Source organism: Sapajus apella, unplaced genomic scaffold, assembly GCF_009761245.1.
Source record: "Sapajus apella isolate SASKATOON/1434 unplaced genomic scaffold, GSC_monkey_1.0 scaffold42, whole genome shotgun sequence".
In the NCBI taxonomy this organism is placed as follows: domain Eukaryota; kingdom Metazoa; phylum Chordata; class Mammalia; order Primates; family Cebidae; genus Sapajus; species Sapajus apella.
The window spans coordinates 1,632,110-1,704,198 of NW_022436982.1; the positions used below are offsets into that span (position 1 = coordinate 1,632,110).

Genomic DNA, 72,089 nt, shown 5'->3' on the forward strand with positions numbered 1-72,089 from the left:
CTGATCTCTCTTTTATGAGGTGTCTTTTTGGATATATAGGGGTCAGGGAGCTGCCTGAGGAGACAGTCTCTTCTTTATAGGAGTTCAAATGGTGAGCTGTGAGCTCTGTTGTTGTTCATTCAGAGCTGCTGGGCAGGTACTTTTAGGTCTGCTGCAGCAGAACTCATAAACCGCTTTTTGTTCCGAAGTGCTCTGTCCCAGGGATGTAGGGCTTTATTTATGAGTTTCCATTATGCTGCCGCCGCCTTTTTTTTTTTTTTCCTTCAGACCTGCCCAGCCCAGCAAGGAGGCAGCCTAGTCACTGTCAGCCTATAGCAGCTTTGCTGGGCTGCTGTGGGCTCCGCCCCGCTGCCGAGTGAACTTCCCTGCAGTCCTGTTTATATGGGTGTAGTTAGAACTGCTTTGGTGATGATGGCCCGCCTCTGTTGAGGCAGAGTCTCTCTGCTGTGGCGGGTTGCCTTGGCAACGGCGGGCTGCCTCAGCAATGGCGGGTTGCCTTGGCAACGGCGGGCTGCCTTGGTAATGGCGGACGCCCCTCCCCCACAGAGCTGGACAGTCCCGGGTTCAGCTGCGCTTGCTGTGAAAGTCTCAATCCAGAGTTTCTGGTTGTTGTTCTTTTGTGGGGGTGAGACCAGCCGAGCCTGATCGCCTGGCTCCCTGCCTCAGAGCGTTTTTTAAGTTTGTGACCCAGTCGCCTGTTGAAGAGGCGCCGGGGTCTGTTTGTTTTCCCCTGCGGCCACTCACTGCGCGGGCGTAAACAGCGGCACTGAGGTTTGTGGCGCCTTTTTTTTTTTTTTTTTTTTTTGCCCTGGAATCTACTGTCCTGGTTCTCTGCTCAGTCCCCTTTTTGAACCGGTGAATGGGCGACTTCCCGTGGCTCCAATCGCCAGCCAAAAGGGCCCTCGGACCGGTGTATTTTGTACGGAGAACCGCGGCTCTGGGGCGCCGACAAAGCAGCCGCGCGGGGCAGAGCAGCCGCGCTGGCCGGCACAGCCACGCTGGCCGAAACAGCCGCGCTGGCAACCGTGGAGCTCCTCTGCCCGGGAATTTCCTAGTCTGTGGGAAATAAAAACGCGGCATCCACTCACCCTCTGCGCTTTCACTGGGAGCTGCGATCCTGAGCTGTTCCTAAACGGCCATCTTTTCTGTATTGTTTTTTGAAAAGAAAGTCATTCATACTAGTATAGGCATGAGTCTTATCTTTGATTTATCTCTTGGATTTTCTATCAGACTTAGGATATCACTTTTCTCTTCAGGAAGACACTATCATTTTTAACATTAAATTCCTACATTGTAGGAAGTTGAGACTAAAGATATCAGCAACTGCCCAAATGGCCCTGTGTCTCTGTCTTATTTTCCAATGTCCTTTTTATGTAAGGACACTTTTTATGTAAGAGACTATCTCAAGAAGCAGGTTCTCAAGACAACAGAAGGAGTCATAGCTCTAGGTTAGATTTGACCAAGAGAGCTGGGCATTAAAGACTACAGGAGCTGCTGAACTCACACTATCTACCCTGCCTTGCGTCAGTGAAGGGCTCAGTGGCAATAATACATGGAAGAGAGGAAGGGAAGAGAAGGGTAGAGGTAGAGCATGAGCCTTGGAATCGGGCAGACTGTGATTTGAATCTCAGCTCCACCATTCAATAACTCTATGAATCTTGGCAAATTAGGTTCTCTGAACCTCGATTCCTCTGATGTTTTTGTTGTTGGTGGTAGTGGTTTGTGTGGATAATGAAACTTTCTGGCATTATATGCAATTTTTTTGTGTGCGTAGGTACGTATGTGCTTCTCTTTATATGGAGAGGATCCATTATTTTCATAAGGTACTCAAAAAGGGTCTCTGACTCCAAACAATATAATCACAGCTATAAGAAGACATAAAAAACAATTTCTAAATAAGTCCTTATGATTGCTATAAATGAGTGTTACCAACCTGTTAGCCAAAACATTTAGAAATGTTGAGGGCTAGCCTTCAAATACAGTGTTTCCTTGACATCTGCTATCATTTGTACGAAAATGGGGGGAAAGGTATATGTTTCTTTTCCCAACCCAAATTGCTTTTACATCTCTAAAATATCTCTGGAAGATACACAGAAAAATTTGCCTATGGAGAGGAAAAGTGGGTGGCTGGGAGTTGGGAGTAGGAGGAAAAAATTTTACTTTTTATACATCCCTTTTCACTTTCTGAATTTTGAACCATATTCATTCATTATTCTGGTCAAAAATAAACTTTAAAAATAAAGGAAAAAGAGTACTAAGAAAACTTTACAAGTGAAAGTTAATATTTTGGTCTGAACCATAAATCTTTAAAAATTTATTTTTTATAATTTTTAATTGACAAATAATAATTGTACATATTTATGGGGTACAATGTTTTAATATATGTTTAAGTCATGGAATGATTAAATCTAGCTAATTAACATACGTATCACCTCACATACTTATTTTTTCATGGCAAGAACATTAATAACCTCTTAGAAAATTTGACATGTATAATACATTATTATTAACTACAGTCATCGTTCTGTGTAATAGATCACTGAAACTTATTCCTCCTATCTCACTGGACCTACCCTTTGAACAACATCTCCCCATTCTCATCCTCCTTAATTCCATCCTCTGGTCACCACCATTCTTCTCTCTACTCTATAGGTTTGACTCTTTTAAGATTCCACATATAAGTGAGATCATGCAGTATTTGTCTTTCTGTAGCTGGCTTATTTCAATTGATATAATAGCCTCCAGGTTTAATATTATTGCAAATGGCAGAATTTCCTCTTGTTAAAGGCTGAATAGTACTTCATTGTGTATATATACCACATTTTCTTTCTCCATTCATCTGTTGATTGATGGTTATACTGTTTCTGTATCTTAGCCACTGTGAAGAATACTGCAGTGAACATGAGCATAAAGACAGCTTTTTGACGTACTGATTTCAATTCCTTTGGCTACTACCCTGAAGTGGGATATTGCTAGATCATGTGGTAATTCTCTTTTTGTTTGTTTGGTTTTTTTTGGCTTTTGAATGATAAATTTTAATGACCATGACTGAATTGGCCAATTTAGACAAACACAAGAGTTTCTGGTTGAATGTGCCTAAACAAACTCTAAGAATAACTGGAACTTGCTGGTTTCTTCATTTCTGATATTTCAGTATTCCCAATATCTCTGCTTTTGTGTTTCAAGTTGGTTATAAGATTTGGGTCTAATCACCTTTGGTGGTTTTAAGAAGTCTCTTTAAGACTCTCAAATTATTATGTTGGAGTTTAACAGCAAATGCATCTGCACCCATGTTGGATGTCTGTTGAGTTTTGTCCTAAGCGCCAGGCATATAATATGTAGACATGGGACAGCCATCTCCTGATCCTAGCCTGTGTTGTTTAAGCCTTCAAATTTAATCATTTTAATGTGTTTCGCATAGAAGCAGATATAAGCCTTGTTAGGAAACATCCTATCAGAGGAGGATTGCCTGCTTGGCTTCACCATCTGCCTGAGCCCCAGCCACTTAACTGTAATAGTGAAGTAAAGTTTTGGGACTTTATGAAGATATAAATAGGTTTATACAGAATGACCAAGCTCTGGGTCTTTAATAGAATTTCACAAAACATCATATTGTGGGGCAATTTTCAGTCACTTCTCATTAGGACCCTAGTGACAACTCAGTAACTGAGGTCTGGATTATTTTCTTTCTTTTATGTTTGGGGATTCTCTTCTGTCCTGAAAGAGCTTGCCCTGTACCATTGTATGCTGGATGTTTGAGTCTTTCTTCAGTGTCCTTATTCCTCAATTCTTAATCCCTTATCTACAATCCTGAGAGTATCATCTTCAGATACTTCATAAATTCGCACCTCCCACTTTCCACCCCATACCGGTATTCTTAGTACGACGCAGCAGACACCTCTACGCCCCCACTAATGGGGATGGCCAGAAGTGGTCTCTGCTTTCAGTCCTTCCAGCCCAAGTGTTCTGTGTGTTTTTTGGACAACTGCCCTCTTTTGTCGACATCAGCGCCCTTCCCTTTCACCATGTCAGTGGAGGGGGCATTTAAAACCTCTATGGGGAAAGAGCCACTTTTTGTTAGGATATGAAGAGAAAACTCGTTTGCTGTGTGATATAATTAAACATCCCCCAGAAAGTGGGAAGCCTGGCTACCTTAGGAGCTTCTGCTTAATCACTTTATGCTCAACTATAAACCAGGAGGCAGGAGTTCCTAACTGGCCTCCCGCTGACTGCCCTGTTTACCACCAGGCTTCCCCCACAGGCTGGACTCTCTAGTAGCTGGGCTTGTATCTGAGGCCTAATGTCACCAATTCTATAATTCCACACTGTTTAAAATTTAATTCCACTAAATGACACCGGAAACTGGGGCATTATGAAGAATTCCTGACAAAAGAAAACGAGATTTGACTGAAGCCTCCATGGTCTTTGACTCATGCTTGAATTACACCCAGTGCCTGCCCTCTAAGCTTGTATCTCGTCAACCCTGCATTATTATGAATTTAGATCATGGGATGAGCACTGGAAAAATGTGCACATTCCAGTCGTAAGCTCTTTGCCCTGAACTTTGAAACCAAAGCATTCAGCATTGCTTCCTGCTCTTTCTTTGCCTTCTATCTTGTCAAATGCACAAATTACGCTGGGATGACCTGGTTTGGGACATGGATATTACACCTGTCTATTCTTCTATAAGAAAGCCAAGTGGTTGGCTCAAATCGTCCCACACAGGATCTCCTTCATAAAGATTTTATTCCTACTGAGACATTGGAGAAGTACAGAAACCTTCCTTCTGCTGACTTGCAAATGGCATACCCTTCAGCAAAGCAGAGCGTCCAGGTCCCTGACCAGGAGCCTTCACAGTCTGGAGGTTTGAACTAGTCCACTGCAGTTGGCAAGGAGCCCAGATGATGAAATCTGCATCCTAGTGCCAATCTCACACAGTAGGAAACTTCAGGGAGAATGTACATAAAAAGGCATTTCTTTCACAGCCCCTAACAAGTACTTACAGGGCCAAGCGGAAAACCACCAGGATTAATGACTTCTGGTGAATAAGTTCCTGACCCTAGGGAAGGCTCAGCCCATTTTTTGACATCACAGACTTTTTCTAACAGCACAGGCCATCAGTGTCATTATCCCGGTGAACTACTAAGACAGCTTTGCATGCTTCATTTAATGGAAAGAGAGTAGTTGCGAGTATATGCATGGGTGTTGAAGAGAAGAATTGCAGTGTCTAAAGTGTTCACCCAAATAAAACCTGGGTAGTCACCCTGCTGTGCACACACACAGTTCCAACTCTCTGGGTATTGCATTTCTCTCTCTGTTCTGGAAGAGAGTATGTAGCTGAATGTGATGGGACAAGCATAGACTCTGCAACTAGACGCAGCAGCTCTGTGACTCAGTTATACCCTCACCTTGGCAAGTGATGTAACTTCTGTGAGCCTCCACTTCCTCATCTGTAAAGTGGGGGTAGTTAGACCTACCTCACAGGATTGTTCCAAAATTTAAACGTATGAAAGAACAGCTTCTGACACACAGGATGAGTTAAGTGAACATACCAATTATTGTCACTGTTGTTTGAAGGGTTGGCATTCTTTTTATCTTCCCTCACTTCTGCCTTGGCCCACAGAAGAGGCATTTTGGGCCAGATGTGGTGGCTCATGCCTGTGATCCTATCACTTTGGGAGGTTGAGGCGGGCAGATTGCCTCAGCTCAGGAGTTGGAGACCAGCTTGGGCAACATGGCAAATCTCCATCTCTATTAAAAATACAAAAAAATTAGCCGGGCACGGAGGCACACGCCTGTAGTCCTGGCTACTCAGGAGCCTAAGGCAGGAGAATTGCTTGAACCCAGGAAGGGGAGGTTGGGGGAGGCTGTAGTGAGCCAAGATCACACCACTGCACTCCAGCTTGGGAGACAGAGTGAGACTCTGTGTCAAAAAAAAAAAAAAAAAAAAGGCATTTTGCTAACAGCAGTCCTGGAGAGTAAGCTTCCTGCCCATCTCGTCCCCGCTTCACTTTCCTCTGCTGTCAGAAACAACTTATCTGGTCAGGGATGCTCACCAAGGACATGTTTCTGCTATTCTAAGCCCCATCTCTGAGGCCCAACCACCCACAGCCATCCACATTTTTTTTTTTTTTTTTGAGAAGGAGTCTCCTACTGTCGCCCAGTCTGTAGTGCAGTGGTGTGACCTTGGCTCACTGGAATCTCTGCCTCCTGGGATCAAGCAATTCTCCTGCCTCAGCCTCCTGAGTAGCTGGGACTACAGGCATGTGCCACCAGGCCCAGCTAATTTATTTTGTATTTTTAGTAGAGACAGGGTTTCACCATGTTGGCCAGGATGGTTTCAATCTCCTGACCTTGTGATCTGCCCGCCTCGGGCACCCAAAGTGCTGGGATTACAAGCATGAGCCACCGTGCCCAGCCACATTTTTTTTTCTGCTTCAATTCTTCAGTTTTCCTTTTTGTAAACCAGTGATTCCAGTCTGAAACTGCATCTGACACCATTTGTCTGGAGGCAGCCTAGAGGCTACTTTCTCTCTCCGATTCTGTTCTGCCATCTGTGGGTGTTGGGTGTTCTTTGACCCTCCACACATAAGTTGGGTAAGTGTCTACTCTGCAGACCCAACTGTCCCCATGTCAGACCCCCATGACCAGACCTGGAAGGAGGAAGCAGGAAGTCCCTGCCTGGACCACAGGAGTGAGCTTCAGTCTTAAATCCAGCTTTGCTAGTAGTAAAGCTGACACTATATTTTGATCCCCATCTGGTTTCTTCTCTGTGTCTGTTCTCAATACCAGTGCGGGGTGGGAGTGTGATTAAATTAGTTCCCCCTCCCCGGGGTGTGGTGGCGCACACTTGTAATCCCAGGACTTTGGGAGGCCGAGGTGGGCGGATCACGAGGTCAGGAATTCGAGACCAGCCTGACCAACATGGTGAAATCCCATCTCTACTGAAAATACAAGAATTAGCTGGGCATGGTGGTGCTCATATGTAATCCCAGCTACTCAGGAGGCTGAGGCAGGAGAATCACTTGAACTAGGGAGGTGGAAGTTGCAGTGAGCCAAGATCAGGCCACTACACTCCAGCCTGGGCAACAGAGCAAGACTCTGTCTCAAAAAATAAAATGAAATAAAACAAAATCAGCTCCCCCAAATTTCTAACACCACTGTTAATAGTAGTAATATTAATCTATCCCATTGGCATATGACTCTGTTTTAATCCATGGATTTGCTGACTGCCCCCCAGTTCCTTCTGTAGCCTCTGGTATCCTCCTTTGGTTTTTCATACTTTGAATATATCACCTGAAGGAAGAATTTCCTGGCTTGCCAGACTGGTTATGAAAATCCAGATAACAAAGATTCCTTTTTTACTTTGGTCTTCAAGGCACCTGCCAGCAAAGCAAACTTAGAGTCTCTGATGAAATGATAAAAATGTCTTTAATAAGCCAAGCATATTATGAGTGTCATTTTGGGTGTAGCCTTGTTGTGCAGTTGAAATGAAAGGCTAGGCCTTTTCTGCAGGCCTGAACACTTAAATTCTACTCAATCAGGAACAACTCAGGTATCAGCTGGACATTCTTGTCCCTATTTTATCAGGGAGGGAGATGGCTTAGGCCTAGCCTAGGATTTCAAAGGGACTCTCAAAAGGGGGTTTAAATGTGACTCTGTTAATACTATCTTTTAGTTCTGAGTCTGAACCATGTATTGATACTTCCTTGGTTTGGCTAGTCTTTGGAGAATTTTCTTTTCAGCAGGAATTCTTGGCCCTTTGCGTATAAACAGACTGTCTTCTCCAGTAATAACTTTGTCTCCCTGCTCAGATTCCCCTTCCCATCCAAGCCAAGCTGTTAACTCACCAACTTAAACTTCCTCTTCCACAGCTCCCTTCCTGGCCCCTCACTGTGCTCACAAGATGAACAGGGAACCAGAGCAGCCTCTGGGAAATGGGGAGAAAGTTGCTGGAAAGGGGTACTGGAGGGAGGATTACTGATGCATGACCATTGGACCCTGCAAGTGGGAAATGCTGTTCTGTGGCTGTACAAGACCTTCTTGGCACTCTGGCTCCCCAAAGGAAAGTGAAGAACTGGTCAGCCCTGTCAGATGGAGCCCTCTCCCCTTGTTCTCCTCATCCTGCTCTGTTGAATTCTTGACTGGGTTCTATTGGACTGTGAAGGCGTAACCTGAATTCATAAAATAATCCTGTCTGAATATGAGCCTGGGGCTGGGGAAAGGGTAGAGGAACTTCATATACCACGAGGTGGTCTTCCTTGTCCACGGCTTAATAAGGTATAATTATCAAGATGTGGTCCTGGGACTGACACCATCAGCATCACCTGGGAACCTGTTAGAAATGCAGATTATCAGGACCTACCCTAGACCTACAGAATCAGAAATTCTGGGCTTAGGTACCCCAGCAATCTGGGGTTTAACAAGCCCTGTAGGTGACTCTGAGGCACTCTACTGTGTGAGAACCACTGGTCTAATAAAATGGGTGGAACATGACTCATGTTCTAAGTGAGTCACTGCCCAGGTGAATGGTGATTGGTTAATACAGTTGCACAAAAGTTCTATCCTTTAGAACCCCAGAAAAAAGCTGGAGAATGAGAGATGCTACCAAGTGCTGGGATCTTCCCTTAGGGATGTTACTGCCAATCCCACATTGGCCTAGATTCCTCAGGGACCAATTCTGTGCTAATCCCCCTTCCCAGGGGAAGATGGCAGGTTCTTGCTGAGGGTTGTCCTCAGTCTTCTGACTCAGGGCCTGCCTAGGGATTTGACTCTTTCCCAGCCTGGAGGAGTCATGTAGCTGGGTAGGACTCAACTCTGACTACCTTGAAGAGGAACCCCAAGAGGAGGAGGTGCATCCAATCTTTTCTGTTTTTTTTATGTAGCAGAAAGAATATGTGATTTGCGGCCAGGATAATGAAATTTATATTTTGAAACTGCTACTTACTAGCTGTGGAAACTTGTACATCTTCTCTCTGAGTCTCCATTTTCTTATCTGTATGATGAGAATAAGAATAATATACAATTCCTAAGATGTTTGTGAGGATTAAATAAGATGGTAAAAGTGAAATGCTTATATTTAAAATGCCTTGCACCTATAGAAAGCTCAGTAAATGCTAAGTTGTTTTGTTGATAACTATCCTTCCAAGTTTCCAGGACTTTATTATGGGAGAAACCTGGGCAGCTCTGTGATAAGTGGGCCACCAGCAAGACCCCAGAAGCCTGCCCTATCTCTGTATACTTTCTCGTGGCTGATTCTTGATGTGAAGTTTCCCAGCTATAATTGCAGCCTAAGATAACAGGTCTCGACAAATTTCTCTCTCTTCCTTCTAGAATAGATTATTTTATCCAAGGCTGCTGGGAATGTAGACATAATTGACACTTAAATTAGCTCCTTGTATAAAAATTTATCTCCTAATAAACTTTTTAGAATCAGAGGAGGGGAACATCCAGAGATATTTTCATTTGTATTACTCTATTTCAGGTGATTCTTAAGTTTTGATGGTTGAACTAACGTGGCTCTGTTATTATCCAAAGCAGTATATTACAACCGGGGGCAATGTCTAGAGACATTTCTGGTTGTCACAAGGAGTCAGGGTCGCTACTAGCATTAGATGGGTAGAGGCCAGAGATGCTGTTAAATAATCTACAATGCACAGGACAGCCACCTCCAAGAAAGAACAGTCTGGTCCAAAATAGTAATGGTGCTGCTGTTGAGGAACCTTGATCTAAAGCAAGTTTAGGAAATGTATTGAATTCTGGGGCTAATCTTAATCATTTGCTGTGTGTGCCTGGAGCACTGTGTTAAGCAGGATTTCGGTGTTACATCTGGGTTCTTGTGAGTGGCATGATTGTTTACAGATGTTCTTTGATTAGGGAACAGGAAAGAGGATGGGGACTGCGTGTTTCTCACACCGGGCCTGGAGCATTTTAAGCCTCATTTCTACTCCAGCCACCACACATAGTGTCCACAGATTCCCAGGGAGGTGGTTGGGACTGAAACTCTGTGAAATATCCCTTGTACTTCTTCATAAACTCAAGGTCTTGAATAGCCTTTTCTTGGTCAACGAAGCAGAGGCACTGCCCCCATATTGGGTGGTTAGTAATGCTTTCTTTAGTTCCTTTGGACCCGGAATTTCCCAAGGCCGGCAAATACCTCTATGAACCTGACACTCATGTACCTTAGGAATTCCCAGGCCCTAATCTTGGGTATGAATTCATTCTAACTTAAGGGCTCTAACCAGTGCTTCCTCAAGCTTTGCTCAGAAGAGTGATGCTACCTTTGCAATGATTATTGAGGAATAAACAACATCTGCCTGCAGGAATTTTTCTCCCTTCAGCTCGTTTTAGAAATAATAAATAAAAACCAAAGTAGACCTTGGCAATCTCATTTAGGCTGAAGAAGGGAATGAATGAAAAAGTTCTTTCTAGGATGTTCAAGTCCAAAGGCAAGCCTGAGAACTAGGTAATGTCTCAGGTGTGATCAAAGGTGATTATTATAACCTTTTTGATAACTAACTAAAGAATTGGGGCTCAATTTGGACCGAAAGATGTCTCAACACAAAACTAGATCAGCTGGCAATGACCCATTTCCCTAGAGCCATCTTTTGGCTGAGTTGTAAAAATGTAGTTAGACCAAATAGAGATTAAATGCCTGGGTGTATTCTCTCTCCACTGGAATAGGAATAGAACCCCTAAGGATGCATTGTTCAGAACTAAAGGATATACCGTAATCCCACAGACTTTTAAGAATGATCCACTGCTTCCTCTGAGGATAGCCCATTGTTTTGTTTTGTTTTTTTCTTTTTTGAGATGGAGTCCCACTCTCACCCAGGCTGGGATGCAGTGATGCGATCTTGGCTCCCTGCAACCGCTGCTTCCCAGGCTCAAACTATTCTCCTGCCTCAGCCTCCTGAGTAGCTGGGATTATAGGCATGTACCATCACTCTCAGCTAATTTATTTTTTATTTTTAATTTTTCATTAGAGACAGGATCTCACCATGTTGGCCAGGCTGGTCTCAAATTCTTGACCTCAAGTGATCTGCCTGCTTTGGCCTTCTAAAGTGCTGGGATTACAGGCATGAGCCACCACGCCCAGCTGCTAGTTCATTGCTATGGGTTAAACTATGTCCTTTCCAAAAAGATATGTTAAAACGCTAATACCTAGTACCTCAAAATATTACCTTATTTGAAAATAGGGTCTTTATAGAGGTAATCAAGTCCAAATGAGGTTATTTTAGAGTGGGCCCTAATCTAATATTACTGTTGTCCTTATAAAAGGGGGAGTTTGGACACAGAGTTGGACACATACAGTGGGATGCTATGTGAAAATGAAGGCAGAGACAAGGGTGATACATCTGCAAGCCAGGGAACACCAAAGCTTGCCTTCAAACCATCAGAAACTAGGAAAGAGGCATGGAATAGATTTTCCCTCACAGCCTGCAGAGGGAACCAACCCTACTGACAGCTTGACTTTGGACTTCCAGCCTCCAGAAATGTGAGAAAATAAATGTCTGTTCTTTAATCCACCCAGTCTGCGGTACTTTGTTATGGCAGCCCTGGGAAACAAATACACTCATGAACCAAACTATGAGATTAACCATCACCGCCACACCTGCATCCCTCAGCCCTCCTCCTTGTGGTCCACACAGACACGGCTCTGCACTCTCCTCCGAGGACCTGCACAGTCACTGTTTCCACAGAGCTCCCGTCAGCAGTGCGCATCACTGCTCTCAAAGCAGTTCCGGATCCGACTGCTGCAGCTGTTACCTTTAGCAAACAGGTCCAGGCCAAGGCCACGCTGAGCTGCTTCAGCAGCACTGCCTGAGTTGGTAAACAGGTCGGGCCACACTGCTTCAGAAATGCCTAGTGCTGCCTTAGCCTCGGCCCCCACCCCGCCCACCGCCCTCCCACACCTCATGCCTGGGGGTGTCAGTCTCTCAGCCGTTCTCATTCCTTGGTTGGGGAGCTGTTGCCAAAGGCTGTCCCTGGCCTGGCAACCCCTCCTCAATGTGCTGGGCTCTCTCAGGAGCTCCACCACCACCACCGAAGAACCCACAGATCCGGAGCTCACATGATCACATTCTCCCACCCCTGCTGCCACCAGAAACCCTCGTTTGTAGGGGTGGGTCATAGCCCCATGTCCCCTGCAGCAGGCAGAGGCTGGGCCTTCTGGGGTCACAGCTGTGTGTGTGAGATTGCATATGCTCTTCTTGGAATTGGTACAGCTCTGTGGATCGAAGCAGAATTCCTTGTGTTACCAGTTACAGCTATACAGAAATATTAATAGGCTCAATATCTTGAGTACTGACTAGGTGGTAAGCACTTAATATATGTGATTTGATTTAATCTTCACAAACTCACGAGAAAAGAATTATTCCCATTTGCTGATGAGGGAACAGGGGATCAGAGGACTTAAGTAACTTGCTCCAAATCACAGAGTGAGTAGTTTGGGGAGTTAAAATTCATGCTGGCATTTGGCTGACTCCAATGCCTACCTTCTTCCCAGTTCAGGACATTGCTGCTCACAAAGGCCTCCTTTAGGAAGCACTGAGTTAAAATACAATAACTGTAATTTTTCTCTTTCCAGTGATGCTGGGGCAGTTGATATGGCCACATACATTTGCTAGGCAGAAAGGTGAGCATCCTGTCTTAGGATACAGATACAGCAGAAAGATCCCCTGGCCATCCGAACCTTATGGTAGATGTTGGAGTTTTGCAGGAACCTAATCAATGACCTGTTCTCCACTTTGGATTCTCACCATTCTAGGAATAGACACTAAAAGATAATGGACGCTTGATACATAGTATCAGATGTATTGTGTGAGATACAGGGCTTCTGATCTGGCTCATTGGAGAAAATAGACTTGGGCAGAGTGAGACTTGGGCGAGTGAGACTTCTTTCTCCTTCCCTTTTCTACCTAAGCCTAACCCATATCCCAGTTGTATACATTTACATGACTCACATTTTCCCCACTGACCCCAGGTGCCTGTATATATGAGATCCATTTCTGGACTTCCTATTCTATTCCATTGAGCTGTTGATTTGGCCATGTGACAGTACTGTGCAGTTTTACTTCTAATATTTTTATATGTTTTGACATCTGGTGGTGACGGCTCCCCCCTTCTTTATTTCATTACAATTTCTGTTTATTGCTTCTTCCATCTAAACATTAGAATCATCTTGACTAGTTAAAAAAATCCTGTTGGTATTTTTAATTTGTATTTTATTAAATGCCTTAGAGAAACTTGGCCTATTATAACAGAGTCTTAGGACTGTATTATTAAATGGAAAGGGCTTGATAAAGAAGAGGAGGAGAATAGATTCCCCCAGTGTATTCACAGAAGAAATTGAAATATATTCAGACCTGGCATGGTGGCTCATGCCTGTAATCCCAGCACTTTGGGAGGCCAAGGCAGGAGGATTACTTGAGCCCAGGAGTTTGAGACCAGCCTGGGGAATGTAGTGAGACCTTGTCTCTACCAAACAAAAACAAAAACGAAAAAACAAACACAGGCATGCACCTGTGGTCCCAGCTATTCAGGAGGCTGAGGTGGGTGGATCACTCAAGCCCAGGAGGCAGAGGCTGCAGTGAGCCATGATTGCACCACTGTACTCCAGCCTGGGCAACAGAGTGAGACCCTGACTCAAGAAAAAAAAGTAATCAGAATTTCACCCTTGAACAAACTTTCCAAAAGTGTTTATCAGTGACCCTTGGAGTAGTAATAGAATAAATTTTTAAAAAGTGAAGGAGAGAGATTCTTCAAACAAAAACGTTTGAAGAAGGAAACCTAGATGCTGCCACTGTGTTCTTTTTCTTCAGGCGACTGGGTAGACAGTGGCCATTCAGGCTGCATGTGCTCCTGGAAGCAGCCAACCACTTTTCAAAAAGAGAAGAGGGTCTTGTTGGGAGAAACCGGCAAGAAGAAGCTCCCGGGACTATAAGAACATGGGTCTGGGCTTCAAGACACCCAAAGAGGCCATTGATGGAAACTATATGGACAAGAAATGTCCCTTCACTGGTAATGTCTCCATCTGAAGGCAGATCCTGTCTGGTGAGGAGTCCAAGATGAAGATGGAGAGGACCACCGTCATCCACTAAGATTATCTTTGCTACATGTACAAGTACAGTCGCTCCAAGAAGTGCCACAAGAAATGTGTGCGTGAGCCTGTCCTCCCGCTTCAAGGAAGTCTAAGTTGGCATATCCTCATGGTGGGTGAGTGCCAGCCCCTGAATGAGATCATGTGCTGCAGCATGCTCAAGTCACCAAGACTCCCAGCACCAAGAAGAAATTCCAGAAGTTCTGAGACTGGACGTCTGCCCACTCCCCAAAATGAAATAAAGTTATTTTCTCATTAAAAAAAAGTTTGATAAACCCTGTCCACTGTATTGCTCCTTGGAGATTTACAAGGAAGAGTAGTCAATACAGACTTTGAGACAGGAGAGATACCTAATTACCTCTGTTTACCATGTGGCTTCCCAAATGTGTTTCACCATGGAATCCTCTCTCCAAATAGTATCTCTTAATATTCCACAATACACTCAGGAAAGCTCAGTTTGAAGAGCTTCAGGGGCAACTGCAGGTATTTGAAAGAGGTTTTCTGAATGTAAGTTCCTTCCAATGCTGACATTCATTGATTCTAAGGATTGATGAACTAAGGATCTAGGAAACTGTACTTGGAAATTTATTACTGAATCCTCAAGTGCATCCCCCCTCCGGGACAACAGGTGATCAAATACCATTTTCCTTTATTATACTCCTCTGTGGATTCACTAAAATGGAATAAAATTGCATGTTTCATGCCATTTACTCATTCACTTGGCTCTTAGTAAGTGCCGACTATATGCTGGATCCTGCCTTGTCCTCTTTCAAGAGTGGTGCCTCTACACCAGGGTAAGCAGGTCTGGGAAGCTGAGCCTCTGGGCTTCCCTCTTGCCTCATAGTTACCCCCCACCGCATCTCATGTTCATTTTGAGATATATTTTTCTAAGAGCAATCCCCCTGAAAACTGGTTCTGTGTGGGAAAATTATCATCCTGGGCCTCTGGCAGCAAGCACTATTTGTGTTCCTGGAAATGACTGTGACATAGCAGGCTGACTGCAGGCAGGATGAAGCAGCAGGAATTCCTGCAAGTGGTAGGGCCTCAATTTAAAACACAGATGTTTCATTGATATCATTTGCAAATGAAAAAGGCACAAAGGTAACTGAAGAAAAGCACAGAAAAAATCATCTTCAGCTGGGTGCAGTGGCTCACGCCTGCAATCCTAGCCCTTTGGGAGGCCAAGGCAGGCCGATCGCTTGAGCCCAGGAGATCGAGGCTAGACTGGGCAACATGGGGAAACTCTGTCTCTACAAAAAAATACAAAAATTAGCCAGGCTTGGTGGTGCGTACCTGTAGTCCCAGCTACTTGGGATGCTGAGGTAGGAGGATCGCTTGAGCCTGGGAGGCAGAGGTGACAGTGAGCTGAGATCACACCGCTGTACTCCAGCTTGGGCAACAGAGCCTGTCTCAAAACAGGGCAAGGGACCCCGTCTCAAAGCAAAATAAAACAAAATTATCTTCTTTGGCAGTAATCTTCCTCTATTATGAAATCTCATTGAGATAAGTACAAGGAAAATGATTAGAGGCAGCATCATGCAGAGGTTACACACCTGGCTTGATTAGTGGAGTGACTCAACACCGACTCCTTTATAAATGCTGGAATAACAAGCTTTACCAAAGACTTCAGATCTTATACTGGTCAGCACTGATTACAATTTAAGTTTCGTCTTTGGTTTTGATGTGCTTCCATTTCTTGATGTGAATTTTTAAATATGTATGTGTGTGTGTGTGTGTGTGTGTGTGTGTGTGTGTGTGTGTAGTGGTTCCCCAGAAAAGAGGTAGCTTCTCTTATCAAAGGAGATTCTGGACAGATTAAAAATAGCAGATGACTACCATATTTATGATGCTGTCTCAGGGTCAGCCATGGCAGCCAGGGGGAGGGAGAGGAAAGGGGGTCGCTCTCTACTCTTCCACGTGCTTCAACCGTAGCATCTTTGTTGTTGCTTTTGTTTGTTTGTTTCTTTTACTTTAGGTGTATACTATATTCAGCATTTCTTCCCATATTATCCCTCCCCACCTCCCTACCCTTCCCACCCCTGCTGTCCCTCCCCTACCCCCCCAACTGCCCCCAGTGTATGATGCGCCTCTCCCTGAGTCCATGTGTTCTCATTGTTCAACACCCACCTATGAGTGTGTCAGTTTGCTGAGAATGATGGTTTCCAGATTCATCCAAGTCCCTACAAAGGACATGAACTCATCATTTTTTATGGCTGCGTAGTATTCCATGGTGTATATGTACCACATTTTCTTTGTCCAGTCTATCATTGATGGGCATTTGGGTTGATTCCACATCTTTGCTATTGTACACAGGGCTGCAATGAACATACATGTGCATGTGTCTTTATAGTAGAATGATTTATAGTTCTTTGGGTATATACCCAGCAATGGGATTGCTGGTTCAAATGGAATTTCTATTTCTAGATCCTTGAGAAATTGCCACACTGTCTTCCACAATGGTTGAACTAATTTACACACCCACCAACTGTGTAGGAGTGTTCCTATTTCTCCACATCCTCTCCAGCATCTGTTGTCTCTAGATTTTTAAATGATCACCATTCTAACTGGCGTGAGATGGTATCTCAATGTGGTTTTGATTTTGCATTTCTATAATGACCAGTGATGATGAGCATTTTTTCATATGTTTGTTGGCCTCATATATGTCTTCTTTTGAAAAGTATCTGTTCATATACTTCACCGAATTTTGAATGGGGTTGTTTGTTTTTTTCTTGTAAATCTGTTTTAGTTCTTTGTAGATTCTGGATATTAGCCCTTTGTCAGATGGGTAGTTTGCAAAAATTTTTTCCCATTCTGTTGGTTTCCAGTTCACTCTAATGATGATTTCTTTTGCTGTACAGAAGCTCTGAATTTTAATTAGATCCAATTTGTCTATCTTGGCTTTTGTTGCCATTGCTTTTGGTGTTTCAGTCATGAAATCCTTGCCTATGCCTGTGTCCTGGATGGTTTTGTCTACGTTTTCTTCTAGTGTTTTTATAGTGTTTGGTTTTATGTTTAAATCTTTAACCCATCTGGAGTTAATTTTAGTGTAAGGTGACAGGAAGGGGTCCAGTTTCTGCCTTCTGCACATTGCTAGCCAGTTTTCCCAATACCATTTATTAAACATGGAGTCCTTTCCCCATTGCTTGTTTTTGTCAGATTTGACAGATGGTTGTAGATGCGTGGTATTACTTCTGAGGCATCTGTTCTGTTCCATTGGTCTATGTCTCTGTTTTGGTACCAGTACCATGCTGTTTTGATTACTGTAGTCTTGTAGTACAGTTTGAAGTCCAGCAGTGTGATGATGTCTTCGACTTTGTTCTTTTTGCTTAGGATTGTCTTGGCTATGTGGGCTCTGTTGTAATTCCATATGAAGTTTAAAGTGGTTTTTTCCAGTCTGTGAAGAAGGTCATTGGTAGCTTGATGGGGACAGCATTGAATCTATAAATTACTTTGGGCAATATGGCCATTTTCACGATATTAATTCTTCCTAACCATGAGCATGGAATATTTTCCCATCTGTTTGTGTCCTCTCTTATTTCGTTGAGCAGTGGTTTGTAGTTTTCCTTGAAGAGATCCTTTACATCCTTTGTTAGTTGTATTCCTAGGTATTTTGTTCTCTTTGTAGCAATTGTGAATGGGAGTTCACTCTTGATTTGGTTCTCTGTTTGTCTGTTATTGGTATATAGGAATGCTTGTGATTTCTGCACATTGATTTCATATCCTGAGACTTTGCTGAAGTTGCTTAACAGTTTGAGGAGATTTTGGGCTGAGACAATGGGATCTTCTAGATATACAATCATGTCGTCTGCAAATAGAGACAGTTTGACTTCCCCCTTTCCTAATTAAATACCCTTTATTTCTTTTTCTTGCCTGATTGCTCTGGCTAGAACTTCCAATACTATATTGAATAGGAGTGGTGAGAGAGGGCATCCTTGTCTAGTGCCTGATTTCAAAGGGAATTCTTCCCGCTTTTGCCCGTTCAGTATGTTATTGCCTGTAGGTTTGTCATAAATGGCTTTTATAATTTTGTGATACATTCTCTCGATATCTAGTTTATTGAGAATTTTTAGCATGAAGGGCTGTTGAGTTTTGTCGAAGGCCTTCTCTGCATCTATTGAGATAATCATGTGGTTTTTGTCTTTGGTTCCATTTATGTGATAGATTACGTTTATGGATTTGCATATGTTGAACCAGCCTTGCATCCCAGGATGAAGCCTACTTGATTGTGTTGAATAAGCTTTTCGATGTGCTGTTGCAATTGGCTTGTCAGTATTTTATTGACAATTTTTGCGTCGATGTTCATCATGTATATTGGCCTGAAGTTTTCTTTTTTAGTTGAGTCTCTGCTTGGTTTTGGTATCAGGATGATGTTGGTGTCATAAAATAAGTTAGGGATGATCCCTCCTTTTGTATTATTTGATACAGTTTCAGAAGGAATGGAACCAGCTCCTCTTTGTATGTCTGGTAGAATTTGGCAGTGAACCCATCTGGACCTGGACTCTTTTTGGTTGGTAGACTGTTGATTGCTGCCTCAACTTCAGCCCTTGTTATTGGTCTATTCAGGGTTTCAACTTCCTCCTGGTTTAGTCTTGGTAGAGTACCAGTGTCTAGGAATTTATCCATTTCTTCCTGGTTTACTGGTTTATGTGCATAGAGCTGTTTGTAGTAATCTCTGATGGTAGTTTGTATTTCTGTGGATCAGTGGTGATGTCCCTTTTATCTTTTTAAATTACATCTATTTGATTCTTCTCTCTTTTCTTTTTTATTGATCTGGCTAGTGGTCTGTCTATTTTGTTGATCTTTTAAAAAACCAGCTCCTGGATTTATTGATTTTTTGAAGGGTTTTTTGTGTCCCTCTCTCCTTCAGTTCTTATCTGATCTTAGTTATTTCTTCTCTTCTGCTAGCTTTTGAGTTTTTTTGATTTCCTCCTCTAGTTCTTTCAATTTTGATGATAGGGTGTCAATTTTAGATCTTTCCTTATTTCTCATGCAGGCATTTATTGCTATAAATTTCCCTCTTGACACTGCTTTAAAGGTGTCCCAGAGATTCTGGTAAGTTGTGTCTTCATTCTGACTGATTTCAAAGAACATCTTTATTTCTGCCTTCATTTCATTGTTTATCCAGTCAACACTTAGAAGCAAGTTGTTCAGTTTCCAAGTGTTTGTGCAGGTTTGGGTGTGTTTCTTAATCCTGAGTTCTAGTCTGATTGTGCTGTGGTCTGATAGGCTGTTTGTTATGATTTCCGTTCTTTTGCGTTTGCTGAGGAGTGATTTGCTTCCAATGATGTCAATTTTAGAGTACGTGCAATGTGGTGCTGAGAAAAATGTATATTCTGTGGATTTGGGGTGGAGTGTTCTGTATATGTCTATTAGGTCCACTTGGTCCAGCTCTGCATTCAAGTCCTGGATGTCCTTGTTAATTTTCTGTCTCATTGATCTGTCTAATATTGACAGTGGAGTGTTGAAGTCTCCTACTATTATTGTGTAGGAGACTAAATTTCGTTTTAGATCGTTAAGAACTTGCTTTATGTATCTGGGTGCTCCTGTGTTGGATACATGTATATTTAGGATAGTTTGCTCTTCTTGTTGGATTGATCCTTTTACCATTATGTAGTGTCCTTCTTTGTCTCTTTTGATCTTTGTTGGTTTGAAGTCCATTTTATCAGAGATTAGGATTGCAACCCCTACATTTTTTTGTTCTCCATTTGCTTGGTAAATCTTCTTCCATCCCTTTATTTTGAGTCTGTGTGTGTCTTTGTATGTGATATGGGTTTCCTGAATACAGCACACCAATGGGTCTTGACTTTCTATCCAGCTTGCCAGTCTGTGTCTTTTGATTGGGGCATTTAGGCCGTTAACATTCAATGTTACTATTGTTATATGTAAATTTGATCCTGCCATTTTGTTACTGGCTGGTTTTATTTCCCATTAGTTGACTCATTTTCTTCATTGTATTTTTGGTCTTTGCCAACTGGTTTGCTTTTGCAGTGATGCATACTTTTTCCTTTCTGTGCTTAGTGTTTCTTTCGGGAGCTCTTGTAGGGCAGGTCTGGTGGTGACAAAATCTCTCAGTAATTGCTTGTCCATAAAGGATTTTATTTCTTCTTCACTTACAAAGCTTAGTTTGGCTGGATATGAAATTCTGGGTTGAAAGTTCTTTTCTTTAAGGATGTTGAATATTGGCCCCCACTCTCTTCTGGCTTGTAGGGCTTCTGCTGATAGATTCACTGTGAGCCTGATTGGCTTTCCTCTGTGGGTTACCAGACCTTTCTCTCTGGCTGCTCTTAGCATTTTTCCCTTCATTTCAACCCTGGTGAATCTGACAATTATGTTCCTTGGGGTTGCTCTTCTTGAGGAATATCTTTGTGGAGTTCTCTGTATTTCTTGAATTTGAATGTTGTACTGCCTTGCTAGGCTTAAGAAATTCTCCTGGATAATATCCTGGAGCATGTTTTCCAGCTTGGATTCATTCTCCCCATCATATTCAGAGGGCTGAAGGTATACTGATCAAGCATACTGATCAAGCATAGATTAGGTCTTTTCACCTAATCCCATATTTCTTGGAGGGTTTGTTCACTTCTTTTCATTCTTTTTTCTCTTGTCTTGCCTTCTCTTTTTATTTCATTGAGTTGATCTTCAATCTTGATATCCTTTCTTCTGCTTGATCGATTTGGCTATTAAAACTTGTGTTTGCTTCACGTAGTTCTTGTGCTGTGTTTTTCAACTCCATTCAAGTCATTTATGTTCTTCTCTAAGCTTGTTATTCTAGTTAGTATTTTGTCTAATCTTTCTTCAAGGTTTTTGGTTTCTTTGCATTGAATTAGAACGTGTTCCTTTAGCTCAGAAAAGTTTATTATCTACCTCCTGAAGCCTGTTTCTGTCACTTCATTGCACTCTTTCTCGGTCATGTTGTGTTCCCGTATTGTTAGGGAGTTGTGATCCCTTGAAGGAGAAGTGTTCTGGTCTTTGATGGTTTCATCTTTTTTTGCGCTGTTTTTTTCCCATCTTCGTGGATTTTCCTGGCTGTGGTGTCAGGGAGCTGTTTGATGAGGTCACTTCTCTGCCTGTCGAGGCGCTACTGAGTTTCTATGGTCTCCTTCAGGTTACTAGGGAAGCTTCCTGTGTCTTTTTTGTTTATACTGGGAGATTAGGCCCACCTCTTCCGCTGACCTGTAGGCGCTGTTGGGTGGTCAAGAACGCTGTCCCGTTGCTACATAGGCTTCCTGTGTTTTTTGTTAAAACACGTAGCCCAGTCCCACCCCTCTAATGGTGGGTTGCACCCTTCCTCCACTGGGCTGGATCATTCAGGGTTCATTTCAGCTCAGACTGTGGTACTGGCTGCACAACCCGCTAGAGTCAGAGCTTCAGCCCTCTGGGGTTTGTGGAGGAGGGTAGGGACATGCCCAGCCGCACAGGGCCATCTCCCCCTTTCAGCTTCCTCTCTCTTTGGTCAGGAGGTAGGGTCCCCACCGAGCTGCTCTGTCCGTCCTCCCTCCCGCTTACAGCTCCCTCTCTTGGCTGGCTTTTGGGCTTATGCATCTGTTTAGGTCTGTGTGCCAATTTGGGACACCATCCTGGATTATTATTCAACTCCGTGCTTGTAATTCTTGGTGCTTGACTGGCAAAGATCCCCTGTTCTGTGTATTGCTGAGGGTTTGGGGGAAACACTGTATCTGGACCGGAGTGCCAGAGGGGGAGCCTCCAACTCGCTGGTCAGATGCACTTTCTGGGTGAAGCAGCACCCCTTCCCACCTTGCTCTGACTTGCCTGGGCTTTGCTCTCCATAGGACCAGACCTGTTGAAATGCCTCTGGTACCTCGGTTGGAGCTAGGAGATCTCTGGATTTCCGCATCTCTCTCGCTGGGTGTTGTGTGCCGGAGTTGTGTCTATTCAGCCATCTTGGAGCATCAGTCCTGTTGTTGCTTTTTAAAAAGTCTGTTTTACATACTGAGTTCTATGTTAGGTGTAATTTGAAAAAAGTAATTTGTCATTTGCTGCTAAATCAGAATATTTAGAAATCACAAACTTAAGCTCTCTCAGTTTATAAACAGTCTCAGAAATGTTATGTAATTTTTCTTATAGTCACACAGCTATTAAAAGTTGGTAGAGGCCGGGTGGGGTGGCTCATGCTTGTAACCCCAGCACTTCGGGAGGTTGAAGTGGGTGGATCATGAGATGAGGAGATCGAGATCATCCTAGCCAACATGGAGAAACCCCATCTGTACTAAAAGTACAAAAATTAGCTGGACGTGGTGGCATGCGCCTGTAGTCCCAGCTGCTTGGGAGGCTGAGGCAGGAGAATTGCTTGAACCCAAGAGACAGAGGCTGCAGTGAGCCGAGATTGCACCACTGCACTCAAGCCTGGCAACAGAGCGAGACTTCATCTCAAAAAAAAAAGAAAAAATAGTTGGTAGAAAAATTGAGATGCTGCTGTCAGAGACATTTTACCAACCAACATACTTTGAAGACTGATTGTGTATAAGATCCTGTTCAAGGCACTGCATAGAAATACAAAGATGCCTGTCTCACAGCACTCACAATAATTTAGGGAAGATATGAAAAACATACACAAAAGAATTCATAAGAAAAAATGTGTGACAGTCTGTATTTTCTGAAAATGTCTACAGCAAAATTTCTGTAGAACTTTGCCATTTTTCATTAAGGAGTGGAATCTATTTCCCCTCCCCTTAAACCTGGGCAAGGCTTGGGGAGCTCCAACCAAATAAATGCAGCAGAACTGGTGAAGCTAGGTTAAAAAAGGCAATACAGTTCCCACCTGGTGCACATTCATTCTCATTCTCTCTCTCTCTCTCTCTCTCTCTCTCTCTCTCTCTCTCTCTCTCTCGATATTTAGCCTTGGAACCCAGCCACCTTGCTGTGAGAAAGCCCAAATCACCTCCTACAGAGAGACCACATGGAGAGGTCCATGTGGAAAGGAACTGAGACCCCAAGCTAATAGCCAGCATCGACTGCCTGGCATGGAGAGTGAGCCTTCAGATGAATCCAGCCTCGGCTTAGAGTCTTTTGTCTCTGGCCCCAGACACTATGGAGCAGGGACAAGCCATCCCCGCTGTGTCCCATCCACATTCCTGACCCACAGAATCTATAAGCATAATAAATAGTTGCTTTATGGCACAGAAACTGGAACAGAGTGATTCTATCTGAGTCTTCATGGCCAATGTAATGAACTGTGGGAGCAAGTGTTGTGAACTGCCTGGAATGTTTTCCTCCCACCCACTTTCTCATGTAACAATCCACCCTCCTTGGCCTGGCTAATCATAATACTCTTCCCTTGGCCTCTGTGGTAAGGGCGGGGATAAGCACATGACCCAAACAGGGCTCATCAGAGTCCTTCCTGGGATAAATGAACAATGAGAGAGAAGGGGGAGGGTGTCTCATACTTCCGAGTCTGTTGGGCTGGGGGAGATGATGTAAAATGAAAGAGGCTGAGAGAGAGAGCATTCTAGCTGCATTAATCCCTAGGGTTCCTGCAACCATCCCTCAGAACATGTAGGCCACCACAGTATTCTCTCCAACCACTGAAACTAATACGTTTTCTTTTTCATGCATTAGATTTATATCCCTTTCCTCCAAGAACTCTTCATGATTTAAAGGCTTTGTGGAGAATATGGCATTTGAACAGGCCTTGGAAGATGTTAGGGTATTGACATTCTGACATGGGAAAGGAGTTTTGGAAGGAGGGGGACCTTGTCCACGGAGGCAGAGCAGCATAGCAGCTGAGAGCATCAACTCCGAATGCCAGCTCCACCTCTTACTCACTTAGAGAATTTGGACTTTACCTCATCAGACTGCAGTTTTCTCAACTGTGAAATAAAATAACATCTAAGACATGGAGTTATTGTTAGGATTCAGGGACACTCATAACCCATATTAGCTCAGAGTGCAGTGCATGTTGTTTAGTTGGTGGCTACCATGCAGGACACAGGATGTGGATGAGGAGCAGCACATGGCAGGAGTCTGCCTGAGAAAAAGCTGGAGCAAGAAATGGAGCTGGATTGTGGGGGCCTGGAATACTCAATTGTGTTAGGTGCAGTGAGGAGCATGGGCGTTTTACCAACAGAAATGAACAGAGATGTGAATATATGTGCCTCCCGTATAGAAATTGAGTTTTAATAACAGAAATTCCATTTCAATGCAGCATCAGCAGTATAGCCTTGCTAGTATATATAGTATATTTGAATGTAGTTTTGAGTGAGGTTTGTTCCAAAAGTACATGGACCCAGATAACAGGTGTTCTCCAGTCTCTGCACCCAGAAGCACAGGCTCTGCTTACTCCATGTGGATGTGACCTGGATGCATGTGTCAGTTTCTCTTTGATTACCATGAAGAACTGACTCATACAGGAGCACTGATGAGTACATGTGCACTCTATTCGAGGGTTTCACAGTGACAGAATCAATGCTGTATCAGATCTCAGCTCCACTTTTACCATCTTGCTCTGCCCCTACCCTGTAGCTTCTCACACTCAGCATCTGCAACTCTTCTTCAGAGAGCTGCCCTTAGGCTATTGGAGCCCCTTTTCTCTGTAAAAGAGAGCCAGAAGTGCTTAGGAATTTCTTCCCCTCCCCTCCTCATCCTTGGCCAATGGCAGTGTGAGTGTATGAAAGCCCAGCTCTTTTTCCTCTGGTTGGGACAACTCTGAGGTGTAACTCATACTCCTGACATCCCTGATAGGATCAAACTGAAGGTCATGCAGGTGACCAAACTTTTGTTTGACCTTTTATTCTTCTCTGTGTTGTTTTCCCCACTCCTTTACTGACCTTCCTTAATAAACCCCCTGCATGTGAATACTGTGCTTGGGGTCCACTTCTGGGAAACAGGTTTCTAGGGCAGGTGGAAGGAGGAGTTTACTTATGTACATCCTATAGCAAATAGCTTCAAAATCATATTAGACATCTCAGCTCACCTACTCTGCTAAGGTATAAATTTTTCCATCTTTCTTTTCTTATGTACAAAATCTCACCTTATCGATTCATACCTCTCTCCCTGCACCCTCCATTCCTAGTACCAAATTCTCATCCCTTTATTTTGCAGAACACTTCTGTCTTTGCAGTGATCCAAACCGCCAAGGTATGACACTAACAGAACTTTGAGATCAGCAAGAATGTCTCTCCCTAGCAGTTTAGAGACCATCTTTTGTCATAAGACCATGCATTTTGGGGTCTTACCCCTTACCTAATCTGGGTGACTTACCAACATATCCACATACCATGTTCCCTCTGAGAGGAATTATTTCACCAGCTGGGCTAATAACATTTTTACCCTTTCATTTTAAATGTCTGTATGTTTGCATCCATCCATCCAGTGACGATCCATCGATCCATCCATCCATCTATCCATCCGACTCCATCTCTATTTATCTTTCTAAATAGGACAGTATAAACATTTTTCTCACTAGTCTGCAACAAATATTTCCCAAGCATTAGATTTCTCCACACTTCAAAAAAAAAAGGGGTTGGCAGGGCACAGTGCCTCATACCTGTAAACCCAGCATTTTGGGAGGCCAAGGCGGGTGGATCACCTGAGGTCGGGAGTTCGAGACCAGCCTGACCAACATGGAGAAACCCCGTCTTTACCAAAAAAAGGGATCACTGGAATGATTTGAAAATTGAGAAGCTTTTTAGGGGATAGAAGAAGAGCTTTATAAGCAGGAAAGTGTAGAATGGGCAGAAGGGGCTGGCATGGAGTTTCCAAGTTGTTTTATTCCCAGACCCTGCAGCTGAGATCTGTGTGGCCTGTTTGTTTTCACTGCTCCAGAAGTTCTGCTCCAAGCAACTTAATCTAAACCCACTGCAGCATGGTTCTAAGACCTTACATGGGAAGCTGCGGCTGCTGGTGCAAACTAATGAGTATTTGTGGACACAAAGCCTCCAATTGAGATTATGAAGTCATTTATTAGGCTCCTACTGCAGTGAGCACACACTGTTCCTGCTCAGAATGGACTAATTAAAAACTTCCCTACCATGTGCAATTTCAACTGTGTTGGAAAAAAGGAACAATACCTCAGTGGTAATTTTTCATAAAAAGGAAATGATAACAATTTCTAAAAAAAAAATAGTAGGAGCCTTATATTGCTTAAATAGACAAAACCATCATCTGCGTGTTCTGGTGTATAACTCAGAGTGCTATTGTCCCTGTAGAATAGATTTAAATTCCCCCTTCTGACTCTGATGGGATGCTTTCTGTGAGTTTAACCGAAACAAAAGTAAGAGTCAGTATTCCTAGTTGTAGAGAATAACAAAGTTGAAAGGTGATTTCATTTTGGGGATGATGATACTTACATAATCCCAACAGCCTTACATGTTCTGGGCTCAGGTGTCCTTTAAATATCCATCATCTGAGCTATTAGTATTCTACCAAGATAGCTCTCCAGGATGCCCTGGGAATCTCCCAGGAATGCTTATATATTTCAAAATTCACCCAGGTCATTGCTTGTCCTCTTGGCCTGACATCAGGCCTCTAACTGTAGTAACTTCCTATCTGTGTTAAAACTCAGACTGTTATGTGACCTGGGTACTGTTTTATCCCAACCATAATGTTAAAACAATTTTACCAAGCCCCCAGCATGCCCATTCACATTTGCCTACTGCATGACACTGAGATCTCTAGAGCCTTAAGCAGCCCATTCTGGACCTGTTTGAGAACCACACCTGCATCTCAATGATTCAAAACCAGAAAAGTAACCAAACTTAAGAGAGATTTTATGATCCATTTTGAACTACTCAGAAGCTTGGGAAAAACTTCTCCTTCTCCATACTCTATCTACCCTTTTCACTTTCAGTTTGGGGAACATTTACTGACTTTCTTAAGAAACTTGATTGTCTAGTATAAATAGCTAATGCATGTGGGGCTTAATATGTAGGTGATGGGTTGATAGGTGCAGCCAACCACCATGGCACACATTTACCTATGCAACAAACCTCCATGGCCTGCATGTACATCCCAGAACTTAAAAAATAAATTTAAAGAAATAAATTATTTTTAAAATAAAACAAATCATTTAAACAGCAAAAAAAGAAAAAAGAAGAAGAAACCTGATTCTCCTTTGCCTGATGCATAATAAACTCTGACTCAATGTGAGACTATCTTGGTGGTCTTTGTGTTGATTCAGTGACAGTGAATACTGGTTGCTGTACTAATTCCCCAAATCTCAACCCAGATGGGGCTGTTACATTTAAAAAAGCTTTACTGAAGAATGGGGTAACAGGAGGAATTACACAGGCAGTCAGGGTGCCATAAAATTGGATACTTCCACGTGTGTCTTTTCTCTGGTCCTCTGGTCATGTCCTTCCGCAGGGAAACCCTCCTGGTCCTGACTCCCCTCAAAAGCAGCCTGAGGCCTTGCAGGGGCTTATTTGCTTCCCTGCAATAGGAGTGCTTTTACAAGTTCCCACCGCCGATCAGAGGTCCAGAGCCCCACTCTGCCAACACCCAGGGGAGCACTCCATTTCCCTCATCTCAGTCTACCGCCAGCCTCCCCGTAGTATAATAATCCTGGGGATGCCTCTGTAGCATCAGTAAAGACTACCTTTGCCGTCCATGCAGAACAGTTGAGCTCCTCATTGCCTCTAAAAACTTTCAGTTGCAATTGAGCATGATAGCCTTTCCAGATACAAGAAACAACGCACCCTCAGAGGTGAATCTAATCCTCCATTTTTAATGAACTAGAAAATTGTTGGTGGTTTTTTTTAATCCCTCTCCCTCCCTCCGCTCCTCTCCTTTTCTCTCTCTTTCTCTCGCCCACCACCCCCGTCCAACACACACACACTTTGGAGTCTAGTGGGAGCATCTATTTATACCTACAAAGATTCATTTGCTTGTACCATGTGCCAGGCACAGTACCTAGAACACAGGCAGCAGAGAAATAAAACAGTCCTTGCCCTCAGGAAGCCCATGGTGTAACAGGGGATCCCCAGTGACAATTTAGGTATAAGAATAATAGCAGGCTGGGCGTGGTGGCACACGTCTACAATCCCGGATGATTGCTCCCGGGAGTTTGAGCACCCTGGACAATATAGTGAGACCAAAAAAAAAAAAAAATATATATATATATAGTGAGACCTTGTCTCTACAAAAATAAAATTAGCCAGATGTAGTGGTATGTGCCTGTAGTCCCAGCTACTAGGGAGGCCAAGGTGGGAGGATTGCTTGAGCCCCAGGAGGCTGAGGCTGAGATTGTGCCACTGCACTTCAGCCTTGGTAACAGAGCAGGACCCTGTGTTATATAAAAACAAAGCAAAACAAAACAACAAGCCAAAACAAAATAGAACAATAGAAAATTGGCATATAAGATGCAGAAACAAGAAGGAGCAGGTGAGTTAGAAAAGGCTTCTGGGAGGAGGCTGACTATGAGTGAGTTTTGAAGCACAAATAAGAATCATTTGAATTATAAAAAGTTATCAGATGGATGAAGTGGGGGAAGATTTCAGGCAGTGGAAACAAAGGCAAAGATATGGCAGCAAGAAATAGGCTGCTACTAATTACTAAGGTTGGGTAAGCCTACAGTGCAGATTCGATGCAGGGGGAGTGGGAGGGTCTGAACCCTCTAAGGACACTGGATTTCATTTCACAGATGATGAGAAAAACTAGAAGAATTTTTGTAGGTTGGTGGTGACACCATCAGATTCGTGTTTTAGATCCCACGGAGAGAACCTCCACTTCTGGTTGGAGGCTGTTAAACTGCAGGCAAGAATACCAATCAGGGAAATAGTCCAAGTGAGAGGCACGGAGGCCTCTGTGGTGGCCGTGGGAAAGAAGGGAAAAAAGAGCTGTGAGGACTCTTTGGGAGGTTCAATAAGTGGGATTTGTTCTCTGATTTAATGTGGAGGGTGAGGGAAAAGGAGTCCAATGAAACATCAGTGTTTCTGATGGGCGGTGCCAGCAGCTAAAACCTGGAGCCCAGGGAGGGAGGGGTGTGTTGGGAGAGGAAGGGGTGGAGGAGACAGAAGGAGAAGTGGGGTGGGAGCTTTGTCAGATGGTGAATTCTGGTTTGGGAGTGTCAGGAATCTGATTTCTTGCCAGACTTCTGAAGACGGCTGGTTGGCAGTTGGACATATAGGTATGAAATTCAGCTGTCATATATGGACTGATAGACTTCAGGTGTGAATTATAATCATAAAAGGGTATTTTATACTCCAGGGAGAAGTGTGGAGTGAGAAGAGGAAGGAAAAAAGGTTGACTATAGAATCCTGAGATATGACACTTTCATTTTTATAATTTTTATAGAGCCTCTGCCTTTTTGTTATTTAGAATATTTGACAAATAATACAAGGGAAAGCTAATCCATCTGTAAACTAGATGATTTCAGATAAACAAAATCAACTTGAGATACCAGACAAGCACATATCAGTGTTCAGTAAATATTTTTTGAATGCACGAGGATGAATATTCATTTTGCTCAGTTTTACAGGAAGCACCATGAGAGGAGGGCAACACCTCTGCTTTAATTTGCAGGAGCGTGAATAGCACAAATGAGTGATAGCCACGGCGCTGCATAGAAAGGTTAGAAGAGAGAAGCAGCATGTACTCTAGCCATAGCAACGAGACAGGGGCAGCACCATCCAGAAAGTTATAAATCTCTCCCAAAGAATGTTTGCTGCCACGAACCCTTGCAACTAAGCAGCAACAACATTCCTTTACTCTGAATAGTAGAATGACTTTGGTGATGTGAAGGAAGGGGTGTTATGGCAGTAAAATATGCACTGATTTCTTTATGAGATAAAGAATAAGGCACAGCCACTCTAGACCTTTTGACAAAGACCAAATCCTACTCTTCCTCAGCTTTCTGTACATTCACCCAAATAATCTCCAATGCCTCTGGTATTTCACAGAAACAGCCATGTTTTGTAATTTAACCTAAGCTGTGATCTGGAATTCACACCAAACCCTACAGTATGAAATAGAACATTTCCATTCACAGGGACTTGATGGTCATGAAAATGTGCAGTGAGCAGCTAGCTCAGCTCCAGAGGCTGTGAAGACCAAAGAGTTGGAGAGATCTGTCTGACAGCCTTGCCAGGCAAGATTGGAGCTTTCCAACCTCTGTAAAACCCAGTCTGGCATCCCACACTCCCACAACATTTCTGATTTAAAATGGCTTTGTTGCTAGAGGCTGGTAATGCCAAACATCATTTCTGTCCCAGAGCTCAGCTGCAGGATAGAAATGACCCTTTATAAAGAGAGCTGTCTCCGTAGGGAGACAGACGAGGGAGTGACATAGCAAGGTTCCAATCGCTTTGTGAAACTTGCAAGCACTCCCCCAGGCAGTGTGTGACATGTAAGGTCCATCTTATTTTAACCTTTGGTTGTCTGTGGACCTCTGATTGTCCATGGGATAGTCAGAAGCACAAAGGTAAATGGCACGCAGCTGGAATTTTGGGGGTTGATTACTGAGCATGTTCTAGGCTCTGTAGCCCATAGAGTTCTGTAGACTCCACCTATGGTTCGACAAAGCCTAGTGGTCATCTAGCACACCCCTTAGGCTAGCAGTTCTTAACCAGGTAACTACTTGTTTTGGTAAAAGCACTGCATTATCAATAAAGTATAAAAGTTTGTTAGAGATTTCCATTTTGTCTTTGTTGATTATGGCAGATTCAAAATTACCCTACCCACGTGCGTGTTCTGACAGGTTTTTTGAGTGCAGTCAGAAGAGGTCTTGCCCTATAGTTACTCTAATGGATATTGAACATAGCTTACAACTAATTATCTTTATGTGGTTGTTACAGGAAAAGGGTCTAGATTCAGACCCCAACAGAGAGTTCTTGGATTTTTCCCAAGAAATAATTCAGGGCAAGTCCAGAGAATAAAGTGAAAGCAAGTTTATTAAGAAAGTGAAGGAGTAAAAGGATGGCTACTCCATAGACAGAGCAGCCAAGAGGGCGGCTGGTTGCCCGTTTTTATGTTATTTCTTGACGATATGCTAAACAAGGGGTGGATTATTTGCGCCTCCCCTTTTTAGACCATATAGGGTAACTTCCTGATGTTGCCATGGCATTTGTAAACTGTCATGCGCTGGTGGGAGTGTAGCAGTGAGGATGACCACCAGAGGTCACTCTCATCGCCCTCTCATCACCATCTTGGTTTGGGTGAATTTTGGCTGGCTCCTTTATGCAAACTGTTTTATCAGCAGAGTCTTTATGACGTGTATTTTGTGCTGGCCTCCTATCTCATCCTGTGGCTTACAATGCCTTAATCATCTGGGCATGCTGCCCAGTAGGTTTCAGCCTCATTTTACCCAGCTCCTATTCAAGATGGAGTTGCTCTGGTTCACATGCCTTTGACATGGTCTGTTAGCAACGTGTGGAGCATTTAAACTTCATCCATTTTGTGTTGCATCAGAATGTTTGAGAGACTAAACTTCAATATCTCAGTGTGTGCTTGGATGCCTCCAGCAGTGGGGAAGTCACTATCTTCCCAGATGGCTCATTCTATCATTAGATATCTCTCATGGTCCAGCTGTTTTCAGGTCCTATTGAAACTGGTTTTGTCCATTTGGGATATGTAGAGTAATTCCAAGCCTACTCCTAGGTGATAGTCTTCAGTATCTTAAGGAGGCGAATTTCTTGTCTCAGAGTATTTTGCCTGGCATAAATCTGCCTGTTCCAATGGACTGTTCTGACCTGGTTTTACATTCCCACCTACCCTGTCTGCAGGTCAGTTTGGCAACATCTCTTTGGTGAGTATTGTCCAGAAGTGAGCATTCTACTTCCCCACAATTCTGTAATTTCTCATCTTACTCAAGTAAGGGAGGACAAATACCCTCGTCCCTAAGAAACAGTTTGAATCCTGACTATAAAAAATGTGTTAATTCTGTGATTTTGCTTCTGAATAAAAGAAGCATTAAGGGAAAGCTGAAACCGCCCACCTGCAACCCTTCATACTCACCTCTCAGGGATGCATTCCCAGCCCATCTTCTTCCCTTTCACCCTTGCTTACCCCTTCTCCTCCAGGCCAAAACTACTGGCCCAGGGGCTTCGGCCAGGTGATGTCTAAGGTATGTTCAATCAAAAGCTCAGACTATCTCTAAAGCCAGATGTTACAGCTTACGTTTAAACTCCAAGAAGTATGGACCTCTTTGATAACAAGGTTCACTTGTGGTAACATACAGTTTTTCTCAAATGGGGGAGGTGCTACCTCCCTCAGGGTACTTTTAAAAGTATGTGCGAGCATTTTAGTTGTCACAGTGCTGGGAAGCAAGTGTCACTGGTATTAGAGCCATGAATGTAGTGAAATGTTTGTCATGCTTGGGACAGTCCCACACAAGGAAGAATTGTCCCACTCCAGATTCCGGCAGTGCCCTAAGCATTTCCCCTATTAATAATTAATTGCTATTATAATTAAGTGCTAATAGTTATTATCAGGAAAGCACTGATGGGAGGAGCACAGGACTGAGAGAGAAGACCAGGCTCTAGTCCTGCGCTTGCTCTTACTGGCATCGTTTTCCTCACTTGTAAAATGGGTGGAAACACAAAGCTGGTGTGAGGACTAAGCAGCAAGCATTTTATCAGGTTGATTTTTTTTCTTTTTTCTTTTGAGACAAGTTCTATTTGGTTGCTGCAAAAGTAATTGCAGTTTTGGCAATTAAAAGTATTTGCAAAACCTGCAGTTACTTTTGCACCAACCTAACAGCTCTGTCTCCCAGGTGGGAGTGCGGTGGCATGATTACAGCTCATTGTAACCTCAAACTACTGGGCTCAAGCGATCCTCCCACCTCCACCTCCTGAATAACTGGGACTACAGGTGCCTGCCACCACACTTGACTAATTTAAAAAGTTTATTTTATAGAGACAGGGTCTTGCTGTGTTGCCCAGGCTAGTCTCAAACTCTTGGGCTTAAGAGATCTCCTGCCTTGACCTCCCAAAGCACTGGGATTATGGGCATGAGCCACTGCACCTGACCAGTTACCAGAATGTTTTTATGACACTTTACTACACAGCTCATGCAGTTTGGGTGGGCCTGACCCCACACCAGCTTTGGAGCTGGGTAAGGTGGGGGGACATGGCCTAGGGTTACAGTCCTCTAATTCTATTCCCATAGCTCATTGGTTGGCTCATGATCATCAACCAGGCCAAGGGTCATTAGGCCTTGGTCTTTCGTTAAAAGCTGTAGATGAGAAGCCCTATTTTCAGGTCAATTTCGGCCTCGGAAACTGTGGGCCTGAAGCTGTGAGTGGCTGCCATGTAGGGCCTGAGAGTGATGTCGGCTCAGCCAAGGCAAAGTCAAGAGATTAGAGAAGTGGCTGGTGGACATTATTCAAGCTGCTGGGCAAAGCTAAACCTGGGCTTTAAAGATACTCCTGGGTATTTTTGTCAGAGACATTTGAACCAGAGACCCCTTTCTGGTAACATTTAAATTATGTGAGAAGAGCATTTCCTTTGTTAGTTAAGCCAGAGTGAGTCTTTTACAACCAAAACAACCTTAACTTACCTGGTTTTCATCTCTCCGCCTTGAATTAAGGTTGCCTGTATCTCTTCCACATGACTCCAAGCTCCTTGAAGACAGTCACTTTTTAATTCTCCCAGCCTTCCTAACACTAGATGTTAAGTGTAGTATAAATAAGCACCCTCAAATATTTGATACATAAGATCAATTAAAATGATATATATGAATTTTGTTGACTGTCAATTACCTTACAAATATAGCTGCCAAAGTTCTCATGAATATTTTCTCCTGAAATCTTTGTCTCGTGTGACGTTCTGAGCAGTAAGATTAGTATGTAAGCAAAGGCATCACTCAGCCAGTTTGGTTTTCACATTTGTCCCCATTCCAGCTTTGTACTGAAGCAATCTCTCCTTGCTATTGTGAGCCTAATGGTCTCCCTCATTAGACTGACTTTCTGCAATGAAAAGACCTTTTCTGTTTGGTCCCTGTGTCCTCATGCAGGTGGTAGGTGCTTAGTTGTTTGCATGAGCTCCTCCCCACTTCTCAGCTCTCTCAAAAGCAGCCCTTTGTTGCTCTGGGTTTCTGAGGCTAGATGAATTGCCAAGAAAGGGTATCCCTGTGGTCTAACAGGCCTCCTCGGGGACTTAAAGCATGTCTTTAATTTTCATTCATTCAGAAGACAATGGGAGTGCCTACTATGTCCCTGGCATTGTCTCTGGGGATTCATGCTCTTGTGAGCTCACAAATATATAGGCAATTATCATGCATGTGGATGGGGGAAATGTGGGGTGTTCCTAGGAAGTAAACGGGAAGTTCCCAGACTGCGGAGAATCAGGGAAATCTTCCTGGGAGAAGTGGCATCAAAGCCGAAGCCACGCACAAGCAGTGAGTAGGAATTAACCATGCAGTGAGCAGGGCAGAGGCCCCGGTGAAAGGAGTGGCAAGGGTCAGTGAGTCAGCGGGGCCAGCGAGCAAGTGTGTTTGGGGAACTGGGCATGGCGTGGACTGGCAGCAGCATGCTTGTAGGTGTGGGGCCACTTCAAGAGCTTTGCTTCTCTTTCCTCTTGATCAGGGTCTCCTCTCCGTAGTCCCATGAGGCTGTGCCCTTCTTTGCTTTATTTGGTAATTTTCTTGGCTATCCTATTAATTTCAGAGATATCTGTATGTGAGGCCATGATGTGCCCAGCTGAGCTTGGCCAAGGGCCTGACTGGTGACCTTCCTTTCATCCTCTTTGGAATTCAGTGACTGACTTCTCTGGAGGCACTGCAAGCCTCGGGCTGAGTATAGACTAGCTTACCTACCTCAGGATTGGGTCCCTGGTGATTGCAGCCACCTCAGAGATGATTCGGGGTGTTTTAATGAAAAAGATAGCAAGGACTTAGGGGAAGAAAGGTCTGGCAGTGGGAGGGCTGGTGATAAAAAGTAGCATAGGGCCGGGATTAAGGGGGGCCAGACCTGCCTCTGCCTGATTTACTCGGTGACAGATTCTCCTCTCCACACTGGAAAACTTTGGAAACCTTATGAAAGCATGAGTTAGGTGGGAAGGGGCCTGGCAGCCCAGGGACTTATATAATTTATGTTCCTACAGAGCCTCGCTGCAACATGCAGTGACTACTCTTGGCTCTTCGATGACAGTTCTTTCCTTCTCCTCCACTTGGGCGTGCCAATCCTGAGACCTGTTTGGGCTGAAACTGAGGGCCTATGGCCATGCTTTTAAATCTTTCTGCCAGGATCTTCCTCATGGCAGAGGACTCTGGAGAGAACCCTGGGGGTCTGGAAGCAAAGCCACAAGAAGTAGCTTTCCATCAGTATGAGTTTCTCAAAATTTTACAATTTTTTTCTTTAAATTTTATGCATTTGTATCCCCCCACAGTGCATTCATGTGTACTTCAATTAAAAAAAAACAGTGTTTTAAATTATTTACCATTAAATAAATTCAACACTTTAGAGGATGTGCTGTGTTTAACCATGAGACCTCTTGTGATCCAGGCATGTTGCCTTGTATATAATCCCCACTTCGAGAAACAGAGGCTTTTAGATTATATAGACCTGGGTTACTAGACATGTAACCTTGAAAGGATCACATCGCTTTTCCAAACCTCAGTTTTTTCATCTAAAATATGAGACCAGTGAAACCTACATGTCAGAGTTAGTGTGATGTTAAGCAAAATAAGATGTATGAAGTGGCTGACCCATAGTGGGTTTTCAAGAGATGCGAAGACTTCTGCTCTTATTAAAAAGAGCTCTGTCTGCTTTGCATTTCTAGAATATCATGATTTTGACTCAGCTGACTGAGAAGGTGATCCCATGGGACATTTGCTACCAGAGGGGCTTTGAGGAAAAACAGTATATGTCACTACCAGATGACACAGCTGATTACATTAACAGTAGGAAATGAACTCTGTGGAGTGGAGAGAGATCATGTGGTTCTAGGGCTTATGATACTCTGTTTTTCCATTTCTAGGTCTTTCAAAAATGTGAGAATTGGCAACTGGGTGATGTTCACAGTGTCCCATCTACTGCCTGAGGTCCCTGTCATGCAGCGGCTGCAGGTGAGTCACTGCCTGGGAGATAAAGTGAGAACAGCTTTCTGTGCTGAGTTGCCTGAGAGCCACTCCCTGCTCAGGGCTCGCCTTGCAGTCCTGTGGCTGAACAAGATGCAGGCATGGTCACTACCTAGACTGGTGAGCATATCTCAGGCCTATGATAGCAGCCTCAGGAAATTTACTTCTAAATTCCAAAAATGATCAGTGGGGTGCCCAGATCACAATTAAAAAGGAAATGTTACCTATGATTCCAAGCATTAGTATAAAAACTCTTAACTTTAATTCTGACTATGCAACCACTTCCTCAGGAAAAAGCCTTGTAATCAAATGACAGCTATTTCTTTGGCTCACCACCCTCAGAGTCCAGTGGGAGCTGGAGGGTAGGTGCACACATAAGCAAGGAGGAAGGTGACAAAAACCCAGTGTGGGGACGTGTACAGGGTCACAGGTGAAGGAGTGGTGTTGTCTGGAGGCGTCAGGAAAGCTCGACAGTGGAGGTGATGTCTGAGCTTGAGATTCAGATTCAGGAGACAGGGGCGGGCTTAGGCATGAATGATTTAAAAATAAACCGCCTCCAGTGATTCTGATGCACAGCCAGCTTGAATATTCTGGGAGATTTTTGTGCTTCTGTTAAGCAGTATTTCCCCTCTGGGCTGTGAGCCCCGCTCAGTGGCAGGGTTTCCCTGTGTCAGCCCAGCATCTTCTCTGCGGTCATCTGGGGCCTGACCCCAAGTCCAGGGCTCCTCCTTCTCCCAGGGCGCCTGTCCCTCTGGGATGAGACACCTGACACTGTAGAATCTGTGTCTAATTCAATGTCATGTGTTCTAAAAGTTAAAAACTCAGTGAATACAGATATCTATAGTTTCACTGCCTCAGTGCCCTGCTCTTATCCTTCTGAAGGAATGCTATGACTCCTTTTCTTTCTAAATGTGTATCTGAATCTCTTTTCAGATATATGTTTTATCTTTATTTGCTGTTATTTCCCTGGCTTTCATAATATACCCTTGAGACACTTTTCAAATGCAGTGTCTAAGTTTATTTGTGAATATAAGGGCCTCAACCCTGTGAATCTGAAAACAATTTCTGGGAAGGAGACAGTGAGTGGATTTAGGAGAGAACCCAGAAAACTGGTATGTTCACACCTGAACTGAGGTGAAGCAGCCACCCGACTTCAGGCTGTGTGCCTCTCGCGTCTTTAGGCACGTGGTTGAAGTGTGTGAAAAAGCCATGTGTCAGCAATTTCTGAATCCGTAGTCTCATTTCTATCATGACTGCTCTGCTTCTAAGTAGGAACCGCACAGCATTTGATGGATGAACCAATGGGAGAATAAATGAAATGCAGTGTAACCCTGAATGGCTATACACTTTAGTCTGTGCCAGGGAAGGTATTAAGCCCACCTCCGGATAAAAGATACAGCTGTGGGAGGCTGATGTCAACATCAAACAGCAGAGGGAGCTTTTCTCCTTGGTCCCTGGAGGAGAGGTGCTCTAGGTGGAGAAGAGAGAAAGAGAAGTCATTCCAGGGGAGCACATGTAGTTTGCTTCCTCTGAGATGTAGGGTGGGCTCTATGCCAGCTGACCTCAGTGAAACAGGTGGACAGAGTACCTGAAGGAGGAGGAGGAGCCAAGTGTTGTTCTTGAAAAGGACCCACCCCAGAATGGTTGGCCGAGCTCCTGGCAGGCTGGAGAGCTGGATGCCAGTGTCCCTCCAGGCGGGAGCCCAGGAAGGTGCCCTTCCTCCTCACGCGCCCTGAGCGTTGCTGACCCAGCCCAGTTGGACACCCATGTCTACAGTGTGTGCACGTCCACCTGTACTGTGTAGACCCAACTTCTTGTTTGCGTGTGGTTGTTTTAAATCCTGCGCCGTGATTTGGGAAAAGAGACACTGGGTCTCATTGTAGTAGGCTGGATGGTCACCTGGTACGTGGCTGCAGGGGAGAGCATGAGCAATTAATTCATTAAGAATGGCGATTATACCTACACCTCAAGTGGGCTGAATGGTTTACACCAACTGGAACTAACAAGTGAATCTGATACTTTTGCTTGTGTATCAGAACATTCTCTCCCTTTTGGGATGATTACTTGGGAAGATGAATGATACAGAGGCGGTTACTTGGTAAGCTCAAGACTAGAACAAGGGGACTCATCTATATGAGCCCTTAATGGCTGCTGTCACCAAGTTCTCTTCATCCTTGTTTTGGGGTTTGCCTGCCTTACTGGTTGCATATTCAGGTGCACAAGTTGGGGTACCCTCTCGCCTGGACATGGTGGGAGCTGCTGCCCACTCGTCTCTTGCTGAACTTCCATCTCTAATGCTGCTGGCACTCACCATTTCTAGCAACACCTGCATTTTTGGACTTAATTTAAGGATTTAATTCAATTACATAGACAGCTGAGTTTCCTGGTTGCAGTCTCTGAGGTTATGACCAGGTCCCTTTGATTGGAGTTTAGCTGATCCCAGACAGTGTTTTGGGCCATTTTCACAGATGATCTTACCCCTTTCCACATCTGAGTTTTGAGGAAACTTACAGATAACACGCTGCACTACCCACACCCTGTCTATCAGGCACCTCTTCTGTGCCACCAGAGCCTTCTTAGCCCCATCTGTCTAGGACCTTTGCCCATCGGTTCTGCTCGAGCTGCTAATTGGTGACCAATTTTGTATGAGCCACAACTGGTCTCAGGTGGTCACAACCGGGCAGTGCCCCATGCCTAGGAAGGTGGTGTTTCCTTGTTCATCCCAAGGCATGTGACACCAGGGACCTGCTTGGAGACCATGCAAACATACCAGGAAATATACGGTGTTAATGTCCTGTGAAGAAACCTTGACTACAGGGAGATAAGAGCAGATAGATACATTCTGTTCACTTCTACCCTCTCTACAAACTGACCTGAGATACATGTGAACTCACAGCCTTTCAGAATCAGTCCTGCAAGATGGAACAATTAGTGGCAAGCGATCCTGAGCAGGGTGCAGCTTAGTAATGCACTCTGAGGTTTGCTCTCCCTCCTGCTTTCCTGCAATAAGCTCCGTAGTTTAGTGCTAGCACGTTAGCTTTTTCCTTGGGCTCTGTTTCCTGAGGAACCCAGGCTAAGACACCGTCTTAAGCACGCTTGCCACATCTAAGTGTATGCATTTGTTATCTATTGCTGTATAACAAATTATCCCAAAATTTAGTGACTTAAAGCAACAAACATTTGTTATTTCAGTTTCTATGGGTCAAGATGTAAGGAGCAGCTTAGCTCGGAGGTTCTGGCTCAGGGAGTCTCCTGCGGCTGTAGTCGGCTATCAGCAGGGCTGCCATCATCTGGAGACTTGGCTGGGGCTGGACAATCTGCCTTGGAGATGCTCACTCACATATTGTTGGCAGGAGGCCTCAGTTCCTTCCCATGTGGGCTCTCCATAGGCTGTTTGAGTGTTCCCACAATCTAGCAGTTGTGAGTCACTTTACCCAGAGCGAGCAATTCAGGAGAGAGCAAGAGAAGTTGCAGCACCACTGCTTACCTTGCATGCTATCACAGAACCTTTTTCTCAATTCATTAGAAGCAAGTAGCTTGTTCCCACCCACGCTCAAAGGGAAGGGAATTAGACTCCGCCTGTTGAAGAGAGGAGTTTCAAAAACTTGTAAACATATTTTAAAACCAGCACAACATGTAAAAGGAATTGCTGCCTGACTCAATAAAGCACAATTTCCTGATGTACCAAATGTAAAGCCATGTGCTTTCATAGAAGCAATAATCTGGGTGCGAGTGCAGAAGCAGTTGACAAGAAAGTGATGGTTTCAGAAGGCTTTCATTATTACAGGAGTAGAGAGAAGAGTATTTGTGCTTTTGAGGTCAGGGAAGATTTGATAGAGGGCTGGCATTTCAACCAGCTGTTCACTGATTCTGCTGCAGAACCAAGGCTGAGAACTGTACGAATACAATAAGACTTCAGTAACGGGATCAATTCATTTTCATTTCTGGAATTCATGAGAGGGTTCATGGATGAGATGATAGTTGAGCTGAGCTTAAAAAATGAGCAGAATTTTGATAGAGTACATCTCTGACTGAGGGAAGAGTATAAGCAGAGATACCCAGTGGTAAGATATTAATTGTTATAATCATCATTATTTTCTACGCATAGGAAGAGTATGCAGCTGACATATTTGAGCTGCACTTTCCTGTGCTACACAATGTGGAAAACTATGGCGTTTGTTGTTCTGGTCTGCACTCCCCACCTGTCCCATTCTTCAAGTAGTCCCAGCCCACTTCCTTTGGAGTGAGACACCTCTTCCATGCAACATTGCAAGATCAAGTACCCGGCCCCTCCTGGACATCGATCAGGTGGGCACATGGCGCAAGATAAGCCAATCAGGCACTCCCCTGGGATTTTGTTTATAGATGCTGAAAGCAAGAAGCTCTCTCTTTCTTCTGGACCTAAGCTGGGATTATGCAAGTCTATAGCTGCCTGCCTGTGGTTGCACTTTCTGCGCAAACAGAGCCAGTTCGCATTGGAAGAAAATGAGCTCCATGCATTAAGAGAACTAGATGAGCATGAGGGAGGCGATGGTTCCGTTTGAGCTCCCAGAACCAGCTTTACCTTTGGACATCCCAGTTATATAAGCCAGTACATTTCCTTTATTTACCTAAGCCGCATAAAAGTTCTGAATGATACCCATAACTCTTAATGGTGAGAGACTGGTCCATGTTAACGCCTACTGCTGACCAAGCACATATAACTATACAATTATAAAGTAACTGTTGTTGTCTTTCACTGTCCCTTTAATCCAGACCATGGCACTAATCTTCCCTGCCACTAGCTAAAAAATCAGGCAGTTGCATGATTTTTTGGGTTACTTTTGGGTAATAAAAATAATCTCAATCTGGTGATTAAAATGTCGAGTTCCAGGAATTTGATTTAAAGTCAGGATTTCTTCCCTCCTGCAGGTTGAGCATGCTGCGAGCAGGAAGGGCTGTGGTCATTTTCTTCTTTCTTCTCCCATCGAGTTTTTTTCTCCTCTTCTCCCATCCCGATAGCTGTGCTTTGTGGTTAGAATTCAGAGAGAGAGAGAGAGGCAGGAGCTCAATCTGAGAGCCACTGCTGTGCCACTCTGCTCTGGGGCCCTCTTGGCTTGGCAGGAATTTCAGATTGCCTGCAGGGCTGCTGCTTTCTCCGTGGAGGCACCCCTGCTCTGTGGCTGGTGGTCACTCACCTGCATCCCCTTGTTAGAACTTCTCTATTCCAGATGGCTCTTCCTCCTCAGGCCCTGACAATTCAGCCATCCATTCAGCTTCTCCCTGTTTTCCCTTTAGGTGGTCTTCTCGGGAACAACCTAAGACAAGCCAATGCCAGCTAGCTCCCTTGGGAGGCCCACATCTGGTCTGTGAAAATCACTTACATCATTTTGCCCCACAAGCTGGGGGAGCCTTTTGTCTTTCTTTCACTCTGCTTATGAAGCAGCTAGCCACCTGCCTTCAGGTGGGAGTCACACACTGGACCTCTGTGTCGGTCAGACAGCTAGGACATACTAGTTTTCTCCTGAAAACCAACCTTTAAAAAATTGAGATGAGGGGAAAGGCACTACCTCTGACCTCACTAGTAGATGTGGTAGGAAGAAGCTACCCCCACATGTCCACAGCTCTCTCTAAAAATCTTCTCCTATTTCCTTGAAGGCCACATTACCAGGAGTTAGGTGGGACCCCTTACCCCTCTCTTTGGGGAGTAGGGTTCACACTACAGCTCTCTCCAAAGAGATCCTCTTGAGAAATGCCTCAATTGCCACCTTCCTTCATTGTGAAAGAAGGGTCTAAGAACTGGGGAGCTTGTTCTCAGCACCTATTTTGAAAATCCTGCATCTTCCTTGACACCTCATTTGAAATGCAGTTCCCATTGTCTTTGGACCTCTGCTGAAACTTCCATGTAATATCCTGTTCCACAAACCTGCCATGTTTTGTCAGGACAAGGAACCAATTAGATGGATATATAAAGTGCCATATAAATGCAAAATAAACTCTCGTAATGGGAGATGACATTTTAAAAGTAAAGCTGAGCTCAATGCATGAGTTGTGATTGTCACAGTGAGAGGTTAATAAGATAGGCGCTGGTGTGGGACAGAGGTTTCAGGTAGGCATGAGTAAGACCAGCTGGAGACAGGAAGGGTTTATGGCGGGGCATTTTGCTTGTGCGGGCGTGTGAAGGGAAGGCCTTTGCGTGAGCAGTGACAGTCCTGTGTGGCAAGGACCTGCTTCATCCGAAAGTGACCACACTTAGGGTGACATGTTTGGATAGCCCTGAGGCTCAGACTCTACCTTTCAGGTCCCCGGCACTGGTAAATAAAATGGCAATTGTAAATGAAACCTATGGTTTTTGAACTGTTGTGAGTTATCCTGGAATTTCATGCAGGAACTTGAGGAACTTCCACAGAAAGCTGGGGCAGCCAGGTGGGCAGGAGTCCTGGCTGTCCTGCTTCTGCCAGAGCAATGCCCTGCTATTTGCTTTATGAAATGGAGATTTCGTATCTGCTTTCATCAGGAAGGAAGGGGAATTCTGCTGCTATAAAACATCTTAAAGCCACTGAGTCAGATCAGTAAAATGCATAGCTGGAGTGAGTACTCATTATTCTAAATATACAACTCGTCTGCTGCTACTGTGACTTCCAGACACCATTTATTCAATGCCTCTTAGATGGTAGGAAGCTTTCCTGACATTAATTCTGATATTCACAACAACCCAGCATGAGAGGTACTAGTATTCCGATTTCACTGTGATTCGGAGAGATTAAATGACTTGCCCAAGGTCACATAGCCAATATTTAAACTATGTGGGTGGATACATTGACTCCTAAGACTTACAAAGTATTGACTGGACCTCTAGCTAGGCAGACAACATGGTGTGTGTCTGTGGAAGCAGAGATGGGCTGGTGTCTCCATGAGAGCTGTGGGAGTAGAGATGGGTTGGTGTCATCGCGAGAGGAAACCCCCAGTGCAGGGCCATGTGGTGCACTTGGAGGAGTGAGGCTGTAGAGGAAGATGCAGGGGCAGCTACACAGCTGCTTCTCTGTCTGTTGGATTGGGCTACCCCAGGCTCCAAGTAGTTCTTATTAGTGGAAACGGGGTTAGTGATGGAATAAGTGTGCTTAGTCTATGGAGGTTAATCCCTGTTTAAATGGGGGTTGCCATGCCCCTCATCATATGCCACCCTCCAAATCTCTGAGAAGAATTCCTTATTTCAGAAAACAAACAGCTGGTTGCTATTAATGTCTCCACGCTGGCTTTCAGGAAAAAAACTCATTTTCATTGCAAGACAGTCTCCCTGAAAACAATTGTTTAATGATAAAACTATGACACAATCAGTGTCTCCCAGATAAAAGATGTCCTCACTCCTTGGAGTGTCTCTTCAAGCAGAATTCCTTGCATAGCTGAGGTTGAAGGAGTCAGTGCTGCCCTGAGCCTGGCGGGTGGATGGAGGACCAGGTTTTTCCAGCAGCCTGCTGCGAAGTGTGCAGAAATGGGATCCACATTGAGTCTCTCCTGTTCCAGTGACTGGAGGGTCTCATTAGCCTGTGCACACTAATGGGTTTCTTTAGGGACAATGAGGTCCTTGGGGATGTGGAGGCTGGAGAGAAGCTGGTAAAGCTGATGGAGTTTTATAGGTTCCATGGAGTGCAGTTTGAATTTATCCCTCCCTCCCGGTGTAATCCCAGCTGCCTTAACAGCTTCTTTGTGTTTAGCATTTTTTTTTTTCTGGAAGCCTTGACAACAGAGCATTTTGACTTCATTATTAAGAATGTGGACCCTGACATAAGTGTGCTAAAGAGCGAAAAGTGATACAGATGGGGAGCTGGGAAAGAATAACTCAGCGCCTACTGCAAGGAAGCCAACAAAATGTGCTAACTTAAACAGAAAGAGTACGGTCAGCAGTTTCCATCACTGAAATATATCAAGCTGTCAGGGAGGCATGCAGGCCTCCCACTGGTAAGGCCTCTGGGTCCGTCTCAGTATCTGGCTCCCAGTGCACCCCTTTTTCCTTTCCACCAGCCCCAGGAAGTTTTTAAAGGACCACCCCTTCTAAAGTGCTACACCTCTTTGAAGACTCTGCTCCATTTATTACTGAGGGAGGAATTCATCACCTCTGCTTCCTTCACAAAGAGCCCCCATGAGCACCCTGACCTGAACACCATTTAAACTGGATGATAGGATATTGCTGTAACATTTTCTTCTGGCTTAGTTATAATGCCCAAACTGTCTGTTTATTTAAAATAGCCCCTTTATCCTCAGTTATAATATAAAACTCCGTGGTGTCTCTGGAACAAGGGATTTACAGCTCCTCTAGCCACAAAGGTCCAGGTTAGCCCCATGACATGCTGGCACCTCACAGGTCCAGCCAGCAAGGAAGGCATATGTGTGAATGGGGGTTTGTAGGGTTAGGGTGGGGACTCAGGACTGTTTAGCCATCTAGCAGGACTTCGAGAATCTAAAGAGCAAATGATACTTGAACCAGGTAGCATCCTGGTTCTGGGTCATCCACCCACTCAGTCTAAGATCAGAGCCAGAGATGGAAGCAGGCATGGAAATCAGGACCATCAACTTGGGAGAAGAAGCCAGGCCAGGTCTGGAAGTAAAGGACATAGAAACAGGGTTTTATTCTTCATCAGATACTCACTGAACATCTATCACATGTCTGGCTCTGTGAGGAGACTTTCCATACCTGCTCTCATTTAACCCCAACCTGGAGAAGCTACTTATAGATGAGGAGGCTGAGGTTCTCCGACGCTAAAGTGCTTTCTCAGGATTATAGAGCAAAGTAAGGGACTGGGATTTGAACTCAAGACCTCTGACTCAAATTCAGGGCTCTGTCTAGCAGGCTTTACTGCCTTTGCCCAGCTACGGCGGGTCCTACATTGTCACTATAAGTCCCTAGTTACCTACCCCATGACGTCTTGCTTCTTTCTTCTTTTTCTGTCATTTCTAGCAGCTTTCCACCTAGGAGGCTTATTCCTTCAGTGAGAAACTGGCTATATCGAGGACTGCCTAAGCAGAATTCTCAGAGTAATCTTGCACTGTGAGGCACAGTGTAGAGGGCACTCTTGAACATGCATCCTAGGCATTGCTACCGTCTGATAAGTTGGTCAGTATGAGTTTTCAGTCCCTGTGCTCTGTTTTTCTATGACTCAAGTTATTCTCTATTTCAAACTCCATTTCACTTTCTGGAAGAAAATTTAATCTCAGTTCATTTGAGGTAAAGTTATTTATTTCAGGCTTCTACTTGAGTTAATTCAAGATTTTAATCCCTGACCTCACTCCCAACCTGAGTTGGCGGTGGGGTTGGGAGATCCAGGGGTCTTAGGTAGCATCATAACTTCAGTGGCAAGAGGATCAGGCCCCTGGCTGTTGGTACCTTTCCATTCTGTTACTCACTGAAATGGGTGAAACTCCTTGTGCTCAGGGTTTGGCATCCTGCCACACTGGCATCTACCAGAGCACCAAATTGCTAGCTGGCCTGCAGCAGTGCAATCCTCTCCATTTTGGCTGTGTGGTCCCTGCATCAGGGCTTTATTAACTTTTCAGGTTGGTTTTCTCTTTTCCCCCACACTCCTCTGGGGCACAGAGAGGGTCTACTGTTCTCCATACCTTTCTGATCAGTGGGAAACACAAAGGGGGTCTTTTAGGTCCTCTCTGCTTCAACACCATCCCAACCATCTATGCCCAACTGCTGCCTCCTGGTGGGGCAGGACGTTCTGGGAGAATCATGCTGCACAAGTCCAGTTGGGATGCAGGGCACTTGGGATACAAGGCAGAGATTTCTCTGAAGTCCACACTCTTGTTTAAAGGTTCCGATTCTTCATTTAAAGCAAGTCTTAGAGAGTCGTGGGAACATGCCAGAGCCCAAGGAGCTCCTCAGATACCACCACCAGCCCCTTCTCTTTGGCTTCCCTTCTCTTTTGCTTCCCTTCTCTTCAACCTCAGTTCAGAGAAACTTAAAAAAAAATCCTTTCTCAGTTATCAGGAGAGAAATCTGGTTCTGCTGGCTCTTCCCAAGGAATCAAGGCCAGCGTCAACCTTCCCTCTTGACAGCAGTGGGCCGGTGAGTGAGAGCGAAAAGGGCAACAGATGAGAATGAGGTGGGTTTGCAGGATTGCTAAAGGATGGTGATTATAATTCATAAAATTGTCCTGTCACAGCAAAATTGTTTAAACCTATGCAGTAATAACAGCAAGTACTTTTATAGTGCATACTATGTGCTAGACACAAGATGCTGCCAGCATACTAATTTATTTCTTTCTCATGAATATTTATTCTGCATATGTTATATTAATTTTTGTGGGTACATAGTATGTATATATATATATATATATATATGTTTATGGGGTACATGAGATGTTTTGATATAGGCATACAATATGAAATAAGCACATCATGAAGAATGGGTGATTGTAACTCATTGTACCCCATTCTCCACGATGTGCTTATTTCACATTGTATGCCTATATCAAAGCATTTCATGTGCCCCATAAATATATATGTATACCTACATAGTCTTTCATAAGATTTTTAGGTAGTATATATACCTACTATGTAGGTATACATTTATATTTATATGTAAGTATATATATATATATATTTATATGTAGGTATATATACCTACATAGTAGGTATGTATACTTGTATATACCTATAAGTATATATACCTACAGGTATATGTAGGTATATATACTTACATAGTAGATATATATACACACATATATATATATACACATATATATATATTTATGGGGCACATGAAAGATATATATTATTGGGTTACTTAATTAATTATTGGGTTGCTCAAAGGATAAAATAATTTATCCTTTGAGTGACAAGCAACCCAATAACTCTTTTAGTTATTTAAACTGTACAAGTGAGTTATTATTGACTATAGTTACCCTGTTGTGCTATCAGATAGTAAGTCTCATTCATTATTTTTGCTTTTTTTGTATCCATTAGCCATCCCCCCTCCTCCCTAGCACCCTGCTACCCTCCCTAGCCTCTGGGAACCATCCTTCTACTCTCTATGTCCTTGAGTTCAATTGTTTTGATTTTTAGGTCCCACAAATAAGTGAGAACATGTGCTATTCATCTTCCTGTTTGTGGCTTATTTCAGCTAACATAATGACCTCCAGTTCCATCCATGTTGTTACAAATGACTGGCTCTCATTCCTTTTTATGGCTCTAGTACTCCACTGTGGATCCGTACCACATTTTCTTTATCTGTTCATCTGTTGGTAGGCATTTAGATTGCTTCCAAATCTTAGCTATTGTAAAAGCTGCAACAAACATAGAAGTGCAGATATCTCTTCGATATGCTGGTTTCCTTTCTTTTGGGTATATACCCAGCAGTGAGATTGCTGGAGTGTATGGTAGCTCTATTTTTAGTTTTTGAGGAACTTCCAAACTGTTCTCCATAGTAGTTGTACTCCTTTACATTCCCACCAACAGCATATAGGGGTTCTCTTTTCTCCACATTCTCACCAGCATTTGTTATTGCCTGACTTTTGGATATAAGCCATTTTAACTGGAGTGAGATGATATCTCATTGTTGTTTTTATTTGTATTTTTCTGATGATGAATGATGTTGAACACCTTTTCATATGCCTGTTTGCCATTTGAATGTTTTCTTTTGAGAAATATCTATTCAAATATTTTGCCCATTTTTTGATTGGATTAGATGTTTTCCTAAAGAGTTGTTTGAAATCCTTATATATTCTGGTTATGAATCCCTTATCAGATGGGTAGTTTGCAAATATTTTCTCCCATTCTGTGTGTTGTCTCTTCACTTTGTTGATTGCTTCCTTTGCTCTGCCAACGCTTTTAAGCTTGGTATAATCCCACTTTCCCCTTTTAACTTTGGTTGCCTGTGCTTGTGGAATATTGCTCAAGAAATTTTTGCCCAGACCAATATCCTGAAGATTTTCCACAATGTTTTCTTATAGCAGTTTCATACTTTCAGGTCTTAGAGTAAGTCTTTAATCCATTTTGATTTGATTTTTGCATATGGTGAGAAATAGGGGTCTCTCACCTATTTCTTTTTTCTTTCTTTCTTTTGAGATGGGGTCTCACTCTGTCACCCAGGCTGGAGTGCCATGGCCTGATCTTGGCACACTGCAATCTCCGCCTCCCTTGCCTCAGCCTCCTAAGTAGCTGGGACTATAGGCGTGCGCCACCACACCCAGGTAATTTTTGTATTTTCAGTAGAGACGGGGTTTCATCATGTTGGTCAGGCTGGTCTTGTACTACTGATCTTGTGATCCGCCCGCCTCAACCTCCCAAAGTGCTGGGATTATAGACGTGAGCCACTGTGCCCGGCCCTCTCATCTATTTCTGCAGTAGCTTTATTCCTCTGCATATGGATATCCAGTTTTCCCTGAACCACTTATTGAAGAGACTGTCTTTTCTTCAGTGTATGTACTTGGCACCTTTGTCGAAAATGTGTTCACTGTAGGTGTATGGATTTGTTTCTGGATTCTCTCTTCTGTTCCATTGGTCTGTGTGTCTATTTTTATACCGGTACCATCCTGTTTTGGTTACTGTAGCCCTGTAGTAACCAAAAGTAGTATTACAGTACTATAGCTGTGTAGTAGTTTGAAGCCAGGTAATGTGATTCTTCCAGTTTTGTTCTCTTTGCTTAGGATGACTTTGGCTATTCTCTCTCTCTCTCTCTCTCTCTCTCTCTGTGTGTGTGTGTGTGTGTGTGCTTGTGTTTCCAAATAAATTTTAGGATTTTTGTTCTGTTTCTATGAAGAATGTCATTGATATTTTGATAGGGATTGCATTGAATCTGTAGATTGCTTTGGTAGTACGAACATTTTAACAACACTGATTCTTCCATTCCATAAACATTGAATATTTTTCCATTTTTTGTCCTCTTTAGTTTCTTTCATAGTGTTTAATAGTTTTCATTACAGAGATCTTTCACTTCTTTAGTTAATTCCTAGGCATTTAATTTTATATGCGGCTATTGTAAGTAGGGTAACTTTTTAATTTCTTTTTTAGATTGTTCACTGTTGGCATACAGAAATACTACTGATTTTTGTAGGTTGATTTTGCATCCTGCAACTGAATTTGTTCATCAGTTCTAATAGATTTCTTGTATAGTCTTTAGATTTTTCCAAATACAGGATTACATCATCTGCAAACAAGGATGATTTGACTTCTTTTCTAATTTGGATCCCCTTTATAGCTTTCTCTTGTCTGACTGCTCTAGCTAGGACTTCTAGTGCTGTGTGGGTAACAGTTATATCAGTGGGCATCCTTGTTGTGTTCCAGATCTTAGAGGAGAGGCTTTCAGTTTTTCCCCAGTCAGTATGATACTAGGTCTGTTGTATATGGCTTTTATTATGTTATGTTCCCTCTATACTCAGTTGTTTGAGGGTTTTTACCATGAAGGAATGTTGAATTTTATCAAATGCTTTTTCAGCATCAATTGAAATAATCATGTGGTTTTTATCTTTCATTCTGTTGATATATCACATTGATTGATTTGGTATGTTGAACTGTCTTTGCATAGCATTTGGTACCTTGAGCCATTCTTGCATCCCAGGGATAAATCCCACTTGATCGTGATGCATGATCTCTCCAATGTATTGTTGAATTTGGTTTGCTAGTATTTTGTTGAAAAACTTTGCATTAATATTCTTAGAGATTCTGGCCTGTAGTTTCCTTCTATTGAAGTGTCTTTATCTGGTTTTGGTATCCAGGTAATACTGGCCTTGTAGAATGAGTTTGGAAGTGTTCCCTGCTTCTCTATTTTTTTGAAATAGTTTAAGTAGAGTTGACATTAGTTCTTTTTTAAATGTTTGGTAGAATTCATCAGTGAAGCCATTGGGTCCTGGGCTTTTCTTTACTGGGAGAGTTTTTGTTATAGCTTTGATCTTGTTACTTGTTACTGGTTTGTCCAGTTTTGGATTTCTTCCTGGTTCAATCTTGGTAGATTGTACGTGTGCAGAAATTGGTCCATTTGTTCTAGATTTTCTAATTTATTGGAATATAGTTGCTCATAGTAGCCTCTAATAACGCTTTGAATTTCTTTTGTATTAGTTGTAATGTCTCCTTTTCCAGTTCTGATTTTATTTATTTGTGTCTTCTCTCTTTTTTCTTAGTTAGTCTGGCTCAAGTTTTGTCAATTTTGTTTAACTTTTCAAAATCTAACTTTTTGTTTCATTGATCGTTTGTATTTTTTCACTTCAATTTCATTAATTTCTGCTCTGATCTTTATTATTTCTTTTCTTCTCCTAATTTTGGGTTTGATTTGTTCTTGCTTTTCTCATTCCTGAAGATGCATCATTAGGTTGTTTATGATTTTTTTCCTCTTTTTTTAATGTAGGCACTTACAGCTATAAACTTCCCTCTTAGTCCTGGTTTTGCTATAGGTTTTGGTATGTTGCGTTTCTATTGTCATTTGTTTCAAGAAAATGTTTGATTTCCTTCTCAATTTCTTCATTGATCATGATGTATGATCTTTCCAATGTATTGAACTCCTGGTCATTTCAGGAGCATATTGTTTAATTTCCATGTGTTTGCATAGTTTTCAAAATTTCTCTTGTTATTAACCTCTAGTTTTATTCCATTATGGTCAGAGAAAATGCTTGATATTATTTCAATGTTTTTGAATGTTTTAAGGCTTGTTTTGCGACCTAACATATGGCCTATCCTTGAGAATGATGCATGTGCTAAGGAGAATGTGTATTCTGAGGTCATTGGATGAAATGTTTTATCAATATATATTAGATCCATTTGGCCTGTAGTGGAGATTAAGTCTAATGTTTCTTTGTTGATTTTCCATCTGGAAGATCTGTCCAATGCTGAAAGTAGGGTGTCAAAGTCTCCAGCTCTTATTGTATTGGGGCAATCTCTCTTTTTAGCTCCAATAACATTTGCTTCGTGTATCTGGGTGATCCAGTGTGTGTGTGTGTGTGTGTGTGTGTCAGAAAGAGAGAGAGAGAATGTATGTGCATGGTGAGGAATTCCACGTAGATAGAACTATGAATATGAAGCCTCTAATTTTGAGCCCACAGAAAGCATCTATTTCATGGGTATTATATTCTATATAATACATTGAACACATTGTGTTAACTCATTAATGGAAAGCAAAATTGGAAATTTTGTTTTTTTAAGAAAAACATTATGAATGAATAAACTTTGTTAAAATCTTTTCTTTGCACCTATCGGAATTTGTAGGAGGCAGGTGCCCACAGTGACTGTTACATGACACTTCTCTTGTACAAGCTCCTCTTCCACTTTCTCTACAGGCACATCATAAAATTATCTTTTCTCCATAATATATGAAACTGGGAAAGTACTGGTGACATTTTGCAATATGGTATAACAACTGGTGAGTTTGGGAAGTAATGATGTAATTGAATTAGGCAAAACTGCTAAAATTCGTATTTTTTCCCATGGAATTCTGCCAACATTTCATTTTCTGTAATTCTGCAGAAGTAATATGAAACAAAATTGAACTTTTTCATCAGTTGGAGAAATTGAAACATGTTTATCTAGTTCTTATGATATGCAAAATATTTTCTCAAGGCTTCAAGTTAGAAGGGAGTCAGAAGAAATTTTGACACTTTGTTGAAATTCTTGAAAAAGCCCTCAAATTACAGGAAAATGAAAGTGGTAAGTAAATGACCACTTCCTCAAATTACAGGAAAATGAAAGTGGTAAGTAAATTCCTTCATGATTAAGGAATCATGAAGAGGGAGCTTCTAGAAAGTGAAGAATCTGGGTAAACCAAAGTTGTTCTTAACAAAGATCAGAGGTCACATGGCAATAATAGTAATAAAGCAGCAAGAATAATCCTGTCCCAGATACTCTCCCCTGGCTTCAGAGTGGTGGAATGATCTGAGCACTGAGAACATTTAAGTGTGGGAAATGTTTACTCCACCTTTAACTTCTTTTTAAAAATTATTATTATTATTATTTTCCCTTTAACTTCTTAATAGAAGCTCCAGTTCCACCTGTCTCACTCATGCCAACTGCCAGCACCACCAAAGCCCTTAAAAGTTTCCTTCTCTTAATGGCTTGCCTTCCCCCCTCCTCCTGGGCACCTGTCATCCTGGACTCAAACCTGTAGATAAGCCAGACCATGTTCTGTCTTTTCAGAAAAAGAGCAGCTTGAACCATTCCACCCAATTCCAGCCTGGCTTCTAAATCCGGGGTCTCTTTGATAATACCCTCAGCCCAGGGGCGAGGAAAGCCTACTGGGGACAGCTAAAATTTGGCCTATCCTTCCTAGCTTAGCCAGTCCAGAAGCCATGGCCCTGGAGATAGGAAAGGGTCCAAGTTCTCCCAAAGGCTTTTGTTTGAGAAACACTGGCTTAACTATGAAACAGGATTCTCTGCTGAGCTGAGAAATAGCCTCCCTGCCACCACCACCCAGGGAAGTCCATAGTAAGAACCCTTAGGAAAATGAAAGAGGAGCAGGTTTGGAGGCTGGGATTTTCAGGGGTGCGAAGTGGAAATCTTATATTTTTGTCATTACAAAAAAGTTTCAATCACATTCAAATTCACATCTAGTCGGTGCCAAAATATAGAAATAAGGTCTTAAACTGGGATGCATGAAATCCTTGAAACTGTACATAAAGGTGTATGGTTGGGGGGTATGGATGGGGTATGTGTATAAACACTTTTTGAAAACAGAATCCATATCCTCCATTGATTTCCCAAAGGAGTCTGCAACACCTCCTTCACCTCCACTGCCACCAAAGTTAAGAACCAGTGACTTAAAGGGATTGTAGGCTTTTGTTCAGCTGGAAAGAATCTTGGATGGTATTTAGTTCATTTTTGCTCCCTTTTAAATTTTTCTGATATAAAATTGAGTGTGATTAAAATGGGCTGTTGCATAAATATTGAAATCTTCTAGGCTTTTTCTTTTCTGAAACAGTTTCCAGATGGGTCTTGGAACATGCTTGTGATGACATCAAGTAGGGCTGTGGTGATGGATCTACCCGTGTCAATGCCTCCACACGTGATCGTCTATCCATGTGTGCCAGAAAGGCTGCTGGGGGTGGCAGGCGCACTCCTGTCCCCTGGTTTATTTTCATGTGCTTTAACTTGGAGCACAAAGATAGGATTGTGGTTCATAACCCCAAGCCCCTTCATTTCAAGAGAACTGGTGAGATTCATCCTTATAAGAAAAACCAGGCAAGGCCCCACAAATGACTTCACTGTGATGATTTTCATGGCCCAGCCTTACCCTGAATATTACACATTTATTTCTTTTGCTTTTATGCTTAAAGCAGCTCAACAATGCATAATTCAAGATGATCATGGTTTGCAAAACCCTGTTTGCTCAACACAAATACTGAAAAAAGAAATCAGCCTGATACTTGGCACCCTTCACTGCAACTGGGATCGCTCCTCCCAAGTCAGATGTTTTCATTCGGTGAATGGAAGTTACATATGAAGAACAGAATGAGAAAACCACAGAATTCCAGTCTCCACATGAGATTTCTCTGGGGTGAGATGGGAAGCAGAATGACTCTTTCAGTGGCTAAGTCAGCAGTGAGAACATCTTATTAAGAAGTAGAGTAAAAAACACTTGGCAACCATTGGCTGTAAGGGTGGAGGTGAAGGGAGAAGTTAAAGATGACTCCCAGGCTTCTGATTTGGTAATTAAGGCCCACAAATGGAAGAGACTTGGGGAGATGTAAATGAGGCTCATTATGGATACGTTGTATTTGGGTCCAGGTGGGCAATTTGGTGTGCAGTTCATATGAGGGTCTGAAGGAATGGGTTGAGGTAGAGATAGGATTTGGCAGCTATCAGTAAACCTACAGCCTACACACCTATTGAAAGTTAGAGAGTTTCAAAAAGGAGATCAATGATGCCAAGTATCTCAGAGGAGTCAAGTCAGAAAGAACAAACTGTTCCCTGGGTTAAACAATGAGAAAGTCATTGATGACTTTAGGACAAGCAGTTTCTGTGGATTTGAAGAAGCAGAAGCCAAGTCATATCTGATGAAGGATTTGGTGGACAGCAAAGAAGTTGCAAAGCTGAATGGTGACCTCTCCAGAAGCCCAGATAAAAAGAAGACAAATTGGAGTGTTCGCTAAAGGAGGAATGTAGGATGGTGAGAGTTTCGCCTGTTAGTTTTTAGATTTAAAGAGACTTGAATATGATGAGAAGAAACCAGAAGGAGGAAGAAGTTGAAGAAACAGGAGAACAAATGAATCGCTGATGAAACAAATTCCTGGATGGATATGAAGAACAGTAAATGCCAGAGCACTGTGGTGACACTGGCCTTGACACATTCGAGATGCAGGTAAGTTTGTGAGTGGGGAGTGGGAACTGAGGAAGCTCATTCCTGGTCATCTCAGTTTTATCAGCTAAAGAAAGTAGAGGTACTTAGGGTAGTCTAGGGAGCATTAGAAGAACAGAAAAGTTTGGACCTATCATGGAGAAGAAGGGAAAAGGGAAACTGACCAGGGACACAGACACAGATGGCTCGAAGCACTGGGGACCCAGATGAGACTGGAAATCCTAAATGTATTGTAGTAGCACCAGTCCACCTAGCTGTGTGTATTTCTCTGACACTTGGCTACCAGTGGGTAGCATGGAAGAAGATGGATATGTTTGGGTTAATCCAGGGTTGGGGATTTATAAGACAAGGTTAATAGAAGGGGGTAAAAGAGATGAGGAAGCTGAGTTTTCTGGGTAGAAAGTAGTTGAAGTGATAGAGAATGGAACCTGGGTAGGAAAGGGAAGAAAATGAAACAGCAAAGGATGATACAAAACAGAAGACTACAGCAAAATGAAGTATACAAGTTGCTGAAGATCCTATGAAGATCAAAGAACAGATATAATCAGAGTAGGGGATGGAAAGTTCTGGAAAGACAGAATAGTATGGTCAGAGAATTCCTGGAATAAATTTTTTTTTTCTCAAAACACTTTACTGCTATTTCCATGCTATACTGTAAGTTTTTTAAATGTGTTACAAGGTCATCTCCAGGCATTGTGTAATGGAGTGGCCAACCTCCTGCAGAGCAACGTGCCCAAGTCTTGACTACTGCAATACATAGCTCTCCCATGACTCTCCATCTGTGAGAAAGGCACACTTCAGTGGTAGGAAACACAAAGAGAATGTGAAAGACTGCTACCAGAAATGGATGGAAGAACAGGCTCAGAGCTTGATTGAATGAACAATGACTGCACTTCAACCAAGAAAGATACCTTCTACTCCATTCTCTGCTCCTCCTCTGCAGGGGCAATGACACCACTGCCCCCAAGTCTTCCAGGTCCTCTTTGCCATAGTATAATTGCATCACCCCATATGGGATCGCTCCCATGATGCCAATGATGGGCCCTCCTCTTCATGGGATGATGCCAGTGGGACCTACTCCTGGAATGAAGCCACCCATGGGAAACCACATGCCAATAATGAGACCTCCCACTTGTCCCACGATGGTGCCTGCTTGGCCTGGAATGACTTGACCAGATGGTTAAGGACAGTGCAGAGGCCTTGTTGTATCAGGTTTATATTACTTGTTCTACTTCACTAGGAAACCATGGTGCTGTGACTCTGGGTGTTTTCTTAACAGTGCGATAAGGAAGACTTTCTCCCTTTTCTTATCAAAGAGAGAATAGTTTTGGAGCGGAGAAGTGGGACCAAAAAAAAGTAGTTTTCACTTGTATTGTGAAATGTGAAATTAAAATTGTCAACTCTTTTCATAAAAAGAAACAGCAAATGAAAAACCCCAAAATATATTACAAGTGAAAATATATATGTTCGATAACTTACATTTGTTATTTTGTATTATCTGTGCCTTTGGCTGTCTTCCATATGATAATCCCATTGTCTTTTCATTGAAATAGGAAAATGTAGGTGAGGTCTTAAGAGTATCATATTTCTAATGCTTTCACTATTTTGTATGTACAGTGATATTATTATTATTATTTTAAATATAAACTCTTGAGAAAGAAGCCAGTGTTTTCTATTTCAGCTGTTTAAGCAGCTGCTATAAAGATAAGCAAGCTTTCAATACATCTGCTTCCACTGGCTTTGTCCTTGCCTCCAAATTTAAGTCGATTCTAAGAAAAATGTAACCTATAAAGCTGAAGAGGACAGATCACATCAATAGAACCCACATGACAAGTGACTAATGGTAACAAAGTGGACCCACGGGATGATGGGGAATGTTAGGGAGGCTGTGCAAACCTTTATGACCTAGATTGGAAGCTGAGCCTGAAACCTAGTTAGATACATATGGGTTAGATGTGCATTACACATAAATGAAGTACCGGTCACCTCCATTCCTTCTAAGGCTGCTTCAGCTGTACTTTTGGAAGAGATATTAAGAATTAAATGTGTGCATAATTTGAACATAGTTTGGTAGAAAGCAAATATTTTATTATGCCTCATTTGTTAAAATACATGGTTAGCAAGTGTGCAGTTTAGGTGAAAATGCAAATGAAATTATAGGTAATGGATTAGAGTCCCATTTGCAGATAATTAAGAAATTTTATTAGTTAGTAGGACTAGGCTGCTTAAGAATTCTGCTCACTTGTGTTACAATGGACAGAATAAAGATGAACTTGACTCTGTGTAATGGCTACCAGGGTCTAGGGAGAAAATAGCAAAAGAAGAAGAAACAAGCCAGGTCAGTGGCTCACCCCTGTAATTCCAGCACTTTGGGAAGTCAAGGCAGTTGGATAACCTGAGGTCAGGAGTTCGAGACCAGCCTGGCCAACATGGTAAAACCTCGTATCTACTAAAAATACAAAAATTAGCTGAGTGTAGTGGTGGACACCTGTTGTCCCAGCCACGTGGTGGTGCTGAGACAGGAGAATCGCTTGAACCCAGGAGGCTGAGGTTGAAGGAGCCAAGATCAGGCCACTGTGGTCCAGCCTGAGTGATGGAGCGAGACTCTGTCTCAAAAAAGAAAGAAAAAAAAAACAAAGAGCAAATATTTATCATTGGGTTTGCTATCATTGGCTAGCTCAAACCAGCTAGCAAGAAGATTCTTGTCCCTTTGCCAAGCATATTACTACAAGATTAAGAGTAGCGTTGGTGCCTTGTCAGTAGGAAGTGCTTAGGTAAATTGCAGGTCTGTTCTCACTTCCTTTCCTTTGATGGAGAGTCTTGCTGGTTGACACACCTCATGACTTTAACATCATCTAATTCCCATGCTCATGCTCATCAAACCATCTGTTAGTGGTAATTTGCCTTTCTGTCTAGACTTTTCTTAAAAAAAAAAGAAAAGAAAAGAAAAGGTAGTGGGTGGGGGGCAATTCCTTGGCATGCTGACATGAATACTTCTGTTTGCTTAGCAATTTTGTCTGTCCTTGTAATTAATTTTGTCTGTCCTTGTAATTAAATAACATTGTAGTTTATTTACCAGTCTCTTGTGAGATGACTAATTAGGGTGAGTTGCTGCCCCCTGATTCTGATGAATTTGGGAAGGGCAATGTAAATTTCTTCACCTTTAAAGAGGATGAGCAGGCCTGGATTCTACAGATGCACTGCCATTAGGGAAGCCCCATGTGAGCTACTGTCAACCTCATTCTTAGATTTTTTTCCCCCCTCTTTTCTTTTGAGATGGATTCCCACTCTGTTGCCCAGGCTGGAGTGCAGTGGCATGATCCTGGCTCATTGCATCCTCTGTCCCCAGGTTCAAGCGATTCTCCTGCCTCAGCCTCCTGAGTAGCTGGAATTACAGGGACCTGCCACCATGCCCAGCTTATTTTTATATTTTTAATAGAGATTAAGTTTCACCATGTTGACCAGGCTGGTCTCGAACTCCTGACCTCAGGTGATCCACCTGCCTCAGTCTCCCAGAGTGTCATGATTACAGGCATGAGCCACCACACCTGGCCTTAGATTTTTCTTTGTCTACATCAACAAATGTCATGTATGGCTTCTCAAATCATACATTATTGCCTCTTACTCTGGTTTCAATACCAAAAATTCCACTAAATTGCCTGTAATTCAAATATCCTAGACCTGGACAAGGGGCCCTGTTGTGAGGCAATGGGGCTGAAGCTTCATTCCCATCCAGAATGCTTGTGACAATGCATATTCCAGGCTTCCCATAGAAATCCTGTCTCAGTAGGTCAAGGTAGAACCTGGAATCTGCACTTTTAGCGTCACTGATTCTGATACATGGAGTTGACAGACCACACTTTGAGAAACTTCTTTAGATTGGAGTGCTAGCTCATTTGTGACTATGAGCTCTAAAAGGGATATTTTCTGTTCCTGAGAGCCATGGGTTCCTCCCCTGACCAGAGTGAAGTTTGATGCACACAGAGAAAGGCAAGTAGGGGGAAATGAAATAACAAAGGAGAGAAAGAACTGGTGCTGGTCCCAGGAAGAAGCTGGAAGGCTTTCTGCAAGAACTCAAGCTGTTTGCCTAAGGGATTGGTTCTGGCCATGGGGCAAGACAATTTTATCTTCCTGACAGGTTGGATCTGTTGCCACATTCCTTTGCACAGAAGCAGACTTCAGCTTTATGGTATGTTTAATTTGGCAAAGACTTCTTTGGCCAAGGTCAGAGACTCCTTCAAGCTGCCTCAAATCATGGTGGTAATGTGTTACGTTGTAAACATGTACTTGGCAGTAGGCCTGCTTTCTCTTGTTCTAGAGGCCAAAATTGATGGGATTTCTCATCCATATCTAGTGCTGGAAATCTTTGTTACACTTGGCAGTCTGATCCATAGAATCGTAGAATGCTAGAACTAGGGCCAATTCATAGAGTCTGGTTGAGCCCCTCCTTGTTTTAGAGATGTAGAAACCAAGGCAGAGGAAGGATGCAGCATTCACCACGGTTGAACAAACTCTTAGAGCAAGAGCTGGGACGAGAAGGTCTCCTAACGTGTGTGCTGAGAACTCCACAGTCTGCTCCCAAACCACAACTATGAGATTCTCCAAGATCTCCAAGTGCCTTCTGAATCAGCACAGAAACAGTTAGATATGTTGACTTGATAACTAAGCATATTTTATCATATGGGTGACAGATACTATCAGCTGCTTTGCAGTTCAATTTTGTCTATGTAACTACATAATTTCTCACTGGCATAAGCAATCCATTTTTATGTGTGTGGCTGTTCTCACCAGTCAGTCTTCCAAGGTAGCATTTCTCCTAAACTAAGTGCAATCGTAATCTAATGGCTCAATGATAGCAATAAAATTTCCTATAAAACCTTTGTATGTATGGCCAGGTGTGGTGGCTCACGCCTGTAATCCCAGCAGTTTGGGAGGCTGAAGCGAGTGGATCACCTGAGGTTAGGAGTTCGAGACCAGCCTGGCCAACATAGTGAAACCCTGTCTCTACTAAAAATACAAAAACTAGTCGAGCATGGTGGCAAGCACCTGTAATTACAGTTACCTGGGAGGCTGAGGCAGGAGAATCGCTTGAACCTGGGAAGCGGAGGTTGCAGTGAGCCAAGATTGTGGCACTGCACTCCAACTTGGGAGACAGAGCAAAACTCCGACTAAAAAAAAAAAAAAAAGAAAAGAAAAGAACATGGAATTGGAGAACCTGGAAGAAAACCTTCCGGATCATCGTGTCCAATACCTTCATGTTACAAGTGGGTAAAATGAGGCTCCAGAGGGTGAAGTGACTTGCTCAAAGCCTCATAGTAGGCCAATGAAGTCAGGAGGAGCCCTTGACCGCACTGAATATACACATTGGCATTGCCTGGTCCCACACTCTCACAGTACAACATGTGCTCCTGAAAGGCAGGCAGGTGTCGGGACTCCAGAGTGCCTGGCCCAGTGCCAGATGCACAGTAGTGCCCAATACCTGTGTGATGGGTGAGTGAGCCCGTCATGACCAGCCTTGTTCACCGGTCTTTGTTGTTTCTCTCACATGCCGTCAGGCGAAAGCAGTTCTCTCCACAAAGGAGCCCCCATCAATGTGGTAGTGGTGGAGGTGGCTGGTGGGACACCTGTTTCAGTCAGGTCTGCTGAACAGCGTAGTGGCTGGGGGTGCTTTCTGCCTCACCTGCAGCCTCATAGTTCTGCACCCTTTCTGGTTGAGCATCTCTTTCCCAGAACACTTTTGTGTTCAGAGTAAATTTCCTGACAAGCAACAAATTTAAGTGTCCCCTGCCAGAAGTGGGCTGAGCACACAGAGCCCCATCCCCTTCTATTTTTAATGTACATCAGTATCAGGCAGTCCCAAAGAGGATGCTTCGGCAGAGCTCAGCAAACATCAGGCCTGAGGAAGAGGCCTCAGCAACACAGCTCTGGAAGGGAGTGGGAAGAGGCGAGAGCTTTGAAAGGCTGCAGATGGTGAGGGTGCCCGGGTGACAGACTGTGGGTGGCAGTTTTCTTTGTATTCCAAACAGGCTGAGGATTTTCACTCTTTTCACTGAAATCCCTAGAAGAAAACGGGGACAAGAAGAGTAGCAGGCAGAGGGAGATTTCTTATCCTGGGGTCCATGGGTGGACTTCCAAAGAGAGTTGAATTCTGAAGCCACTGGAATTTGTACAGCATTGTGTAAGTTTTGTGTTCGTGTATGTTTTTCAGAACAGAAGGTCTCTTTTATCAGCTTCTTAAAGGAGTACATGACCCAAACATGTCAAGATCCACTGGTATAAAGATCAAATCTATCTCCAAGCTCTTTAGTGTGAATAAAAAGCTTCCTGAGAACTCCCCAGAAGCAGATGCTGCCATGCTTCCTGTATAGCCTGTAGAACCATGAGCCAATTAAATGTCTTTTCTGTGTAAATTACCCAGTCTCAGGTATTTCTGCATAGCAGTGCGAGAACAGATGAATACACTGACCCTGACCACTGTATTTGCAGGCAAAGTGTGAATCAACTTCCAGTAATATCCTGTGTGCCTCCTAGAGACACGATAAACTTTCGGACTGCATGTAATATAGTCTGAAGACTTTAGCTTTTTTCACTATTGACCCTTACCCTAACACACACACACACACACACACACACACACACACACACACACACACACGCCCCCTCTGAGGGAAGTGCCCGTGTCATTATGCATCAAGCATCACTCAGGCTTAGTAGCTGGAACTCTACAAGTTCCTCCCTGGAGAACTCAGAAGCATCTCTGCCCAGGGCTGAATCAGCACAGAATCTGATCATCTCTTCATGGTTGCCTGTCTGCAGAATAGCTGACAGAGGGCGACAGAATTTTAGAGCCATAAGAAATCTTAGAGATCACATGGTTTAACCCCATGTATTTGATGGATGAGGAGGCTGAGATTCAGAGACATATTACTCATCCAAAGTAACTCAGCTTATTAGTCGCTGAATAAGAGCATCAGCCAGTGTCCCAGCTTCTGGTCACCTGTATTTTCTGTTTATCTTATTACCAGCTGTAAAATCTGCCTTATGCTGGGTCTAAATTGTTTAATGTAGGTATGGAAAGTTGCTCTCTGTTCCTTATGACCAAAAAAGAATGTTTTTTCCTTTATTCTTCCTCCTCCTCCCCCTCCTCTTCTTCTTCTTCTTCTTCTTTCTTCTTTCTTCTTCCTCCTCTTCCTCCTCTTCTTCTTCTTCCTCTTCCTCTTCTCCTTCTTCCTTCTTTTCTTCTTCTCCTCCTCCTCCTCCTCCTCCTTTCTTCTTCTTCTTCTTCTATCTTCATCTTTCTTCTTCTTTCTTCATCTTTCTTCTTTCTTCTTTCTTTTTTTGAGACTGGGTCTCCCTGTGTTTGCCCAGGCTGGAGTGCAGTGACGTGATCACTGCAGCCTAGACCTCATGGGCTCAAGCAATTCTCCCATCTCAGCCTCTCGAGTAGCTGGGGCCATAGGTATGTGCTGCTACATCTAGCTAATGTTTTTATTTTTTGTAGAGATAGGGTCTCCCTATGTTGCCCAGCCTCAAAAACAGATTTTGAAAGAGAGTTATGATTCCTCAAAAATCAGTCCCTTCTGGTTATAAGTGAGGTTAGAAATGCACTGGTCTCATTTTGAAAAAACAGAAGGTGACAGGGATTGTTTATTTATTTAGCTATTCAACTGAAGGCATTAGTGTATATTAAAGCTTTTCTTAAAAGCTTTTTCCAGATTTAGATCTTCACAAAGAAATAAAACCAAAACTCTTATGTCTTAACCAAGCTGATTTACCCACTATCCTAATACACGTTATATTTGTAGAATATCCTTTTCTCCCTAATCCAATACTCTGTCGTCACTGACCTCTACACAGTCACATCCTACATGATTTTCCAAACCCAGTTAAATGTCCTCTCTTTTCCAAATGTACCCTTAACCTTCTGCCTTGCCTGGAATAATGTCTTCTCTTTTTTCTTTAACATTGTGAGAGGATTTAATAGTTATACTGTATTTTTATATTATTGTATATTAGGAAATATATATTACTAGCATATCAGACTCACTTTACAGCTTTTTTAAGAAGATGATTTAGTTGAAGATTGTAGTAGTTCATTAGTGCTGCAAAACCCCACAACTTCATGGTTTAATGTATCAATGCTTTATTGAGCTCGTGATTCTATGGGTCAGTAATTTAGGCTGGGTTCAGTTGGGCAGGTCTTTCAGCTGGGCACTTTCATGTGTCTGGTTCAGCTGCAGGTTAGCCAAGTGATTCTGCCTCTGGGGGTTGGCTGGTGGTCAGCAAGAGCCCCTCCCTCCTCTCTACAAGGTCCTTAAACCTCCATCAGATTTGCCATGCTTAACACAGCACCTGGTTCATAGTAAGTGATATTATTATTGTTTTTAGTCTTTCCAGGAACATAGTTCACTTTCTCAATCTTTATACTAACACGAAAGTCAAACACAGACTAATGTGAATTATAGATCTTATCCCTTACCAAATTTTCCTGAAGATTTTAAGGATACAGATAAGCACCAGGCTTAGCCAAAATATTTTCTTTTCTTAGAGAAAGCTGAAACCATCAGAAACTTGTAAAAGTTTGCCAAAGTGTCCTTTTTTTGTTTTTGCACGTTGGACTTTGGTTTTGGTTTTGAATTAACCTGAGTTTTGAACAAAGCATGTAGAAATTGTATTTACAAATACAGCCATTTTGGTTTTTTTAAGCACTTTTATCTATAGTTCATCAATTACACACTGGCGGGAAGGTGCTTATAGTAAACATCCCTTATCCTCCAGCCAGCTAGACTCCTTAAATATGGACATTCAGGGTCTGTTTACACCTTGATCTTGGACTTCCCAGCTTCCAGAACTATGATAAATAACTGTCTTTTGTTTAAACCGCTCAGCCTCTGCTAATTTGTTATAGCAGCTGACTGAGACAGTCACTGTCTTGAAAACATGAGGCAATGTAGTATAATGCTTACAAATATGAGTTCTGAAGACAGGAAAATCAGAGTTCAAAATCTGGCTCTTTCATTTACTAACTATATTATTTTGGACAAATTACTTAACCTGTTGTGCCTCAATTTCTTCATCTGTGATATAGGAATAATAATAATGTCTACTCATGGGCTTATAAGTGTTCAATGAAAGAATGCATACAAAGTACTTAATACACTGCCTTATAAATTATAAGTACTCTATGAATGCAAACTTTTAATGACAATAATTATTAGTATTGGCCTAAAGAGGAGAGTTTTGGGAAGGAGGGACCAATAAACTGTGTGGCATAAAGGTCAAGTATGCTAAGGACTGAAAAGTGCCAATATATATAGCAATTAGAAGGTCTTTCATGGTACCAATAGCTGGAGGTGAGGTCAAGGCCATACCGCAGTGAGGGGCTAAGGAAATGGAAAGTTAAGAAGGGAAAGCAGGTGGGCCAGGTGTTGGTTCTGGCAAGAGAGTCTTTGAAGGACGGTTAATTGGGTAATATTTTATCTACTCTATATCCTTTATCTCTACATGTCATGGGTGCCAGGGTGTCAACTTACAAGAACAGTATATCAGCGACTCCCCAAACCTGTGCAGGAAAATCAGTCTTTTTTCTCCCTAGGTTGCTGTGCTTCTAACTCTTGTAAGAAAAAATTTTAAAACCCAAACTTCTATTTCTTGCTCCTCTGTAGTTTCTTAAATCACAACTTTAAATATTTAAAGGTTTCCAGTATACATAGCAAGCGGATGTAATAAATACAAAAAAGAGAAGCTGATTTGTAAGAAGCAGAGGAGATTAATAAAGAGCTAGAAATTCACAGCTGATGTGGGGATGAATAGTGGAATCTTCAAGCATTTGGGGGAATCCAGTGCATGTCAAGGATGGTGGATTCTGAAGTTTTAATATTGCATGCTAAAGTGCAACCCATTTGGCACACAACCAACTATCAATATGGGTAAAATTCAGTAGGTGGTGTTATATTTTTCCTGCACTCATTGGTGTTTTTATCTGTGTAGCAATAAACTTTCCAAGACAGAATGGTAGGGGAGATGCTTGAATTTGTAATTTATTGTTATTCTACTTAAGCATTGTGTTTTATGGCAGCAGTCATGCTTTACCCAAGATCTGTTTGAATAATTTCAGTTCACCAGCCAGAAGGAAGATAATTCCTCAAGAGTAAGGACATGGTTTCTATTTCCCTCCAACTGAGCTGAATGCTATATCTTTACCTAAAAGGGACAATGACTGTATTGCATAACAGAGTAACTTGATGTATACAGAGCCACGGAGATTCTTAGTTCTCTCTCTTGGGGGTTCTTATGGAAGTTTTAATAAGTTGTTGCTATGGAAAAGAAGAAAGGGCTTAGACTGGTGTCACAAAGTCCAATATCAAATCCTAGCTCCATTACTTACTGTGTATGATATGGTTTGGCTGTGTCCCCACCCAAATCTCATTTTGAATTCCCACCTGTTGTGGGAGGGACCAAGTGGAAGATAATTGAATCACAAAGGCAGGTGTTTCCAGTGCTGTTCTTTTGAATAAGTCTCATAAGATCTGATGGCTTTATAAGGTCGTGTTTCCCTGCACAAGTTCTCTCTTTGCCTGCTGCCATCCATGGAAGACATGACTTGCTCCTCCTTGCCTTCCACCATGATTGTGAGGCTTCCCTAGCCATGTGGAACTGTAAGTTCATTAAACCCCTTTCTTTAGTAAATTGCCCCATCTTGGGTCTGTCTTTATCAGCAACATGAAAATGGACTAATACAGTAAATTGGTACCAATAGAGTGGGATGCTGCTGAAAAGATACCTGAAAATGTGGAAGCAACTTTGGAACTGAGTAACAGGCAGACGTTGGAACAGTTTGGAAGGCTCAGAAGAAGATAGAAAAATGTGGAAAAGTTTGGAAGTCCCTAGAGACTTGTTGAATGGCTTTGACCAAAATGCTGTTGATGATATGGATAATGAAATCCAGGCTGAGGCGGTCCCAGATAGACATGAGAAACTTGTTGGAAAATGGAGCAAATGTGACTCTTGTTATGTTTTAGCAAAGAGACTTGCAGCATTTTGCCCCTGCCTTAGAGATTTCTGGAACACTGAACTTGAGAGAGGTGATATTGGGTATCTGGTGGAAGAAGTTTCTAAGCAGCAAAACATTCAAGAGGTGACTTGGGTGCTGTTAAATGCGTTTAGTTTTATAAGGGAAGCAGAGCATAAAAGTTCAGAAAATTTGCAGCCTGACAATGTGATAGGAAAGAACATCTCATTTTCTGAGGAGAAATTCAAGCTGGCTGCAGAAATTTGCAAAAGTAACAAAGAACTAAATGTTAATTCCAAAGACAATAGGAAAAATGTCTCCAGGGCATGTCAGAGGTCTTCACAGAAGCCCCTCCCATCACAGGCCCAGACACCTAGGAGGAAAAAATGGTTTAGTGGGTTAAGCCAAGGTCCCTGTGCTGTGTGCAGCCTAGAGACTTGGTGCACTCCCTTCCAACCACTCCAGCTGTGGCTGAAAGGGGTCAATGTAGAGCTTGAGCTATAGCTTCAGAACTTGGCAACTTCCACATGGTGTTGAGCCTGCAAGTGCACAGAAGTCAAGAATTGGGGTTTGGGAACCTCCACCTAGATTTCAGATGTATAGAAATGCCTGGATGCCCAGGCAGAAGTTTGCTGCAGGGTTGGGATGCTCATGTAGAACCTCTGCTAGGACAGTGTGGAAGGGAAGTGTTGAATCAGAGTCCCCACACAAAGTCCCTACTGGAGTATCACTTAGTGAAGCTGTGAGAAGAGGGCCACTGTCCTCCAGACCCCAGAATGGTAGATCCACTGGCAGCTTGCACCGTGCACCTGGAAAAGCTGCAGACACAACACTAGCCCATGAAAGCAGCTCAAATGGAGGCTGTATCCTGCAAAGCCATAGGGGTGGAGCTGCCAAGACTGTGGGAACCTACCTCTTGTGTTAGCATGACCTAGATATGAGACATGTAAAAGAAATCATTTTGGAGCTTTAAGATTTTACTGTGCTGCTGGATTTCAGACTTGCATGGGGTCTGCAACCCCTTTGTTTTGGCCAATTTCTGCCACTTGAAAAAGCTGTATTTACCCAAGGCCTGTACCCCCACTGTATCTAGGAAGTAACTAACCTGCTTTTGGTTTTACAGGTCCATAGGTGGAAGGGACTTGCTTTGTCTTGGATGAAATTTTAGACTGTGGACTTTTGAGTTAATGCTGAAATGAGTTATGACTTTGGGGGACTGTTGGGAAGGCATGATTGGTTTTGAAATGTGAGGGCATGAGATTTGGGAGGGACCAGGGGTGGAATGATATAGTTTGTCTCTGTCCCCACCCAAATTTCATCTTGAATTCCCACATGTTGTGGGAGGGACCTGGTGGGAAGTAATTGAATCATGGGGGCATGTCTTTCCAGTGCTGTTCTCATGATAGTGACTAAATCTCATGAGATCTGATGGCTTTATAAGGCAGAGTTCCCCTGCCCAGTCTCTCTCCTTGCCTGCTGCCATCCATGTAAGATGTGACTGGCTGCTTCTTGCCTTCCACCATTATTGAGAGGCTTCCTCGGGCATGTGAAACTGTTAAGTACATTAAACCTCTTTCTTTTGTAAATTCCCTAATCTTGGGTATGATTTTATGAGCAGTGTGAAAATGGATAAATACAGTGTGACTGGGTCATCACATGCCCTCTGTAAACCCCATTTCTTCATCTGTGAAATGAGGCAATTCTTAATATATCAACCTCATGGTTTGTTATGCAGATGAAATGACAGGCTTGGTGTCTGGAATGTTGAGGTTTCAATAAGTTCCTCCTGAATTTGGATTCCCAATACATCTCTAGTTTCTAGTCAACAGATATTTTGAATGATTCCTGTAAATATAAACTGTGATAATCTCTAAATTCCATCCCAAAGATGGAGGGGGTTATCTGTTCACAGTTATTGCCACAGTTGTACAGCAGAACATGACTGTGAAGCAATGTGACTTAGCTGCCCTGGAAGTCAGGACCTCTGGTTGTGCCTTTAACTCACTGAGTGACCTTAAATATGACACAGATTTTCTGAGCCTGCTTCCTGACTTGTAAATTATGCCTGAAGACACATGGTAGCATAGGATAAATAAATTCTAAGGTTTCTTCTGCCTTGGATAGTCCTGATCTAGATCAGAAATTTCTTTCCACTATACTAAACAATTGAGTCATACTTACTGCTCATGGCAATTCATTAAGAAGTATTATTATCCAGTCATTATTATTACCAATAACTCTCAATGATTCCCCTGGAAGAACTTAGCAGCTAATGAAATTATCCACAACAAATGAATTTGCTAACTAAAATGTGTTGCAGTCCTCTGAAAAACAGAATTTTATTTATTATAATTAAAATTTGTTTTTTAAAAGTCATTATCATTCAGTTTCTGAACTGTACATGCATGGATATTTATTGATATACAGATAAATAGATTTTTGTACTCCATATAAACAACGATTTAATAGGGTCAAACATGAACAAAAACCATTTGGACATTTGAAGAAGTGTGGAAGGGGCTGCATTCTTGTCATTCTGTGATGCTGTTCAGTGCTGCTATCCTAAAATACACCTTTGCCTACGAGGATCCTGCAGGCTAATTTCAGCAGCTGGGAACCTGCCCAGACTGTCACTGGTTTTTAGGTATGTTGCCGCAGGCAGTCACCAGCAAGCATCTGTCTCCAGATCTAGGGGGAGTTTGCAGTGTGGCATGATCCCTGGCCCCAGTATAGAACCTAATGGAAAGTGAAAAGTCATAGACACAGATCCAAATATTTTTGTTGAAATAAATGTGAGACCTGTTTTAAAGTTATATTCACACACAAAAAAAGAGAGTTACCTTAATCCCACAGGGGTCAATGTTGTTATTATTCTGGACCAACTGTTGATACAGATTAGCAGAGAATTGCACATACGGGTCCCTGCAGGCTGCTTGGTATCGCAGCCATCTCATGGATCCCCCAGTATAGCAATCAAGCTCCATGGTCTTTGCAGTCAGCCCAACCTGGTTTCAGTGCTTATTTCTGCTACTTATTACCTGTGTGATTTGGAGCATGTTTTCTCATTTGTGATATGGGGATAACAATAGTACCTAACTCATATGGTGAATGTGAGAATTAAATGAGGTAATACATATTGTATGCTTTGTAAAGTGCTTTTCACATAATAAGCCCTGAGCTACTACACTTATTTTTATTTTGTGTTATTATTATTAATAATAATAACTGGGACTCAGAGAGGTAAGAAAGCTGTCCAAAATCACACGGCCAACAACTGACAGGGCCAAGGTGAGAACCCAGGACTATCTGCCCATGAGTATGACACACTGCCTCCGAAAGGGAAAGGCAATGGTTATTCTGAAAGCATCAAGAACAAAGGCAGAACTTGCCAGCAGACACTGTTGTGGACCAGTCAATTTTTGGCAGAATCTTGTCAGTTAGGGGCAGAACAGTGGTAATCAGCCTCATCTCTAGCAATAATTCCCACCATTTTTCTCACAGGCTATGCTGTTGCTTCATAAAGACGGCAAACCTTGGCCTCTGACACTCTAAAACCAGGCAAGACTGAGCTAACCTATTTGTTAATTGGGGTTAAAAATTGGCAAAATTAATTCTGAGTTATACAACCAGTGCAGCTTCTTTGTTTTGTGCAATTTCACTTTGTCTACCTCTACCCTGCTGTGAAACCCCATCTTGACATGGTGTACTCTGTGAGGCAATCTCCTTCCAAACCCCAAATGGAACGTGAGACACAAATGCCTCTGGATTTTCCTTCCCTTAAACCTTCTGAAGTTTTCCTTTGGCACAGCCCTTAAGATGACACCCAGAAGCCAAGGTGGGAAGGGGAAGCCAGGGCCTAGCCTTTGATTTCTTGCCACCCTTCTTTCCTTTTGGCAAAATACTTTTTTATTTTCTATTCCTTCTTACAAGAATATTCCTTAGGTCACCTTCTCAGTCCACTCTACCCATAGCTTAGAACAAAACTGTATTTTCTTCCCTCCCTCCCTTCCTTCCTGCCTTCCTTCCTTTCTTTCTTTTACAAATGAAAGTTATCATTTTTGGCTGGATGCAGCATCTCACACCTGTAATCCCAGCACTTTGGGAAGCTGAGGCTGGTGAATCATCTGAGGTCAGGAGTCCAAGACCAGCCTGGCCAGCATGGCGAAACCCAATCTCTACTAAAAATATGAAAATTAGCTGGGTATAGTGACATGCACCTGTAATCCTAGCTACTTGTGAGGCTGAGGCAGGACAATCACTTGAACCCAGGAAGCGGAGACTGCAGTGAGCCAAGATCACACCACTGCACTCCAATCTGGGCCACAGAGGAGCAAGACTCCATCTTATAAAAAATTTTAAAAAAGATAAAGTTATTATTTTTAAATTTTGATTATAATTAAGATAGGACTACATTGTATAGATACACCTTTAAACCAATGAAGATAGAAATATGACATTTTTCAGAGCCTTAATATTTAGCGTCTTCCAGGATAAAAATATAGTTATAAAACTTTTTTGTTTAGATTAGTTTAAATAATTTTTTTTAAAAAAGTTTGACCTGAATTTTCTGGACCTTCCTTTTTTATAACCTTTAGGTTTGGGAGTACATGGGAAGGTTTGTTATATAGGTAAACTCACATCATGTGGGTTTGTTGTACAGATTATTTCATCACCTAGCTATTAAACCCAGTACCCAATAGTTATTTTTCCTGCTCCTCTCCCTCCTCCCACCCTCCACCCTCAGGTAGACTCCAGTGTGTGTTATTCCCGCTGTGTGTCCCTGTGCTCTCATCGTTTAGCTCACAGTTAGAAAAACTTGTAGTATTTGGTTTTCTGTTCCTGTGTTAGTTTGCAAGGCTAATAGCGTCCAGCTCCATCCATGTTTCTGCAAAAGACAAGATCTCATTCTTTTTTATGGCTGCATGGTACTCCATGGTATATATGTATCACATTTTCTTTATCTAGTCTATCATCGATGGGCATTTAGGTTGATTCCATGCCTTTGCTATTATGAATATTGCTGCAGTAAACATTTATGGCATGTGTCTTTACAGTAGAATAATTTATATTCCTCTGGGTATATGCCAACTAATGGAATTGCTGGGTCAAATGGTAGTTCTGCTTTCAGCTCTTTGAGGAATCCCCATACTTGTTCCACAATGGTTGAACTAATTCAGACTCCCACCAACAGTGTATAAGTGTTCTGTTTTCTCCGCAACATTGCCAGCATGTTATTTTTTGACTTTTTATTAATAGCCATTCTGACTGGCGTGGTTTTAATTTGCATTTCTGTAATGAATGGTGATATTGAACTTATTTTTCTATGCTTGTTGGCTTCAAGTATGTGTTCTTTTGAAAAGTGTTCACATCCTTTGCCCACTTTTTAATGGGGTTGTTTTTCTCTTCTAAATTTAAGTTTCTTATAGGTGATGAATAGTAGACCTTTGTCACATGCATAGTTTGCAGATATTTCCTCCCATTCTGCAGATTGTCTGTTTACTCTGTGGATAGTTTTTCTTGCTGTGCAGAAGCTCTTAAATTTAATTATATTCCATTTGTCTGTTTTTGCTTTTGTTGTGATTACTTTTGGTGTCTTTGTCATTAAACCTTTGCCCATTCCTATATCCAGGATAGTATTGCCTAGGTTGTCTTCTAGGGTTTTTACAGTTTTGGGTTTTACATTTAAGTCTCTAATCCATCTTGAGTTGATTTTTGTGTATGGTGTAAGGAAGGGGTCCAGTTTCAATCTTCTGAACATGGATAGCCACTTATCCCAGCCCCATTTATTGAATAAGGAGTCTTTTTCCCATGGCTTCCTTTTGTCATCTTTGTTGAAGATCAAGTGGTCATAGTTGTGCAGCCTTGTTTCTGGACTGTCTGTTCTTTCCATTGGCCTATGTGCCTGTTTTTACACGAGTACCATGCTGTTTTGGTTACGATAGCCCTGTAGCATAGTTTGAAGTCAGGTAACAACAATGCCTCCAGCTTAGTTCTTTTTGCTTTGAACTGCCTTGGCTATTCAAGCTCTTTTTAAATTCTACTTGAATTTTAAAGTAGATTTTTCTAGTTCTGTGAAGAATGCCATTTGGTAGTTTGATAAAAATAGCATTGAATCTATAAATTGTTTTGGGCAGTATGGACACCTTAATGATACTGATTTTTCCTACCCAAGAGAATGGAATATTTTTCCATTTGTTTGTGTTTTTTCTGAGCAATGTTGTCATTTTTATTGTAGAGATCTTTCATCTTCCTGGTTAGCTGTATTCCTAGGTATTTTATTTTTTTGGTGGCAATTATAAATGTGGTTGCCTTCCTGGTTTGGCTTTTGGCTTGGCCACTGTTGGTGTGTAGGAATGCTGGTGATATTTGCACATTGATTTTGTATCCTGAAACTTTGCTGAAGTTGTTTATCAGCCGAAGGAGCTTTTGGGCCAAGACTATGGGAATTTCTAGATATAGAATCATGTTGTCTGCAAACAGGGATAGTTTGACTTCCTCTCTTACTATTTAGATGACTTTATTTCTTTCTCTTGTGTTATTTCTCTGGCTAGGACCTCCAATACTGTGTATAATAGAAGTGGTGAGAGAGGACATCCTTGTCTTGTGCCGATTTTCAAGGGGAATGTTCCAGCTTTTGCCCATTCAGTATGATGTTGGCTGTGCATTACTATGTTGACAGCTGTTACTACTTTGAAGTATGTTCCTTCAATACCTACTTTATTGAGAGTCTTTAACATGAAGGGATGTTGAAT

The 72,089-nt window shown here is 42.7% G+C and overlaps 1 pseudogene; it reads left to right on the plus strand.

Annotated features, from left to right (window-relative positions):
• The first annotated feature begins 28,413 nt into the window (after window positions 1–28,413).
• On the plus strand, window positions 28,414–55,510 carry LOC116566044 (annotated as a pseudogene).
• Window positions 55,511–72,089: the final 16,579 nt, after the last annotated feature.